Source organism: Rhinatrema bivittatum, chromosome 8 (assembly GCF_901001135.1).
Source record: "Rhinatrema bivittatum chromosome 8, aRhiBiv1.1, whole genome shotgun sequence".
In the NCBI taxonomy this organism is placed as follows: Eukaryota; Metazoa; Chordata; class Amphibia; order Gymnophiona; family Rhinatrematidae; genus Rhinatrema; species Rhinatrema bivittatum.
In genome coordinates this window covers 41,278,940-41,350,383 of record NC_042622.1, presented here as the reverse complement: position 1 = coordinate 41,350,383, position 71,444 = coordinate 41,278,940, and the positions used below count along the sequence as shown (strand labels likewise).

The window sequence follows — 71,444 nt, the reverse complement described above, 5'->3', positions numbered from 1 at the left end:
TGAAAGCACAATTTCCCATTGTCTGTGGGGTAGATCATTTTGTGAACTGGGTTCTAGCATCTCCTTACCATAACCCTAGAAGTGTTGGATATTTTTGGATGGATGTTGACTCTCTTCATTACAAGAGTCCCACAGTACACATTCATTCATTCTGTGGTTGTCACTATCACACTGCCCTGAGGCTTTAACTAATGTTATAAGCATGGAAGGAAACACATTGTTTTGTAAACCTCTAAAAATTAGGCAATGGACATTTAATGAAGACTTTTCTAATTTTAGGTAATCTGACTTGGGGCATTGTAGAAAAGTAGCTGCCACCCACTAAATTCAACAGAAGATATTTGTGATAGTGTACCTAGCACAAGTACCCCCCCCCTCCCCCCAATTCCAGCCTAACTCAAGCACTCTTCCCCCTTTCCTTCCCCTTTGTCAAGCTGTATGTGCTCTCTGCCTTCTGGTTCACCCATCCTGCTGTTTGCCAGTAGCCATGGGGCTGTGCTTTGCATAGCTGCACTTCCTTTCTTTTGGCCCACCCATCCCACTGCTTTGCCGGTGGCTGCATGGTTTTACAAAATAATGTGCATGATATTTAAACCACACAGAAGCCCCCTGGTGGCTACCAAGTGAAACAGTGCAGACAGACAGCTCCCATCCAATAAGCAGTTCCAAAAGCATTACCTGTAGCGATTGTATGAAAAGAGATTTCAAAATTGCTGCTCCAGCAGCAGGGTTTTACTTCAGGGAATAGACAGAGGAATCTGAGTGGTGGTCAGCAGAGGCCATTGGTCAGTGGGAGTAGTTATCCTGCTCCTTTCCAGCAGCAAGCACTGCTTTAAACTATCATTGCTCTTATCGGTGAGGGGAGAAGGCTTGAGGTAGTGAGGCAAATGGCAGATTACAGCACAAGTTCTACAACACACTGCATGAGCCACCAACGCTGTTTTCTAAAGATAGAATCTGGGCAAAGATAACTAAAACTACCAACCTATTTGCAAATGTTTATCAGGTGGGAGACTTATTTTAAAGAAAAAAAAATCTCCAAATCTATACAGTAAAACTAGATCTAAAATAAGTGAAAAGTATATTTAAAAAGGAATCTGTTTCTCTGAAGACTTGTAGATGATTTTTGTTTTATATTTAGCAGGAAAGGATGAGCTTTAATTGTTTTGAAATTTAAAATTCTGCTATACATTTCTTGGAAGAAGAGGTCTCCATGCATCTGGCCACCTTTTGTGTCTTTCTTTAGTGCTACCTTATGCAGAGGGCAGGTGCCCCTCTCGGAGAGAACTTTCTAATCTCCTCTTCTTATTGACTTCAGAACCTGTTGCTAGCTCTGGATTTTCCATCATGAACAGCTGGGCAGCCATGATCATGTCCTCCTCCTTCACTCCTGGCACTGGCACAGTCGGGATACCGGCAATCATCATGGCCAGAGCAAGAGTGCAGATAGTTGGGGCTGTGTGCCTGATGGGTGCTTCCAGTGTCCCCTTGCTAATCTCTGCTGGCAAAAGAAAACTGGCTGTTTGAGGTAGCCCCCAAACAAACACTGGAAAATCCCCCCCAGGGCTATCCAGATCTCCGGTATAGGGGCCGGTTATCTGGTGGGTAAGAACATTGTTTTTGGAAGAAGCGCTATGATAAAAGCCAGTGGACAGATTGCCTGCCTTGAAGTTGTGGTCTAGGTGGTGATCCCATACAGGGACCTCGCAGTGGTTACTGTGTTGGAACTCTTGGGAGTACCTGCCGCTATGATCCTCTCTCCTAGAGTCCCAGCTTGAACTGACACACCCCCAGCTCCTTGGAAAATGGTCACTGACTGGATGATCGTTGCCTCCTGCCAGTCTTGAGTTCTTTTCATATTGCAAGGCCAAAGTCCCCATTGGCAGTGGTGTCCCAGACAGTTGTGGTTTGTGGGGCCTGGTTAAGAAGCCCTGCAAGTAAACCCCAGGTGTGGCCATCTCCACAGGCTGGTAGCCACTCGCTGTTTTGTTTGTAGCATCCTTGGTTTGATTGTTTGGGATTCCTGGGGAAACAGAAAGTGAAATCCTAAACTGATACATAAACAATAGGCATGTTATTCTGATAGGTGGAAAACATTCTGCATATTAGTCTTATTGCCTCCGGTCCTAGAAGTCTAGAAACCGTACCAGTTAGGCTATCCACAGTGACTATTTGAGATATATTTGGTCTCATAAGCAAACTTAGTTTGCACACTTGCTTATTCAGAAAACAAGACTTTTGTGTTCCTCAAGGGACAAGCAAGATGTTATTTTTGGAAAATCCTGAAATGTAAGACTTATTTATTTAAAATACTGAGTGGTTTAGGTGAATTGTTTTGAGCATCTTTTGTGCCTGATGGTTTGACCTTTTTCATCAGCATATGCATCGGGGCACTTAAAGCTCCACAGTATGCAGAGCCCATTCCACTGGGCGATTTTCTTCTTACCCTGTTGGTAAAACCCTTCCTCCCCCATGCCCACTCACCACTGATTCAGGGCATCAGGGGGAGGAAATGTGCCTCGCTGTCACCTTCCGAGGCCTGATTGTCACTGAACCACATGGCAGTATAGTTAACCACATGGAGCCCACTTAGTGCTTTGAACTAAGTGGTGGAGGAGAACACAGCCCAAGGTAAACACCACTGTCTTCTAAAAGGAAAAGTAAAAAAAATTGCAGCAGCGACGAAAAAACGGCAGGGAGCCAGAGCAATGCGTGGTTAGTAAAACAAAATTACCCCGATTCGAATCACACTGCCAGCCTCGTGAAAAAACAGTGGCAGGCTGCTCCCTTTACTTAATTTTTTTTTAATTTTAATTTTTTCAAATTGGGTCGTGGCAGCGAGTAAGGAAGAGGGTCCGGACCACCGGTACCTTCACTTGAGCCTTACCTTGTGGAAGCACTGCGGGGCCACCAACCCCAGCTCCTTAGTCCTCAACTTGGGGGGGGGGGGGGGGGGGGGGAGGGAACGACATTCCACCAGGACTCCCAGGGAGGTTTTGTTTTTTTTTTTTTGTTTTGTTTTTCAGAAGTTCCACTTTTTTTTATTTTTTTTTAAAAAGGGAAAGTCAACCCTAAAATCTGGTCAAGACTGCAGGTTTTGCACCCCCTCCATCAGCTGGAGACAGAGAAATTCTGAAGGGATGCAGGTGGCACACCAGGTTAAGAGAGGGTGCCCTTCAAGTTTTTCTCTGACTCCATCTGCTGGAAGGAAGGCATAACCCACAGTCTGGTCTGATCCGTGGTACTACAGAAACGAAAATTAGCAGGAAAGAACCAATTTTTCTTGTCTCTCCTTTCCAATGATGACGTAAACAACTTGAAAACAGAAGTTCTCAATCTTTCAAGGTATTGAATTTAGTTGAGAGTAACTCTCCTCTTCCATGTCCCACTATGGAGTATTTGTAATTGCCTAAAGACTGTGTGGGTTGCCAAGCCGTGCATTGGGCTGCTTTCTGTCTCAAAAGGCTGCTGTGCTGCTTACCTTGGCTGGGATTCAGAAAACTTGAAGACTGTTCTTTAATGAGAGGATGAGACATTGCCCTTGTGATTACAAATCAGGAAGTAGCTGATGTGTTGCGTTGCCACAATGAAGAACCACGCTTAATAGCTGCTTCCTTCTAGAACCTGTATACATCGCTCTCTTTGTAATCCCCTCATTCCAGAAGCATCAGCACATTTTACCACCCGCAGCTACTGCCAATTTGTTCTAATACTGCTGTAACTTTTATTGTGATGCAAACAATGCAATTACCGTATATAGATTTCATTCTAGAACTGGCAATGCAGCAGAAACGTCCTACCATTTCCCCTTTCTAGTCACTTCGATACAGCATTCAGCCCTTTTCTAGCAGTTTAAATATTGCAACTCCTCATTTTAAAACCTGCAACAGTGCCAAATATTGCACTTGGGAAATTGCATTTATACTTCTATCACTAAAGGAAGTAAGGGATAAGGGCAGTGGTAGGCATCATCTCCTGTTCTTCCATAAACTTGGTTAGACAACTTTTGTTTCTCACTTCTGACCCTGCCAATGATAATAAATAGCATTCTAAAGAATTCGCCAATGCTTGACTCCATTTGAGAACATGGTCTAAGACTATGCTGTAGGATGGTGGTGGTGGTTGTGATTTTTGGTTTGCTAACGTGCGATGTCAAAACTATAGTAAAGGCTGCAGCAACAGCTAGGGAAGCTCAGACCAATCTTTTATGTATACTGCTCCTAAGATTTAAATATTATGCTCTATCTGCCTTGTACATACAAGGTGTTGGTAGATACTGAAATGTTACCCTTTTTGGACAAATATACTTTGTTTTTGTTGAATGACTCTGATTCATTCTGCTACTGCAACAGACACAAATCATTAAGCAAAGTTTCTGTGACACATATTTGTTTTAGTGCACTAATCTGTTGTTAAAACGGATTTCCAATGTGTGCTGATGCCGTGTACCAGAAGAAGATTATATTCCAGTGGGAACAGACAGGAGCATTGGTATATTCTGGATAGTTCTTACAGTGCAAGTATGTGGTAAAGGGGAAGGGAAAACCTTTATCTCAATTTTTAAAGCAACAGTCCTAGAAAAAAATATTTTAGATAATTCCTGGAAGCATTTTTCCTTGGGCATTTCTGTAACCATTGCATTATGGGCCTTTAATCATGGCTGCCCAGGGTTAATCCTGTCACCTAACGCAGCCATCACAGTGAGGGTACTCTGGCAGAAAGCAGTTCAGGCCGTACTTCTCTCTGGATACCAGCAAAGATTTCCTTTATTTTTATTCTATGGTGGGGGTGATATTTATTTTTATTTATTTATTTTAGTTTTTTTCTATACCGGCATTCGTGAGAGTGTCACATCATGCCGGTTTACAATAAACAGGGGAGTGATGAAAGGTATAGAGAACAAAGTAAATAACATGTGTTGAACCAAAAAAACAATTACAGTTACAATAAAACAGGGATAAGTACAACTTGGAGCAGAGAAGTGATATGAAAAAATTAACATAATATTAATCTAACTTTGACAAGGTACATTTACAAAGATTTGATGAGGTACATTAACAGGAGATTGTGGTAATTGCTAGGAATTGTCCATTTGAACTAATAGTAGGATTTATTATGTGAGGGTAGAGATAGGAAGTGTTGGTTTTCTGCATATGGGTAGTTATTGGAAGATGGTTGGAGGTGAGTTAAGGTTTAATCCGAGTCTGGGATATTAATGTTTAAAGGATTTGAAATCTTGGTGTAGCCACTCCTATCACTATGAATTTAAGTAAATTGGGAGTGCTGCTGTACTGATTCTTATCAAAACCCTATAAATGCATCCCACTGATTATTTGTAAACCATGACCATAGCGCACGGTTGAAGAGTGGATTCAGGAAAAGATTTTTGAAAACGGGTAAAGTTCAATAGATCTTTGGAGATGGGAGTTGTACTGCAAAATCAGAGAAGGGTGGTTATGGTACTGCTTCAGAAAAATGGTAGCAGAGAGGAGGCTAGAACTACAGCCTTATCTCTGGTGGTGAGAAAATTAATGGTAACTGTTGAAGGAAACAATAGTGAATGATGTACAATCTGGTGGATTGCAGAATTTGTAACAATATGGTTGTACTAGAGGAAGGTCATGTCAAATGAATCGTTGGGGTCACATGATGCCATGGTGATAAACAGGCGCAGCTGTCCTCTGCTCCCAGCCCAGCGACTCTTTAACGGCTCAAATCTCTGACAATTCACGACCTGCCCGGGTCAGACATGGCTGATAAAGTGGCTAAAAAGTCTCTGCCTAAGCTCTAGGGAGATCAAACCGTTCGCGCTAAGCAAATTTTCAGAAAAATGGCGACTGATCGCGTGGGATTTAATTTTTGGGGTACTTGCCAGGTTCTTATGGCCTGGATTGGCCACTGTTGGAAACAGGATGCTGGGCTTGATGGACCCTTGGTCTGACCCAGTATGGCATGTTCTTATGAGGAGCTGGCTTCCAGCGACAACAATATGGTGGATGGCCCTCATCCTGTTGAACCAACAGAGGCTGTTAAGGCTGCTATTAATCAGCTTGGTGACAAAATGCACTCCAGACTTGACACCAAGTTAGAATCGGTGGTAGATAAGGTCTCGCAAGTGGTTTCTACAGTCGGCGAGACTACCGCTTGGCTGGAAATCTTACTGAACTTGAAATGTCGCTCACCACCACGCGGCAACGGTTGGAGGTCCTGGAGCAGCAGGGGCATAAGTAAGTGGCCGAGAAGCAGGATGATTTAGAAAACTGTAGCAGGCAGAAGGCTTAGACCCAGTGGTGTTTTTCTCTACGTGGCTGCCTACCCTGCTTAATGTTCCATCAAAAGAGGCAAGGTGAAATTGGATTGCACCCATAAGGCCTTGGTGCCTACCCCCAAAGCGAATGAGCGACCGCATGCAGTGATTGTACGGGTACATAATTTCCAGGATAAAAGCAGACTTCTTGAAGCTAGCAGGAAACTAAAAACTCAAATTTCAGGGCCACCGTATTTTTCTTTTCAAGATTACTTTGCAGAGGTGCATCGTCACAGAGTGGTGTTTGCGGAGGATAAAAGGGAGCTGTGCAACCTGGGCTTGACCTATGCTATGTTATACCTTGCGCAGATGAGGGCAATCCATGCTGGCAAGTCAGAGATCTGCGATTCAGTCCAGGCTCTCCGCGCCTGGATCCAGAAATTCCAACCAGCTGCAGCAGCCGCAACGGATGGTGCCCCATGAAGCTTCTCACAGTCCTATATCCTTTTTCTCCTAAACTACTCTGCAGAGTTATTGAGGTTCTCTGTTTTAGTTTCCTTCCGGGCAGTCTTACCCGTCTTGTTCTGGTGGGAGTTAAGCCGTTTTGCTTTATAATGCTGTTTGCATTTTGCTGCTTTCTCTGTATGGGGCTGGGAGGGAGGAGGGTGAGGTTCATTGTGGGTAACATTAGGCAGGGGTCAGTGAGGGTTGCATGGGGATGGTTGTTGGTCTGAGGATTTCTTTTTTTCCTTACTTAGTTCCACCCAGATATATTGGTCACTTCAGAATTCTGCAAGCAATGCGTTGTTTGCACTTGATAGCTGGCCCCATGTCCACAGCATGTCACCTTTATGGACGTTCGTCGTCGGCACCCTGAGGAGGATCTCAGCACAGATGCCGTAATGCTCTGGCAGTGGCTACTCAACATTGGAAGTCCAGTTGTGGACTGGGACTAAAAATTTTGGCTCCTTTTATACAAGAGGCTCATTTGCTTTGGGTGGCTCGGGTTAATGTTGGGTTGCAGTTTAGAAAAGAGGGCAGGTCTCAGGAGGTTCTCTCACTTGTCCCGGTTTTTCCTGGTTGGGTTGGGGGGTGGGGTTTAGGGTTATGTGTGGGTCATTCGAAGGGCAACTTTGCTAGGGCTCTGGGATGGTAATGGTCGGGAGGAGGTTACAAGAGGGCTGGGTGGGGGGTGGCCAAATTGTTATGGTCCTTAGATTTGGTTTATCTACTAAAAGGTCAGTTCTACACAGTAGCCACTACTTTTTCTCTTTATGCAGAATTGTGCACAATTTGTTTATCTTGACCATGGCTAAAGTTTCTTTTCATCTCGTCTCTCTTAATGTGCAGGGTATTGTGTCCCCAATTAAGCGTCAGCGGATTTGGATTATTTTAAGAAAAAGGGGGCACAGGTGGTTTTTCTTCAAGAAACTCACCTGATTGATGCGGAACATGCTAAATTGGCTAGGGATTGAGTGGGGTCAGATCGAGTACGCCGCGTGTAATTCCAAGAGTTAGGGAGGTGTGTATCTTGATCCACACGTCGCTGCCTCTTATAGTGCATAGGGTGCAGAAGGACCCTGATGGGCATTTTGTCTTTTTGGATGTTCTTTAAAAGGGGTACCTTTTGTCTTAGCGAATGTTTTATGGCCTTAATGTGGGTCTCGATTCTATGGGTTGGAGTCTTTTTTCTTCTCCTCTTAACTTGGGGGGGAAGGGGGACGGGACACTGGAATCTTGGTTTGGATAGGTCCTCTGGCAATCAGACAGGGGGGCATGGCTGACACTCTGAAGGTCATGATGTCGTGCCTGGATTGGTGGACGTTTGGAGGGAGCAAAATCCATTGGGCAGGGATTATACATGGTTTTTCCTCTTCCTATCATTCTTATAGCCGGATTGATTTTTTTTTCTGTGCTCTCATATGTTATTATGCCCAGGGTGGGCTTGGCAGATATTTTACCGCTGTTATCTCTGATTATAATCCTATTTTTGTACTTTAGGTATTTCTTGCGATTCTGCCACAGGGAGATTGTGGTTCAGTGTTTCTCTACTGCGCCAGTCCTCCTTCTGCGATATGATTCGAGATGCACTTTTTTTGAGATTCATGACTCTGAGTATTCCTCAGGCTTCTTATGGGGAAAAGCTCAAATAGTATTGTGGGGGTGAATTATAAGCTTTGCTTCTCATCGAAAAAAGGAAAGGGTTCGTCATGAAAGTTCCTTAGAGGTCCAAATCGGACACTTAGAATGGGCACATAAGTGCACGGGGTCTTATCGTAACTATAGGACGTTGGAGAAATGCAGGGTAAGCCTCCATGAATTGCAGTTGGAGGATGTGGAAAGGGTATTTCGGTACTCTAGGCAGCGAGTGTATGAGTTTGAGAGGAAGGGCAGGGGCCAGACAGGAGATCGATATTTGATCTCACTTTATGCTGATGATGTCCTCTTATTTTTATCTAATCCTGGAAAGGAAGGTCCTGTTTTGTTGGCCGAATTGGAAGCCTTTGGAGCTGTGGCGGGCTATGAGGTTAACTACCATAAATCGGTGATTTTTTTTTTTTTCCCATTGGTAGGTGTGGGCCAGGGATATCCCAGGTTGCTTTTCTACCTCAAATAGGCGACAACTTCTCTCAGATATTTGGGCGTTGTTGTGCCTGGTAATTGTGGTGATTTTTTAGCGGTTTGAATTATGCCCCGTGGTTACTAAAATAAAGCAAGAGTTGAAAGTCTGGCTGGGAACAGTATCTTTCTTGGGGAGGAAGGATTATGCGATTAAAACATATTTTACCCTGTCTTACTCGTTTTAACACATTCCATACTTCTTCTGCAAGGCATTTTTACTTCTCTAAACAGCGCCCTAGTAGACTTTTTGTGGGAATGGAAAATTACAAGGGTCAGTTTTCTATACCTTGTATAGGCCTAAGGAACGGAGAGGGATGGCACTCCCTGTTCTGCAGGCATATTACTGGGTAGCGTGCCTCCCCATGTCTTGCTATCGAGAGACATTTGGCTGAGAGCACAGACCTTGTATCCCTGCTCTCTCAGGTTCCCGAGGGGGGGGGGGAATGACCGGAGAGGCTTGCCGTAACTGTCCCCTCATAGCTTGTACTGTCAAGACGTGGCAGGCAATGTGCAGGAGATTGGGCATCACTGGTGAAGGGTCCCTTTGCTTTTTCTCCTCTCTGGAAAAATCCTGCTTTAACAATTCAGTCCTTTAGCTTGGCAGTTGAACAATGGTGGGGAGGCTGACTTAGGTTGTTTGGGTAATCTTTATGAAGGGGACAAATTGCTATCTTTTTCTGACTTGCAAGACTAATTTGAAATTACTGATTCTACCCAGTCTTATTACAATAGCCTGAAGCGAGAGTTGACTAGGAGAGGGAGCATAGTGGTTGGAGATGATCTTCTTTGACACCTCTGGAACATGCCCTGGCCTTCAGGCTTTGCACAGAAAAAGGTTTGTTTGTTTGCTGAACCATGCGATCTGTCAAACGGGTCTAGATAAACAGCCAGTTTTGAAAGTAGAATGGCAGTGGGCAGCCGATTTAGGGATTTCATATAAGGCCCGAGGGAATGGAGAGGAATATGGCACAGAGCGCATAAATCCTCCCTCTGTGCTAAGAGGGCAGAGCTCATGGTCGCTTGATTGTGCGCACTTATCAATGCCCTAATTTTTCTCCAAGCTTTAGCCTCAACCTCCCCTTTGTGTTGGCGAGGCTGTGGTGAACGTGACTCTTTCTTCATCTATGGTGGGGTTGTCCTTTCATCTCCCCCTTTTGGCAGAGGGTGGGGCGTTTTATTGGGCAAACCATAGGCTGCTTTCTCTCCATAAACTTGGGGTTGTGGCGAGATCAACAGTTTGATAAATATCAACGATTGTTGATACAACTGTTACACGCTGCTTGTTTCACCATAGCCTGGAAATGGAAGTCTGTTCTGATTTTGGGGAGATTGGAAATCTCAGACTCACTCGGTGGCCTTGCTCGAGAAGTTGACTTATGTTACGTAATAATGTTAAGCTGTACGATAAGATTGGGATCCATACTGGAAATTTTATAATTCACAATGGCCAATAAGAATATTGATCACTGTATTTTACGTTGGTGTATACTTTGAACTGAGTGGTATATCTGTACTCTCTATGTTTTGGCGTATTTAAACATTAAAAAAAAAAAAAGAATCATGGTTTTGGTTGAGTGGACTAGAGAATTGGATCAAGAAAACCACAGGAAATGCTCTTTCTGGCATTTCAGCAAAGCTTTTGATAGGGTCCTGCGAGGGTGGCTCATGAATAAAATAAGCCTGGGAGTGGGTCCCAAACTGGCCGACCAACAGACAACAACATTTAATGGTAAATGGAATCTATGCTGGAGAGAGAACAAAGGTATGTGGAGTGCCTTAAGGATCAGTTCTGGGACCAGTCCTATTCAATGTCTTTGAACAATAAAGCAGTGGGGTTAGAAGGTAGTTTCTTTTTGCAGATGACACTAAGATCTGCAACTGTGTGGACTTGAAAGAGTAGAGAGAGAGAATATGAAGTGATCTAAAACAACTTGAGGAGTGGTGATGACCACTAGAATTCAATGCCAAGAAGTGCAGAGTCATGCATGTGGGATATAGGTTAAGGAGCTGTAAGTAAGCGGGGGTGAAAGACTGATGTGCATGGACCAGGAATGAGACTTTGGGTTGATAGTGTGTAACAATCTAAAGCAGGGGTGGGCAATTCCAGTCCTCGAGGGCCACAAACCTGTTGAGGTTTTAGGATATCCTAATGAATATGCATGACATAGATTTGCATACAACTGAGGCAGAGTGCATGCAAATCTCTCTCATGCATATTCATTAGGGATATCCTGAGGACCAGAACTGCCCACCCCTGATCTAAAGGCTGTAAAGCAATATGACAAGGCAGTGGCCAAGGCCAGAGGGATGCTAGGCTGCATAGAGAGAGGCATAACCAGCAGGAGAAAGGAGGTGATAATGCCCCTGTACAGGTCTTTGAGTTCTCACCTGGAATACGGTTCAGTGCTGGAAACCAAATTTCAAAAGGATAAAGACAGATTGGAAGTAGTCTAAGGAAAGGCAACCAAAATGATGTGGAGTCCATACCAAAAGACTTGTGCGATTAGAGGATCTAAATATATATACGCTGGAGGAGTGAAGAGACGGGGGAGATATAACAGACTTTAAATATCTGAAAGATACAAATGATGCACAAGAATCAAACCTTTTCCGATGGAAAGGAAGCTGTACACCTAGGCGTTATGATATGAAACTCCAAGGGAGTTATACTCGAGTGTTGTCAGGGAAATAATTCTTCACGGAAAGAGTGGTGGATGTATGGAATGCCCTCAAAAGAGGTGGTGAAGACTAGAATCATAATGGAATTCAAAAGAGCATGAGATAAACAGAGGTTTCCTAACTGCTAAAGAATAAAAATGAAGAAACCATGTAACCTGCATCGAGTGGACACTACTACCCTTAACAGAAAGCATGGGGAACCTACACAAAGTGGGTAGTTAGTACCTTAAGTTGCTGGGCAGACTGGATAGGGACCATTTGGGTCTTTATCTGCTGTCATTTAGCATGTAATATGGCTACAGTACAAGTTTCACACTTTTTAAAAACTTAAAACAGTTGAAAAAGTATGCTTTATGGTAGGGGTCAGGAACCTTTTTGGCTGAGAGAGCCATGAACGCCACATATTTTAAAATGTAATTCCATGAGAGCCATACAATATGTTTAAAACTAAATACAAGTAAATATGTGCATTTTATGTAAGACCAACACTTTTAAAGTACAATAAGTCTCTGAATTCTTTTTAATAACATTGTTATGCTGTTGCTAACCAATGATGAATAAAGTACTTCTTACCATTAATGTGACTTCTCAGTCATGTGACTTCTCAGTCACTCCCTGCTGCCGCTACTGCTCCTCGCCGCTGCCCTCGCCGCCACTGCTCCTCCCTCCCCCTCAGCCACTCTCTCCTCCTTCCCCCCCTCAGCCACTCTCTCCTCCTTCCCCCAGTCACTCTCTCCTCCCTTCCTCCCCTCAGTTACTCTCTCCTCCCTCCTCCGTCACTCTCCTCCTTCCCCCCAGTCACTCTCCTCACTCCCCCACCGCCGCTACTGCTCCTCCCAGCGCCATTTTTTTTTTGCAGGCACTCTCTGCTCTGACCAATGTGCTCGCCCACGCATGCGCCGTAGAGCTGCTCTCTACGGTGCATTTGCGGGCCGTCGGTCAGAGCCCAGATGGAGCAGATGGAAGATCTCGGGGGGGGTTTCCCTTCCCTCCCGCGCGCCACCGCCCACGCTTCTGCTCCTCGCCGCCATAAGCCCATAAGTTTGATTTGTCTGCGAGCCAGATGCAGCCATCGAAAGAGCCATATCTGACTCGCGAGCCATTGGTTCCCGACTCCTGCTTTATGGAGTACACACTTTCCAAAGGTGTTCTGTTTTTTTAAGGGGCTCTCAGCCCTTCCTTTTCACCTCAGCCCCGCCTTCATTTTGCCTGTTGATGACTTAAGACAGCTGGAGTGTGGTGGTGGTGGTGCATTAGGCCACATCCTCTGAAGCGTGAGCCTGCTTGTCCTTTGAACTCTGTGACAAGGATGTGTGTGTGCTGCAGCTGGAGGTGGGGTTGGGGAGGAACGGTTCTGCTATATTGTTTCTGAGATAGGGTACCAGCACTGCACACAAGACTCAGTGGGGTTGCACCAGAGATCTAGGGAGAAGCCTTAGGATATTCTCTAGTCCTTTCTGAATAATTCTTAACAGTTTGTTTTTGACAGCTGCTGCACGCTGAGCATTTCAGTGTATTGTCATGTCTACTGTGGTTCCAAGATCGCTTTGTTTTCCATGTAAATAAGATTATTTTTCTCCATGTACGTCACTTGGCACTTATCTACATTAACTTTTATCTGCCATTAGATACCTAATTCCCCACTCTCACAAGGTCATCCTGCAACTCCTCACAGTCTGCTGGTGTTTTGACCATTTAGAAAAATTTTCTGTCTGAAAATTTGATTGCCTTGCTTTTTGCTTCATTAATCTAAAAAAGGGATGTTAAACGTTGGTCCCAGTACTGATCCCTGGGGTACTCTATTTGCCTTGCTCCACCGGGAAAACTGTCTCCTATCTTTGAACCAGTCCCCGATCTACACTATGACACTGCCTCCTGTCTCATTACTTTTTAATTGCCCGAGGAGACGCTTATTTATTTATCAAGTTTTATATACTGTCGTTCGGTTTCGCCATCACAACGGTTTACAAAGTTCGCTGTTTAACAGAGTGTTCAAAGTACCTTCAAAGAATTCTAATACATTAAAAAGACATGACTTCCTTTGCCAAATTCAGACTTGTTCTTCTCCATTAAGCCAATTAAAAACGTTTTTTACACTGAGGGGAAAATAAGACCCAGTTATAAATGTTGTACACCTGTATATAATTAACCTTCTCTATCTCTCTCTATTTCTTACAATCCCAGTTCATTAGCCCTTGTTAATTGTAACTGCCTCTCTTCATCACGTTATTTTGTTTTTGGTTGTATTATTCGCACCCCTGTTTTCTGTAAACCGACATGATGTGAACAAGTTCATGAATGCCGGTATAAAAAAACCTTAAATAAATAAATAAATGATGCAAAAGATTCCATTTTTAAAATGCACAAAATTTAATATGCCCCAGGCAGTTTTAGCAAGCTGTGTCTGCTCAATGAGCATATATCAATTATAATCATTTCTTAATCTATGCTAAAATCCATTTATCTGCTAAGATATATTACAAATAAATAGCTGTGATAACATGTTTCAGTTTTATAATCTGTGAAATGAACATTTTTCTTTTCATATTCAAGGTTTCTTAGCTATCAGATGGAAACACAGGGATGTGTTTTTATACTGCAGAGCTAACATGCCATACTTTTAGTCACGGAAGATGCTCTTAGGCTGCCCCAGAGAACCTTTGCTTTTATGTTTAAGAAGCCAAGGTGCAACAGAGGGAGCTTCAGGGTCATTGCTTCTTCAGTTCCAGTGCAATCTAAGTGTGTGCCTGTGAGACACTGGGTCCCTATTTACTTTCATTCATATTTGCAGAAGGCTTTCAGCATCTGAGGCAAGTCCAGCCAGTCGATGGCCAGCCGATGGATAATGTGCTTTTGGATAACCATTCGACACAGAGTCTGTAAGGAAGAAACTGAAAAAGAGAGAGAGAGCGAGCGCTTAAGGGAGCTAAGCTGTAATCTGTAGATAAGTAATATCTAAATGAAATAACAAATGGACAACTTCTCTCACAAGCCAAAAAAAAATCAATAGTGCCTTAATGGAAGGTGATCCGAACCCACTCCATTAGCAACAGTAGAATTTGTGCACAGTGGTCTGGGCACGACATGGGTGGAGTTTAGGTGGTTTATTCTGTAAGCATAGCCATGTTTTGTGTACTTTCACCTGCTGCCATTCACAATAAAGGCTCAGATTTTCCAAACATGAAGATTAAATGCCCCTTTTACTCGGTGTGGAAAGTAAGAAGCCATCATATTCGTGCTTCAGGCAAGCATAACTGCCAGCTTCAGTGAAGAAGCGGTACTGCTCAAGCCAGGCAAGGGCTGGGATTTTTCATTTGCCAGCTTCAATAGGGAGTTAGTCTGCTGCAGAAGAAATGGAAGTCTGACAGCATTAGGAACCAGGCTAGAAACAGAATGCATTTTGATTTAGCTTAAGCATGCATGAAAGACATTTGCTTGTCAGCACAGAAGCAAAGAAATTTAGATGGAAACCACCAACTCTTAACATGAGAGAGGACTAAATTTGCACAGGCCCCTGGTGTCTTAGGGGATTCAACGTCCAACCTCTAGAAAAGGTCCTAGTTAAAAACTGTGTATCTTTGTTTTAAAATAAAGAAAAACAAACAAATGTTGCTTCTCTGTCATCGAGTGGTGTGAATATGCACATGCAGCAATCACCATTCATTCTTCTGAACTGCCAGAGTTATCAATTATATTAATGTTACTTCTATTTACAGATGACAGCGCAGGCTGCAGTAACCTAGGGGACTTCTAGAAACAACAGCAAAAAAGGACCAAATGGTCCGTCCAGTTTGCCCCGTAAGCTTATGGTGATATCGGCTGCACCGTATAGGTTACCCTATGGTTATCAGTTTCACACATCATAAAAGTCAGGGCCCTTGATTGCTGTTTCATGCCAAAGCAGTTGTGCCTGACTCTGCCTCGTAGTTGCCTTAGGTAGCACACAAGTAGGAGGCATCAGTTTACTATAAATCAGTGCATCACCACCCATCCATTTACTATGATTACTAGGACCTATAGAAATCTCTTTATTAACAATGAAGGAGTCACATGGGTGTGGTCCTTTCCTTTTTACTCTTTTCTCTGGGTCTCGTTTCTTCTTTCCATTCCCTTATGTATCTCTCCCTTCCCTGCTTGGGCATTGTTATCCCTTCTCCCTCCTTTCTGTTTCCCTTTATCCTAAAGGCTGTCTTCTTTCTTTCCCTATGCCCAGCTCCCTGCCTGCTGTCTCCATAGAACATCCTTGAGCCAAGAGTGGCATCTTGCTTCTATCAGAAGCGGCGGCAAGCTCGTTTCTACCTGCGCACCCCCTCCACAGGAACAGTACCCCCGTCTAAGGACAGCAGTATGCAAAACATAATACAAACACGGGTGAGTTATATAGGAAAATGCCCCAGCTCGTGTGCTAGGTAGAGAAGGGACTTTGCATGCATGAAACCAGGATACGTGAAAATAGAGGACACCGTGCATTAAGCCATCCCTGAACCAGGGCCCCTTTCTGAGGAAGACTATTTTATTTTGTGACTCACAGGTGAGTCCTTGCAATCCTCATTATTTATTTATATACCGTTTTACCAACAATAAATGCCGACCCAAAGCGGTTTACAATATTTCAAAGCAAAAATTAAAAAACCAGAAAATAAAACTTCAGTGAAAACACATAGAAATAAAATAAAGCGGGGAATAAAAATACAATAATAGTATTATCAATTACATAAAATAGGGTGAAATAGGATAAGGAGATTGGCTATTAATACTTTTAAAAAAGCTTAAAGAGTAGAAGAAATAAAACACTGGGCTGCAATTAAGAGTTAGTCTGTTGCAACACAAATTCAAATACTGGGTATAGATCAAGGTCTAAAAAAAAATTCTAAGATTTCTAAAAGGGGGGATACAACTAAAAAGCCTACATGCTATGGGGTATCCTCAATGTCCTTAAATGCTATTTGGAACAAGTGAGTTTTCAATGCTTTCTTAAACTCCTTCTGATTGAATATGTGCCTTAAAGAGTCAGGCAAACCGTTCCACAATATGGGACCTACGACTGAAAAAGCTCTATTTCTGGTCACATTTAGTGCCGCATTTTTTATAGAAGGGTCCTCTAATAGGTTTTTGCCTGCTGATCTGAGTTCTCTGTGAGGTTTGTAGATACGTAGCGTAGTGCATAACCAAGTGGAGTCAACGTTATTTAATAAGGAGTGAGTTAACATGATAATTTTATATTGAATACGGTATTTAACAGGTAACCAGTGCAGCTTATATAGAATTGGTGTAATATGCTGCTTAAAAGGTGTACCTGTAAGGAGTCTTGCAGCAGAATTCAAAACCAATTGCAAAGGTTTAATAGTGGATTCAGGAAGCCCTATATATAAACCGTTGCAGTAATCTAAGCCTGACAGAATCAGTGCTTGTAAGACTGATCGATAGTCTTGATAAAATAGTAAAGGGCCGTAAACGTTTTAAAACATGCAGTTTGAAAAAAGAGTTCTTGACAATTTTGGAGATATGTTGAGTTAAGATAGATTAGTGTCTATCCAAACTCCTAAATTCTGCGCTAATTTGGTAATCTGGATAACATCATTACCGAGATGTATGCTAGATGGAGGAGCATTGGACGAGTCGGATATAAAGCTGAGATACAGTACTTCAGTTTTCTTTTTGTTCAATTTCATAATTGTGCAACTACGGGCAAGCATAGCTTTGGGCTCTGTTGCTAGCATGAGATGTGCAGAAGGAAAAGGGGGAAAGTGAAAGGTAAAAACAAAAAGCATAAATACATACAGCCATACTCCACTTGGATAACACGAACACTCTTGGTCGAAGCAAAGACATCTACTACAGCATAGAGCGGCCTCTGGATAGGAATCCTCCTGGCACTTGGTCCCATGTCCTCTCCATTGATAATGATGTGCATGTCCCAGTCCCATCTGACTGTGGGGTGTACAGTACTTCCGATCCTGCTCCGACGAGCTGTTGGGGGCAGTATATTGGTCTTATATAGGTCATCAAGTATATGACTGTATCTCCCTGGTCTGCTGCGCCCCACTAGCTTGTCTCTGGGTATCCTGATCTGTTCGATCTGCAGATAAGGATCAGAAAGGAATCCTTGACCTTGAACTGAGCCATGTGGCTGGGGGCCTTCACCTTCTGGTATGACCCGGTTTGTGATTCCTGGTTATGGCAACACCCAGCTGTCCCCTGTATTAACCAGATCAGGGAGCGAGTATTCAGGCACTACATCAAAGCTGCTCGGGTTGTGAGCTGTCAGGCCAACCCTTAGATGGCCACACCAACCAAGCTCTTTTTCCTCAATTTCTACTAAAAAGATCTGTCCAGGCTGCAGTGGTTCATGGCTGAAACACAGGCCATTGGCAAAACTCTCTATTCGGGTGGCTTGTGTCCCAGAGGGGTCGATCCTGATATTGCTGCCATGGATTCCGATGGAATTGGTGTGTGTGGATGGCAAAGTGCAGACATCTTCAGGAAACGCAGCCCACCGTTGCTATATTTAAAAGGGCCTCAGTAACTGCACTTGAGCTTCGGACAGCTGGTGGGGTGAGGGTGATCCTGGTTGGGAACACCATTTAGGGAAAGCAAACTCCTATGAATGCTCCCCAGGGTCCTAGTGCCGGTTGTTCAGGGTGTCAGAGGGAACGTCATCTTCCCAAAATGAAGTAGGTCAGTCATTACATGAGTGGGTATGGCATGGCTGTATCCTTTTTCCAGCCTCGGAGGATAATTCAGAATATGCTGGGCTGTCTTGCTCTGAACTGTTTAAATCTGTACGTTGCAAAATCTTGCACTTGTAAAATGATTGTGTGAGAAGCATGGAGGCATTTTTCCCTCCATGAAAACGCTTAGCTGTTCCTTCTTATATTTTGAAATTCTAATTGTTCTACAACGTAATTATTTCACAGTAGGTATGGCAAATAACTGAAAAACATCATTGCCAGAAAATTGATTTGGTTCATTTTTACCCCCCAGGCTCTATTTACTAGCGCAGAGCCTTCCATCCATTCCCTTTTAGTCACCAGTGTGAGTTCGGTGCCTCTGAACTGGACACTGAAAGCCGCGCCGCCCTGCTGACAGCGGATGCAACTCTTAGCCTCATGGTAAACAGGGAAGGCAGGGATTGGGTGAAGGAGTTTCCTTAGCTGAGTACTTTACAATTAGTGCCTGACTAAGCTTTTTTTTTTTTCCCATTGACCCAGAACGGGAGAAAGGTCAGGCCCCCTCAGTAAGAAAGTGCAAGTTAGCTGAGGAGGAGAAGGCTGGGGCAGGCAGGGTACAAGGATGAACCATAAATGAATGTGGAACCCTTTTTTTCCCATGCACTCCCAAAAATGGCAAAGGGGCCACCCGCAGAGGCTGAAACCTGGATGCAACTCTGCTCCAGGAAGGGAGAGAGGGGCATTTGCCTTTCCTTTCGAGCCAAAGGAGAGCCACAGCTCTTGCTGCCTCCCTATTGCTCCCTTTTTATTTATTTAGATTATATTGCACTTTTTCAGCGCTTCAAAGCGGATTACAGTCAGGTACTGTAGATATTTCCCTATCCCCAGAAGGCTTACAATCTAACAGGCCGATTCAGTAAAGTCCGCGGGAGAGCGGACGAACGCGAATTCTCTATTTAAATGAGGCCCGGCGGTAGAAACGGATAAAAGGAGGTTCTAGGGACACTAGTGCGTCCCTAGCGCCTCCTTTTAGCCTGGAACGGCGGCTGTCAGTGGTTTGACAGCTGATGCTCAATTTTGCCGGCGTCGGTTCTCGAGCCCGCTGATAGCCATGGGCTTGGAAACCGGATGCCGGCAAAATTGATTGTCCGTTTTCGACCCAACAAGCCGCCGGCCCATTTAAATTTTTTTTTTTTTAACTTTTTTTTACCCTTTTACCCTTCATGGCGATATTAAGTCGGAGGGTGCACATTCCCAGTGCCCTGCAGAAACTAGCGCCTACCTTTTGGGTAGGCGCTAATTTTCTTAAAGTAAAATGTGCGGCTTGGCTGCACATTTTACTTTCTGTATCACGCGGGAATACCTAATAGGGCCATCAACAGTGGGACTCATACCCTGGTCTCCTGGTTCCTAGCCCACTGCTCTAACCACTAGGCTACTCCTCCATGCTATCCTCCATGGATGAATGCCACCCAGTGCCCTCATGGTGTCACATCTTAGATATGCACCACAGACTCACTCTGTAGGGATGGACTCTTCCTGTCACTCAAACCTTTGAGCTAACCCCTTAGAAGTCTGCATTGCTAGACTTTTATTCTTTAAAAGCATAGGAAGACCTAGTCAGCCTTCCGAACAGTCAGCCTTCTCGACGGCCTGCTTTCTTTAACAGCTTGGAAGTTTTCATTACAAATACATTTCAAACAGAAGCCTGGAACAAGAAATTCTGCAGAAAAACTAATGAAGCCTGCTTTCTGGAAGGGGTGGATCCAAATTTAAAAAAAAAATGGCTTCCTTGTCGTCCCTAAACCAGTCCAGACAAGAGGAGACAGAGAAGAAAAACATTCCTGTACTGTTCGTCCATAAGAGACTCTACCACCTGCACTCTCTCTGTATTCTTCAGCTCTAGCAGGTGGCTGAAGAGTCTCACCAGCAGTCAGACTTGGAGTGCACGCTGGATTGGGACCATCCCCCTGGTAGAGTAGGAATGAACAGGGGGATCAGTGGGCCCTTGTTCTAGCTGGTGCCCTAGTCTGGAGGGGGGGCTTTGATAGCCAGTGGTTCTGGTGCTTTCATTTCCTTCTCACGGGCTGGTCCCTCCTTCCCCTTCTAAGATGACTTCAAGCAGGAAAGTGTGATTTTTTTTTTTACATTTCTAGAGGCTTCGTTTGGTGGAGTGGCGTCATCTCTAAGTTTGGGGGGGGGGGGGGGGGGGAAGGAAGGAAGCAGAGCGACCTACTCAGATAGATGGTATAGAAATTTGGTAATAAAGAAAAGGAAACGAGCTGATGCACAACAACAGGCCTCTCCCTCCGAGCAACAGGAGAGATTCGTAAGGATCCTATCTCCAGTGTGGGCTGTTTGAGGACTGTTTCTTCGTCTGTGATGAGGGAGGAAGACCTGCAGAGGTTTGCTCACTTTGAGGGTCATTTATCAAATTGTGTTAAGGCCTAACGCCCGCTATAATGCCATAACGCATGTGTTATTTTTCGCATCGCAAGCTGCGTATGCAAATTTTAAAATATTTCAGACAGGGAGGAATGAGGGTAGAGTAAATGAAAATGAGGGGCACTTAACGTCGCACGCTGTCGTGGGTTTTAACGCCACTTGTTGTGCCTGTGCTAGCAATGCGTTAGTGCTGAACGGGATGTTTCGGGGGGGGAGAGAGCACACCTCGAGGGAGGCACTCACATTAGTCAACTTGTTATACCCACTATAAGAGGGGCCTTTCTGAACTTGGGATAGGTCGTGGTGGTGGGCTAGGTTTTTGGGGGCAGTTTTGCATGCACAGTCAGAGGTACGAACAGCACAGTAGACCTCACCCCGAGTTACTAGTTGCCCTTCTTACAGTGGTATAAATAGTTTTCTTATATGAGCGCCTTATAAAAAGTGTCTCTCTCTCAGCCCAAAATGCACCTAACCACGCCCTTAGCAAAATGATGAATCTAGGCCTCTTTTTTTATTTCGGCACCCTGCTGAATGGGGGGAAAGTGGTATCTAGGCTGCAGGGACCATGGGGCTAAGGCCTTAGCATTGTGTGTGAGCAGCGGGGAGCTCTGAGACCCCTTGTTTCTGCTGTGGAGGTGAAAGAGTTAACTGGGTAAAAGCAAACCAGAGGTGTCAAGGCTGCTAGTGCTGGAGATCCTGGCACCGTGGGAATCGTGGCCATTTTAGCCTCCTCTCCCACGGTACATGGGATCTCAGGGGAGGGGGTTCTGCTGATTCTCCTTACTTGTTCCCTGTGGCCAAGGGTTCAAGTCTCTCAGGGCAATTCAGGGGCAGCTCCCAAGTTGCAGTAGTCTGAAAAGTCTTTTTCACTGGCGATTGTATTACATATGCATAAAGTTTCTGAAGAAGGGCCTCTGCGATCCCGTTCCAGCCAAAAAGAGGAAGCTGTAGCCCGAGCTGGATTTGGGAGCTTCAGAAGGGAACATGGAGGGCTCCAGTGGGACTGCTCAGGTGCCGAGGAGGGGGAAAATCCCAGTGGCAGAGGGGGATGACCCTTAGATAGTACATCTGTTTAGGAGAGAAGTTACCTCTATGATTTCACAGGAACCAGTGGAGCTCAGGCCAGGGTCGAGAACGTGCAAGCGGATTTTTCTGAGCAGACTCACGCTGCAGCCTGAGAGTGGGAGTTGGCGCAGGAAGTGGGGTTGCTCATCAGAGCACTTTGGGGGAGGGGGGTGTCTCCAGCTGAATTCAATGGCGATGAAATGGAATACCAAGGCTCCATGGTTTTTCGTTCAAAGACAGAATCCAGTCAGAAGGTCTCTGCTCTTTCCTAGCTTTGGCCTCAAGGAACCCTGCTTACTTTACTAAGAATAATTTTAGTTCTACAAGTCTTACAAGTCCTTTGACTGTATGCAAAGAAACAATGGTGCAGTTTGGTAACAGCAAAAGCAGTCAGATTCTGATAACTTTAGTGGCATGACAATTTTACATGTTGCCAAAGTAACACATAAGTAATACATAAAATGAGGAAATAAAAAAAGGGGAAATGTTTACAAAACAGTACTAACAGATACAATTCTAGAGGGATAGCCCTGGTAGGCTGGTGAGGCAAAAATGACAGGCGTCGAGTGGCACTTTATAGTCTGATTTATTAAAGCATGAGCTTTTGAGGACAGATGAAGTGGACTCTGTTCTTGCAAGCTCATGCTTTAATAAATTAGTTAAGTCTATAAGGAGTCACGCCACTCCTCATTTTTAGATAAAATTACAGTGTACTAAAAAGGATAAAAATCAAAGATACAATAAAATAAAAAAACTTGAGTAAGGTGAAACTGGGAATGGTTATTTTCCCTTTCAAAAAGTACTAGAATTAGCCGTCACTTCAAGTAGCACATTTAAAACAAATACAAGAATTTTTTTTCTTCACTCAGTGAACAAATCGTGGAGTTTGCCAGGGGCTCTGGAGAAAGCAATTAGCATTGCTGGGTTCAAAAAAGGATTTGGACACATTCCTGGTGGAAAACTCCATAAAGCATTATTAGCCATATTGACTTGGGACAGCCATTGCTTATGAGCAAAAAGGATTGGATCTATTCTTGGGATCCTGCTGGCTTCTTACTATTACTACTACTTGTTTTCTTTGTGACCTGGATTAGCCACAGATGGAGACAGGATCCTGAGCTTGTTTATTTAAATTCTTATATTCTGCAACTTCCAGGCTAAATAATCCTAAAATTGCAATGCACACAACGTAAAATCAAACAAGATACTAATACAAATCATAAACAACATACAATTTAAACAGCACGTAAGATGTCAAACGATGATAAAAAAAAAGGATAAGAACTCCACATCATGCATATGCCTCTTTACAAAAACAGCTTTGATCTGGAACTTATCCAAACCTTTTTTAAATCCAGTTCCATACCTGCTGTAAGCATATCCTCTGGCAATGAATTCTAGCGCTTTAACTAAGCCCTCAGTGAAAAATAATTTGTTTTTGTTTGTTTTAAATGGGCTGCTTGCTAACTTCATGGAGTGCCCCCTGGTCCTTCTATTATCTGCGAGAGTAAATAACAGATTTACATTAACTTGTTCAAGTCATTTCATGATTTTGTAGACCTCTATCATATCCCACCTCAGTCGTCTCTTCTCCAAACTGAACAACCCTAACTTCCTTAGCCTTAGGGCAGCTGTTCCATGCCCCTTATCATTTGGTTGCCCTTCTCTGCACTTTCTCCAGCTATATTCTTTTTGAGATGTGGTGAACAGAATTGTATTTGCCATTCCCTTCTTAATAATTCCTAACATTCTGTTTGCTTTTTTGATCACCACAACACACTGAGCCGACGATTTCAATGTATTATCCACTATAATGCCCAGATCTCTTCCTGGGTGGTAACTCCTAAGAACATAAGAAATTGCCATGCTGGGTCAGACCAAGGGTCAATCAAGGCCTAGCATCCGTTTCCAACAGAGGCCAAACCAGGCCACAAGAACCTGGCAATTATCCAAACACTAGGAAGATCCCATGCTACTGATGCAATTAATAGCAGTGGCTATTCCCTAAGTAAACTTGATTAATAGCCATTAATGGACTTCTCCTCCAAGAACTTATCCAAACCTTTTTGAACCCAGCTACACTAACTGCACTAACCACAATCCTCTGGCAACAAATTCCAGAGCATTATTGTGCGTTGAGTGACAAAGAATTTCCTCCGATTATTCTTAAATGTGTTTACTTGCTAACTACATGGAATGCCCCCTAGTCCCTTCTATTATTCTAAAGTGTAAATAACTGAGTCACATCTACTCGTTCAAGACCTCTCATGATCTAAAGACCTCTATCATATCCCCCCTTAGCCGTCTCTTCTCCAAGCTGAACAAGCCCTAACCTCTTCAAGCCTAAGATAAACCTAACATTGTGTAACTACAGCAAAGGTTATTTTTCCCTATAGCTTATGGTAGTAACTGCTGTATGTGCAGGTTACCCCATGCCATTATATTAAAAGTAATAATTGCTATGCCGTACAGGTGACTCCATGCGTTCTATTAATGGTAGTAACTAGGAGTGGGCATTCATTTGCAACAAAATAGGAAATATCAATGATAATTTGTATTTCGTTCCATTTCTGGAATAAAAAAAACCAATAGGAAAAAGCTCGAAATTTTGTGTTGTTTTTCCTATCATTTTTTGGGGGGAGCCAATAAAGCAAGTTAAAAAAAAAAAAAAAATAGAAGCCACCTCAACCCTTCCCATTTTTTACAATATTAAGCCCTCCTAACCAAAATGCCTGGTGGTCTACTGGGGCTCTAGAGGTTGTTACTGCCTGCGCCCAGGCCAGTAACTGCCATTATTCAAAATGGCAATGGCTGCCCTTGCTCCTATCTTATGACGGAGGCTGCCAGTGCTATTGGGCAGCCACTGTCACATGGAAGAGGCAAAGGGTGGCCAGCACCATTTTGAATGGTAGCTGCTGGCCTGGGAACAAGAGGCTGCTCCTGGGTCCCCCGCTAAACCACCAGGTGTTTTTGGTGAATCCTGGGGGGCGCTAAATATTGTAATAAATGGAAAGGGTTAGAGCAGCTTCTGGGTTTTTTCTTTTTTAAACAAAATGAGGAAAAAAAAACAACAATCCAGGGATGGACTGAAAATGGCCCACCCTTGGAACAAAAACAAAAATGGCAGGACATTTTTTTAGCCTACCGCCCTAGTAGTAACTGCCACACCATGCAGGTTACCCCATGGGTTTTCTTAAGGGTAGTAACTGTGTGCTCTGCGTGTTACCCCCATATGGTCTGTTAAGGGTAGTAGCTGTTGATCTGTGCAGCTTACTCCCCTGCAGAAATGTTACACCTAAACTTAACATAGGTTACCCCTTTTCTTCATTACCAACCTCAAGCCTTTATGGATCCGCAATGTTTAACCCATGCCTTTTTAAATTAATTTACTGTTCCTATCTTCGCCACTTCTTTTAGGAGGGTATTTCAGGCATCGGTCACCGTCTCCGTGAAGAAATATTGCCTGATATTGGTTCTGAACCTTCCCTTTTGGAGATTCATGTCCTGCCTGCTAGTTGTAAAGTTTCTCTCTGCTACACTTCCTCTACTCTAGGATATGCATATTTAGATCCTTCAGCCTCTCAAGGGTCTTCCAAAAACCATCTTGGTCGTCCGTCTCTATCTCCATCTCCTTTGAGATACGGTCCCCGGACCTGAACTCAGTACTCCGGGTGAGGCGTCACCTGGAACTTGAGGAAAGCCACCGCTTCTGCTAAGAGTTAGCACCACAGGACGTATCTACTATGTGGGATCATGGCAGCTACTTGCGATCTCCTTTGGCCACTACTGGAAACCTGATGGGACCCTCGCTCTGACCCAGTACGGCAGCTGGCAGAGCCTGTCTTTCCAATTCTATAGAAACATAGAAATGACCGCAGAAGAAGACCAAACGGCCCATCCAGTCTGCCCAGCAAGCTTCACATTTTTTTCTCATACTTATCTGTTTCTCTTAGCTCTTTGGTTCTATTTCCCTTCCACCCCCACCATTAATGTAGAGAGCAGTGATGGAGCTGCAACCAAGTGAAATATCTAGCTTGATTAGTTATGGGTAGTAGGGGAAGTAACCGCAGCAATAAGCAAGCTACACCCATGCTTATTTGTTTTACCCAGACTGTGTTATTCAGCCCTTATTGGTTGTTTTTCTTCTCCCCTGCCGTTGAAGCAGGGAGCTATGCTGGATATGCTTGCAGTATCAGTTTTTCATCTCCCCTGCCGTTGAAGCAGAGAGCCATGCTGGATATGCAGTGAAGTATCAGTTTTTCTTCTCCCCTGCCGTTGAAGCAGGATATGCATTGAAAGTGAAGTATCAGGCTTATTTGGTTTGGGGTAGTAACCGCCGTAACAAGCCAGCTACTCCCCGCTTTGTGAGTGCGAATCCTTTTTTCTTCTCCCCTGCCAGTTGAAGCAGAGAGCTATGCTGGATATGCGTGAAGTATCAGTTTTCTTCTCCCCTGCCGTTGAAGCAGAGAGCTATGCTGGATATGCGTGAAGTATCAGTTTTTCTTCTCCCCTGCCGTTGAAGCAGAGAGCTATGCTGGATATGATTTAATTCTAAATCATAAGTTGTCTTTTACTTTCCAACGTGTGCGGTAATGCGTCTCAAACCATAACAACAAAATAACGCTCCCGTTTCTTTCTAGATCGCATGCGGGAATGTCTTCGCCGGCATCATTTAACGCTGCTGCGGCCCTTTACTTTAATTAAGAGCTTCGCTGGCGCTGATTCGCCTGCGAGATTGAACCACCTCCTCCCTAGCCCGCCTTCCCGTGGCCTCCTGTGATGTTATTGGCGCGTTCCGCCTAGGTTCCGCCCTTTCCCCGTCCAGCCACTTCGCGTTCGGCGCCGAGCTCGTGGTTTCGGTGGCGCGTGACTTTGCGGAGTCACGTGATAAATTCGCCTCGCCTGGTGTGGGTCACATGAGTCTGCTGTTTCTTGCGGAGCCCGGAAGAAGAGAAAGATCCCAGAGCTGATAACGTAAGGTTGGTAAAACGGGGCGAGGTGAGAGCGTGGCGTGGGTTTACATCGTGGGGATGAGGCGGGAGGCTATGGGTTGTGTCTGGAGTGGGATGGGGAGCGTTGCTGACGCTGGGGACGGGGAGAGGGGTCTCTATCCTGAGTATGAGTGGCGAAGTTCTAGAGTGGGGTCCTAGTATCCTCCCATCCTTTCCCTCAGATTTGGGAGATATTTGTGTAAGAACAGTCTGCGAAGGAAGCTTCTGGCGTTAGGCTGCGATAAACAAAACGGATGTGCGCCAAGGCTGATCTGTTTCCTTTCTTTCATACTAAGTGGTCCCTCAATAGACAAGCGAAGCGATGACCTAGTAGAGACTTAAAAAAACTATTTTAGCCTGTCTTTTTCCCTGGCCAGCAGCTTAGGTAGGAAAAATGCTGTATAGCTCACAAAATGTGTAAAATGCACTTGTCATTTTTTTCTTATACTGTACCGTTTCTTACTGTCCCTTTGAGTTTATAGCTCAGTAGGAACCAGAGCTGGGATCTGGCAATGGGCACCAGGGGCCTTTGTTTTCAGTTCCCTTGGGTTTTTCTTTATTTTATCACTCCTCACTCGCTTAATCTAGATACTGCAAAAAGATGCCAAGGCCTGACATGCTGCACGGCACCTTCCAGAATCTTGCAATCATGGGCCTTAAATCTAGCCAATAGGTGTTGCTGTTGTATGATTGAGGCTGCACAGCAGGGAGTTGGTCCGTCCTTCTGGCTGGCTCTTATCATATGGAGATAAGGGAGGGAACGCTTTGACTTTTCCAGTGGGCTTAGATTCTCTGGTTAATGAGTCAGATTAAAACGTTTAAATTAATTCCTGTTGTATAGTCTTCTGTTAGAACAATTTGCTTTTTGGTTTCTTTATCTTTGGTTTATGGCTGCTTCTAGATCTACGCCTTCTAGATTAGTTTCTTGCAGGCTTAATTTCTGTCTGCATACTATAGACTGAAGTATTGTTCTGAAAACTAAAACTGGTTTAGCCTGAATTTTCCAAGCCACGTTACTGCCTCCCTTTAAAAAAAAAAAAAAATCAGGATCCATGCACTTAAAAAAATTCTGAGGGATATGTTGTTACTGTCGGGCCGCCGGAGAGCAGGTGATTTAGTATCTGCTCGCAGTAAAAAGAGGCACTAGGCACACTAGTGGGTCCCTAGTGCCTCTTTTTTGACAGGAGTGGCAGCTGTCAGTGAGTTTGACAGCTGATGCTCAATTTTGCCGGCGCCTGTTCTCAAACCTGCTGACAGCCACGGGTTCAGAAACTGGACGCCGGCAAAATTGAGCAGGCTGACTTTAATTTTTTTTTTTTTAATCTTTAATTATTTTTAACTTTTGGGACCTCTGACTTAATATCACCATGATATTAAGTCGGAAGGTGTACAGAAAAGCAGTTTTTTACTGCTTTTCTGTGCGTTTTCCCGGTGCTGGCAGAAATTAACGCCTACCTTTGGGTAGGTGCTAATTTCTGAAAGTAAAATGTGCGGCTTGGCTGCACATTTTACTAACTGAATCGTGCGGGAATAACTAATAGGGCCATCAACATGCATTTGCATGTTGTGGGCGCTATTAGTTTCCGGGGGGAGGGTTGGACGTGCGGTTTTGACGCGCTATTACCCCTTACTGAATAAGGGGTGTGTCCAAATGCGTGTTAACAGTGCACTCCGGAGTGCATTATACTGTATTGGTCTGTGTGAGTGCCAGTGCCATATTTATTTATTTATTTATTTTTCTATACCGATGTTCCCGTAAGAATACAAATCACACCGGTTTACAATGTAACTACAAAACTTCGCTTAGGAGTGTTACATAGAACAGTGAGGCAATGGATTTCCCCTTGTGGCTTTGCTCCTTTACCAATAATGAAACTGATTTTGTGACTTAATCACACTTTCCCTTACAGATGGTCTCCTTTCTGCTTTGTGCTCTTCTCTTGGGGGGATTCCAAGTGGAGTCTGCACCTAGTGCTGATGAGATTGTTTACCTCCCAGGACTGGCCAAGCAGCCCACTTTCCATCAGTACTCAGGGTATTTGAACGTGCTGACAAAAACTCACTTGCACTACTGGTAAGTTATTGTTTCTTTGTTTCCTGAATGTGCTTTATCATATTCTGGCATCTGTTATACCTGTTTGGCATGACTTCACACGCTGTATGCTAAATGTTGCATTTATAGCAAGATAGAATTACTCTTGAGCAGAACTGATTTGTTTTCAGTGTTGGGAATCTGCAGCCTCTTATTTTGTTTGTAGATACTTTGTACTTGTCCCTCATCTAGGATGCTATCTGTTATTAAATTAACAAACGGAAATATATAAAAAGCTACCCCCTAACTTTGTAGAATTGAACTTTTGACTGGTAACTCTTGAAACACTAGCAGTTACCAGTTAATATTCACTGGAGAGTATTTCTGCCCTGGCCCACTCCACCCCAATTCTTTTTCCCCTCCTACCTAGTGTGGGTGCTCTCGTGCGCTCTCTAATGGCTTTGCAAAGAATATGCTCTCTGCAAGTACATGTGTTGTGGTTACAACCGGTCCCCAGTAGATAACCACAGAAAGCTATGTATATTTGAAGCATAAAGGGACAACACTCCAGTCTGCCCTGGGATTCATGTAGTAAGATGCAGGGCCAGCTTGGTCATGGTTTTCAGCTGATGGCTGCTTCTCAAGTACTGTAACAGGCCCATCTGCTTTTGAATAGTAACATTAAAACTGGCCCAATGCCAAATGAGTGCTTCATTATTTTCAGTGTGAATTTTCTTTCCAGTAGCTTACTGATCCCATTTCGAGGCATGGGGTAACTTTGCAGTGACAGTATGCAATTAAGACTGAGTTCAGATAACATAAGTTTCATTGCATATGGCTGGTACAGTGACTCTCTCCTCTAGCTTACAGTAATTAACTAGATCCTGATAATATCCTGCACATTAACGCATACATAGTGTTTTGACTTGTATGTTAATATTACAATTATAGATAGCCTTCAACAGCAACCCAAAGTAACTTACAGCACACATTAAATAATAGTAATTATCAAACCTTAATGTAAAGCTCAGCCAAAGACCCACTGAGGGAAAGGACAAGGCTAAGTCTATATGGATCCTAGAAGTGAGTTGGGAGGGGGCTGGAATGCTGTAGAACAGTTTCGTGTGCAAGACCCAGGATGTGACCCTTAGCTACTCTTTATTGGGTAGTGGAGTATAGACTGTATTATTGATCCAGCATATAAATATCAGAACCTGCATAATCTTTTACTTAATGACTGCTTGTTAACTTCTATAGGAAAGAGTCTCTGTAAGCATCATAAAGCAGTCTGGTTAAGACCCAGATAAAGGACAGAAGAGGTTACAGAAATACCAGGATGGGCTTTCTCTTTGACTGGGAGAGGAGACCCAAAAGGCAAAGGAGTTGTTTGGGGGGTTGCCTTAATAAATAGTGAACATAATCACTTGGTTAGCTCATGTGATTGGTAAACTAGAACATGCTTTGGTTTGTAGTAGAATGACAATAGGTTTTCACTTATGAAAGGGAAGGAATAAAATTGGAAGCTTATTTTTCCATCTCAAATTTCATAAGAACACAAGACATGCCATACTGGGTCACACCAAGGGTCCATCAAGCCCAGTGGCCAAATCAGATTACAAGTACCTGGCAGGATTCCAAGGTGGTAGATTCCAAGCTGCTTATCCCAAGAATAAGCAGTGGATTTCTGTAACTCTCCTCCAGGAACTTGCCAAACTTTTAAGTGCAGTTATACTAATGGCTTTCATTATGTCCCCTGGTCTTTGTATTTTTTGAAAGAGTAAACTAATGTTCTATTCCATTGATTATTTTATAGACCTCTCTGCTGTCTCCTCTTCAAGCTGTAGAGTCCTGACCTATTTTCCCTTTATAGGGGACTTGTTCTATTCCCTTTATGATCTTGGTTGCCCTTCTCTGTACCTTTTTCTGATTTCTGCTGTATCTTCAGATGTGGTGACCAGAATTGATCACAATACTCAAGATGAGGTCACCCCATATAGCAATACAGAGGGGTTATGATTCTTTTATTCTCCATTCCTTTCCTAATAACCCCTAGTATTCTATTTGCTTTCTTGGCTGCTGCCACACTAAGCAGAAGACTTCAATATATTTTCAACAATGACACCTAGAACCTTTTCCTGAGTAGAACTTTGCATTATGTAGCTATAATTTGGGTTACTCTTCCCCAAATGCATTATTTTGCACTTGTCCACATTGGGCATGCAAATAGCAAATATAATCTCCCAGTTTTGCAATGTCCTCTTGCAATTTCTCACAATCTTGTCATCAGCAAATTTGATCACATCACTTAAGCATAGTTTAATGGAACAAAGCCAACATGGATTTAGCAATGGGAAACCTTGCCTCACAAAATTTGCTACTTTTTTTGTAGGCATAAACAAACATGTGGATAAAGGTGAGCCAGTTGATACACTGTATCTGGATTTCCAGAAAGCATTTGACAAAATCCCTCATGAGACTTCTTAGGAAATTACTCATGGGATATATGGCAGTGTCCTATCCTGGACTGCCAGCTAGGAAAAAGATAGAAAATAGAGAAGGGCCAAGTGGTAAATTTTCCCAATGGAAAAAGGTGAATAGTAGAGTGCCCCAGGGATCTGTTCTGGCACCAATGCTTTTTAATTATATTTATAAATGATCTGGAAATGGGAATTATCTATATGTTCAGCAATTTTGTTCTTTGGTGTCTATCATTTTGCCTGACATAGACATCAGTTTGTTTTTTGCTTCCATGGCAAGCTTCTTTTCAAATTCCCATTTACTTCCTTATCAGTGCTTTGCATCTGATCTGCCAGTGTTTGTCGGATCCCCTTTCCCTTTCTTGAAAGATGTTCTTTTAGCTATTATAGCCTCTTACCTCACCTTCTAACCATTCCAGTATTCATTTAGACTTCCACCTCTTTCTAATGCATGGAATGCATCTGTTCTAGGCTTCATTATCTATTTCTGTAGCTTTGCATGGTGTCTTTTTATAGCAAGCCAGATCAATAACTGTTCATACACGGTATGGAAAGATCACGCAAACACTTCATAACGCAGAAAGATGAGTCATGAAGGCCCTAGAGTATTCCTAGTAGATAAAAGCTTTTAAGTTAATTGCTGGCAAGCCTTAGTGCCTGAAATGAGGACTTTGCCAGCCAGAACACACTTCATTGGGTTTAAGATTCATAACATGGACTCTGCAAAAGTACTGGAAGTCCTGGATCATGGTACCACTCAAGAACACTAGACTCAGAGTTCTGTGGCTGTGCAAGAATGGTGAAGCAACACTGGCTCTGGTGGTTTGGGAATAATATAGCCTCTCTGGAAGGGGGAGATGTGTGAACAGTGCCGAATGCCTTATTTCTATATTTCTTTAGGTTTGTGGAATCCCAGAAAGATCCTAGCACAAGCCCTGTGGTTCTGTGGCTGAACGGAGGACCTGGCTGCAGCTCCTTGGATGGCCTCCTGACAGAGCATGGCCCTTTCCTGGTCAGTAGTTTCTCATGGCTTGGATAGTGCCAGTCTAGGCTGCTCGAATGCTCTGAAAAGCTTGCTGTAGTACTGCAAGGAAGACTGACCACTCTCTTCCTCGAGGAGGAGGCAGCCTTTCCTGAAAAGGGGAGGAAACTTCTCTCCCACAAATCCTGGGATCAACACTTGCTCAGACTTCCAACCTTTTAGGCTGAAGAGATTTTGAAGACCTCCTATAGAATGTGCTGTGTAACTTTCCTATGCTGCATGAGGATTGCTTTTTGAAAGGGCAATAACATTTTAATTTGGAGGGGGGGGGGGGGGGACACCTGCAGTACGTGTTTGACTCTTGTAACTTTTTTTTTGCTTGTGTGGATTTTTTTCCTAGCATAACTGTCCTGAATCTCATCCTTTTCAGATTCAGCCAGATGGCAGCACTCTAGAGTACAACCCCTATTCATGGAACATGGTATGTGACTCGCTGCTCTCCCTCCTCCAACATGTCTGACTTTAGTATGTGGTTGGGAGTGTGCTATCTGCTCTGCTGCAGGCTGACTGTTGCTTGCTTTTGATGTGAATGTCATGTGGGATCTGGAAAGCTTGAAATTTACTTTACTCTCTCTGTAGAATGCCAATGTGCTGTACCTGGAATCTCCTGCAGGGGTTGGGTTTTCCTACTCAGATGACAAGAAGTATGCAACGAATGACACAGAGGTAAGAGATGACCTAGCTGTTTCCTGCTATGGAGTGGGTCTGCCATGAGGAAAGATGATTAGGTCTTCAGGTGATACTTTACAGCACACAGAGATTCTACTCTGATTTAGGAGTCTTTCTTTCATTGGAACCATATTCCTGGCATCTTTGGGCCTCTGGAGATGCTGCTGGCTATTTTTGTCTTGTAGCATAGTAAATGGCAGAGTCTGGTTTGCTGCCACTTTGGGTATGAGTGCATATAATCCCATGGTTAACCACTGTTGGGACCCTTCCTGTCAGGTTTTATTTATTTTTAACTTTACTACTCAACCCTAGTCTACCACTGTCCTTATCTTAGTGCTGACCACCACCACCCCTGCTGGTGAGCTCTCTGATTCTTACAACACTGTACTTAATCCAACATCCAGGTCCTCTTGCAGGCCTGGTCATGCATTTTTTTTTTTTTTAAACCGTGGTCATTCCATGCAGGTTCTCAGCCTCCTCAGAAGCCTGATACAACAGTTAGCCCTGGGGAGTTCTGTGCTAGTGCAGAATTTGTGCAGCGTTCCCCATTTCTGGTATGGGGCATACTCTGCTCGCGATAAAGGTGAATGGGTGGGGGGGGGGGACCAAGTAGGGGGATGGGAGCCTATATGAGGAGAGTGTGTGGGTGTGTACTAAAGGAGCCTGTAAGGGGCAGTACTGAGAACGGGGTCAAACTCTGGGACTGGCAATAGAGTGGAAGGGGTTGAGCTTAGAGGTGGGGGTGCTGGGCCTGAGAGGTTAAAGTGGCCAGGGGAGTAGGGAGAGCAAGTGGAAGGGACACACAGTGAATTTCTAGGTAAAGTCTGCTCAAAATATTTAAAATTCTGTATCTAAGCAACTTTTTTTTTCTGTATTTAAAGTATAACTATTTAACACAATTTACATGACAGTCTTTATTTTGACCAATATAAAGTTTGCAGAATTTTAAGTTTGTGTGCAGAATTCCCCCAGGAGTAAACTGTACTACAATTAGACCTGTAAATACCACTCTGATACCCTCTGGGGGGGCGGGGGGGGGGGCGGTTGTAGCTGTAACCTAGCTGTTGTAGTTCTGCCTCCCATTGACTTGTGGCTTCCTCTTTGCTTTATTAAGGTTACACTCCTGCCTTCCCTCCGCCAACTTCTGTATTGCCTGTCCCAAGTTCTCCTGGTTCTGGTTGTCCATTATAGGCACCCACCACTCAAAAGCGTCCTCTAAACTTGCCTCCTGAGCTATGTATTATGATCCACATTCCCTGTATGTACCTGGATCTGTCCAGACCCTGTGTTATGTCACCAATTCAGCAGAGGGAGACAGAGCTTCTACGGACTCTGACGTATACCCTGGGGTGCCACCTGCAGTCTGTCAGTATTTCTCGGTCTCCAGCAGAGGTGGATGTGCCTAACCCTGCAGTCTGTGGTAGTTTTTTTTTTTTTTCTTTTCTTTTTTAGTAAGGTTGGTAGGTTTTTTTGTCTTTTTTTTTTTTTTTTGACTGTTACTTCCTTTAAGGTTAAAAAAAAAAAAAAAAAAGTTCGGTCTAGCTTTCATTGGCAGCCGCTTCACTGCCTGTCAGGAGGTCCTGAAGGGACTATCCCGCCTGGTTCTGAGGTCGCTGGAGTTGGGGAGGTTATTTACCCAGCAACCACTCCTGGTCAGGGTGATACCAGGGGGGGGGGCCCGGCTCACTCACCCTATTTGGAGTAGCTCCCAGGGTCCAGCATTTTGTCAGGTAAAAATATAAATTTTCTTTCTGCCAGCAGCTTTTTTTGTGGTTTGTTTCGCTCATTCAATGCTTGGCAGTGCTGTAGGTTATCCTTTTCGCATCGGGGTGTATTTTATTCTTTTTTTATTCTTTGCCGTTTTTCAATTTTTCTCTCTATGCCATGCATCTGGAAACGCACTCAGCTCTCAAGGGAGAGGCTCTGCTTGCCTCCCCAGTGGGGAAGGCCAGTCTATTTCGGCCACAAAGGATGCTAGTTGACCGGCTCGCATGACCCCAAAGCCTCTGCGCGGCTGCTCCCCTACTCCAGACCCGTTTTGCTGCAGTGCAGGTACAGAAGCTTTGAGTACCATGCGAGCAGCGATACAGCAGACCATGCAGGGAGTATCGGATCTGCCTCCCTTGTCACCACAGCTGGCAGTTACTGGTGGGGACAAGCTGCACAAAGATGCAGCAGGCTTAGATGAGGAGAGCCTCGAGGAGATCTGATTCCTCTTCCTCCTTTTCAGGGGATTTTATCAGGTTTCTCCATAAGGCCTACAAGTCCAAGAAGGAGCAAAGGAAGGGCAGAGAACTCCTCTGGGCAGGGTCCGAAGGTCTGCTCCTCCAAACATTCAAGATCAAGTGGTTTTTGCTCTGATACAGCTCCAAAGTGTCCTCTTCACTCGGGGCAGGTTCATGCCACGATTTCTACTTCAGATGACTCCGAACAGGACCCATTCGATATCCCTGATAAGTCCCTGCCAGATGTGGATCTCTGAGGGGATCCTGGTCAGGGCAATAGTTCCGCCCCTCACATAGCAGGCAGGGATGATCCCAAAGTAGTCCGCCTTTAGGAGGGAGGAACTTAATCCTTTGATTCCGTCAATTTTACTGGACTTGAGGCTCTGAAGGACTCTCATGGGTGATATCAGTCTAGTGTTGCTGCGACTTAAGGGTCCAACAATGTCTTTTCCATCTTTCTCTCACTGACCTCTTGTATCAGGAGTGGGACACTCCTGAACTAAGTCTTTAAGGTAGGACGGGCCATGGACAAGCTATATCCATTAACTGAGGTTTTGAAGCTTCCCAAGATAGATGACGCAGTGCCAGCAGTCACTAAAAGGACAGCTATCCCAGTGACGGGAGCTACAGCCCTTAAAGATCTACAGCAGGGGTCCCCAAACCTGTCCTGGAGGGCCACCAGCCAGTTGGGTTTTTGGGATATCCTCAATGAATATGCATGAGAGAGAACTTGCATGCACTGCCTCCATAATATGTAAATTTTCTCTCATGCATATTCATTGAGGATATCCCAAAAACCCGACTGGCTGGTGGCCCTCCAGGACAGGTTTGGGGACCACTGATCTACAGGATCGTAAACTTGGAGGTACAGCTCAAGCAAATTTTTGAGGTTTCTGCACTAGGTTTGCAGGCAGCTATGTGTAGCAGCTTGGCCTTGCAAGCAGGGCTGTGTTGGGTGCAGTCGTTGCAAAACAATTCTTCCCTCTCTGACAAGGAGGTAGCACAAGCGGCCGATTGGAGGCTACTGTTGCTTACAGTGCAGATGCGTTATATGATCTTCTCAGGACTTCGGCTTGCTCCATGGTGTCATCAGTGTCAGTTCGCAGGCTCATCTGCTTGAGGAATTGGTTGGCTGACACATCCTCAAAGGCTCAGTTGGGAGCTTTGCCCTTTAAGGGAAAATTACTCTTTGGAAAGGACTTGGAAGATATGATACTGTCCTTAGGAGAGAATAAGATTCACAAATTACCAGAGGATCGTCCTAGAGCTTGAAGTTCCTTCTTATCCCGCGCTCGTTTTTGGTCTGGTCGAAGATTCCGTTCTTCTCGTTCATCGGCTCCACCTGCAAAGCAACCTTCAGGCAGACAGCAGAATTGGCCACCGATTCGGAAGACCAGGAAATTCCCAAGCTGCAGGTGGAGCAAAGTCTGCCCAATGAGAGGGCTGGTCCGTTCTGGTTATAGGAGGCAGGCTGTCTCTGTTTTAAGGAGATTGGACCAGATGGACATCAGATCAGTGGATTCTCATAGTGATAAATCCAGGTTACGCTTTAGATTTTGTTTGGCGGCTTCGCAGCCAGTTCTGGTTTCACCATGTTCTTACCTGGAAAAACGTCGGGCAGTAAAGGACACTCTGCAGCGTCTGAGTGATCTCGGAGCTATCATTCCAGATCCTCCTCCAGAACAATGGAGAGGTCGTTACTCAATTTACTTTGGGACGAAAAGCTCCCTCTTTTTGGAATGACATTCTCAACCTAGAGTCAACCGTTGCCTACAGATTCCCAAGTTTCAAATGGAAACGCTCAGGTCAGTCATAGCCTCGGTACACAAGGGAGAATTTCTAGCATCTCTGGACCTCAGAGGCTTTTATCTTCACATCGGCATTCGCTCCGTTCAAGAGTTTCTCAAATTTTGCATTCTCAGACAGCATTATCAATTCAGGGCTCTCCCGTTGGGGTTAGCCACAGCTCCCAGAACATTTACCAAGGTAATGGTTGTGGTGGCAGCGCAACTCAGAAAGGAAGGTCTTTTGGTCCATCCATACCTGGACGACTGGCTAATTTGGGCAAAAATCTATCAGCAGTCATCAACATCTTGCAATCCCTAGGTTGGGTGATCGAGTACAAGAGCCACCTAGTTCCTTTGCAGTCGCTAGAATTTCTGGGCGCACTGTTAAATACTCTTCGGGAGAGTGTTCCTACCAGAACATCGCCTTCTCAAGCTGCAGGTGCAAATCCGAGACTTATTGTCCATTCCTATACCATGTGTATGGGATTATTTGAGTCCTCGACTCAATGACATCCACTCGGAAGTTGGTTCCCTGGGCCTTTGCGCATATGAGACCACTATAGTCCGCATTGCTTTCCCGCTGGAATCCAGCTTCAGAACAATACTGCCTTCCCCTTATAGAGAAGGCTCGATCCAGTCTGGATTGGTAGTTACAGGTGGACAATCTACAGTGGTGAGTTTCTCTAGAGATTCCTGAGTGGACTGTAGTCGCCACAGATGCCAGTCTTTCAGGCTGGGGAGCAGTATGTCAGTGAGTTGTAAACTGAATGGGGTTTTATTTGTAATGGCAAAAAGCCTGTAGTCATTGTATACCTTACTTTTGCTATGTATGACAGTGGTCCAGTGAAGAAGCGCAGTGATCGATCAATCGGTTAGAGACCAGAGCAGTACGATTGGCATTGCAGGCTTTTCAACCTCTTCTTTGTGGGAAGTCTGCAGGTTCTCTCCCAACAATGCAACCACGGTAGCGTACATCAATCGTCAGGGAGGAACTTGAAGCCATCTGGTTGCGCAGGAAGCACGTCAGCTGATCACCTGGGCTGAACATCTGCTCAGCATCACAGCTTCTCACATCGCCAAAGTGGACAATAGTCAAGTAGGCTTCCTCAGTTGTCATCTCGACTCCAGAGAGTGGGAACTGTGCAAAGAAGCCTTTCAGATGATATGCAACAGGTGGTCCAGACGACCATGTATCTCATGGCAACATTCCAGAATTCCAAAGCCACTCTGTTCTTCAGCTGCAGGAGGGAACGAGGAGCGGAAGGAGTAGACTCTCTAGTCGTTCCTTGGCCGCAGGACGTTCTTCTGTTTCCACCCTGGCCTCTGATTGGCAAGGTCCTATGTCTGTTAGAGGTATGAGTCGACGTTTTAGTGGCACTGGAGTGGCCATGCCGTCCATGGTTCTCTGATTTGATCAATCTGGCGCTGGACAGTCCTCTACGATTTGGGATCTATCGTGCCTCTTGTCTCAGGGTCCCGTTTATTTGGAAGAGGTTGAACGCTTCTGTCTAGTGGCATGGCTTTTGAGAGGCGCTGGTTAAAGAACAGTTATTCCGATGCTGTGGTGGCTACTTTATTGCGTTCTTGTAAGCTTTCCAAATTGTCATATGAGTGTGGAGTCTTTGAAACTTGGTGTGTGGCTCACCAATTGGATCTGGCGCAGGCTTCCATATCTGATATTTTCTTTTTTACAGGCTGGCTTAGCAAAAAGGTTTGTCCTGCAGTTCCTTACGAGTCCAAGTTGCAGCCCTTGGATGCTTTTGGGGTAAGACTTGGAGTATCTTTGGCAGCGCATCTGGATGTGGCGCATTTTCTCAGAGGTGCTAAGCACTTACGTCCTCTGTTAAGGAACCCTTGTCCTGCATGGAGTTTGAATTTGGTTCTCAGGGCTCCATGTACGGCACCTTTTGAACCCCTCAAACATATGACTTTGAAAGATCTTATGTTGAAGGTGGTTTTTCTTGTGGCCATTTCCTCAGCTTGCAGAATTTCGGAGTTGTAGGCTTTGACCTGCAGAGAGCCTTTTCTTAGGATTTCCAATGCAGGAGTTTACTTGCGAACTGTACCTTCTTTTTTACCCAAAGTTGTTTCTTTTTTTCATCTAAATCAGTCTGTAGAGCTTCCAGCTTTTCCGTGTTTAGATTGTGCGTATTCTTCCTCTAAGGATCTCAAACTGGATGTCCAGCGTGTACTGTTATCTTGAAGTTACCAACAGTTTTCGAATGTCAGATCGTTTGTTTGTTTGTTCTGTGGAGTGGTCCTCGTAAGGGTCAAAGTTTCCAGTGCTACAATTGCTCATTGGTTAAAGGAGACCATACAGTCGGCTTATCTTCTGGCTTGTCAGGGTCTTCCAGAAGGTTTGCGGGCTCATTCCACTCTATCACAAGCTACGTCATGGGCGGAGTGTCAACAGGTTTCTTCGTGATTTTGTAAGGCAGTGTCTTGGAAGTCGCTGCACACTTTTGCTCGTCATTACCGTTAAGATGTCCAGGCTCAGTTCAGCAGCCTTCGGAGAGAGTGTTCTCAGAGTGGGACTGTCTGGGTCCCACCCCAAGTAAAACAGCTCTGGTACATTCCAGGCTCTGGACTGATCCAGGTGCTTACAGGGAAAGGAAAATTGGTTCTTACCTACTAATTTTCGTTCCTGTAGTACCATGGATTAGTCCAGAGGCCCACCCTTTGTCTGTCTGTGTATAGCAATTCTTTTTGGAGAGTCCACTCTTTCACTGTCTTGGTGTTTAAACAGCATTTCATGCTTTTTGCTTGTTTGTTGTGACTGTTCCTCAGGATTTTGCTTCCACTTAGGATTTGTGGGTAGGAAGTATGTTTAATTAGCCAGTTTCATTGGTTAGATTTCTGCTTTGATATTCAATACTGACGGACTGCAGGTGGTACCCCAGGGTATAGGGCAGTCAGAATCTTTGTCTCCATCTGCTGGATTGGTGACATAACCCCAGGGTCTGGACTGATCCATGGTACTGCAGGTAAGAATCAATTTTACTTTTGTTGAACCCTGTGATCTCCTCCCTATCCTTTCTTTTCTCCAGCAAGTAACTCTGGAATGTTTTGAGTCTTTTTGTAGGCTTGTGGTGCAGGTCTTGTAATATTGTTCATACTCCAGGGTGGGGGCTCAAGTGGTGACAAATAATGCGCAGCATGGTTGTCAGGTCCCTTGCTTTTCTTCCCAGGTTGCACAGAATAATTACTTGGCCTTGAAGGAGTTCTTTCGCCTCTTCCCAGAGTACAGCAAGAACGAGTTTTTCATAACTGGCGAGAGCTATGGAGGCGTTTATGTCCCAACCCTCGCTGAAGTAGTGATGCAGGACTCCAGCATCAACCTGAAGGTAGGGAGTCTGTGCTGTCAGAGCCCAGGATGTGTCCCAATATTTTCAGTGTGCTCTTAAACACGGTCGTCAAACTGCAAATTTCTTAGTGTGTAGCTAGATGGACTCAGGACCAGTGGGTTATGCTCCCCTGCCAGCAGATAGACTGAGTCAGGTTTCAAAGGTGACATCACCCTAGATAACACCCCTGCAGTGACTTCAGCCCTTCAGTATATCTGTCTCCAGCAGATAGAGGCTGTGCTTTCCCTAAGGGGATAGCTGTACTTTTTTGGAAGAAAATTCTACTTTTTTTAAATTGGAGAAAAGATTGAGCCCCACTCATGCAGTGATGCCTAAAAGGTCCCTCCCTCAGCTGAGAATTTCTGAGGTGATTTCAGAGATCCCTCAGATGTGCCTTGGTCCAGTAGCCAGTTCCTGGTGTAGATTTTGCTGCTGAAGCAGCTGAAAGGCAGTGGGTGCAGGAAGCTCAGCATGGTGGTGACAGCTAAAGCACTCTCCACCACCCGCCACAGCTGGAGACAGTCCCTGTACTCAGCTGGTAAGCACTGAGCCCAGGTAAGGTTTTTTGGATTTTTTTTTTTAAACTTACCTTTATTCAGGGACATTTGGAAGAGTTTCAGGAAGACTTCCTCTGGTCTCTTTGCTTGGCACACCGTACAGACTATGTTCCTGCTCCCATTGGGGTAAGGGGAAGTGCTCTTCTGAGCAGGTTGAGCAGCCCCATGGTGGGCTAGTCGTGTGTGTCATCCCACTCCGCTTTAGGTGTGGTAGGCTGCTGCAGCCTATCTTGCACACATCTTTGTGCTCTCCATAGAACATCGGTACACGCAATGCGTGTCTACTCTGCGCACGAGCCATGCGCATCACACGTGTACATAATGCGCTCAATTCAACTAAAGTCGGGTGCAGGGCTGTGTATGCATCTTGCCGCAGCCCGCTTAGGTGCCCAAAATCCATGCAAGCTGCTCCAGCAGCAAAGAAACAAACAAACATAAGCGCCTTTGTCTCTGCACTGCTGGTCATTTTAGGGTTGCACAGTCTGATCTGGATTCTTGTGTCAGCACTTTGAGGAAGCAAAGGGAGAGTTGGCCTCCATGGACTTTGCTAAGGCCAGATCCTTCCATTCAGAGGATGGGTCAGCCACAGCCTTGGACAGAAGTGCCGTGGATTTGAGTAATCCTGAGACTGGGTCATCTATGGATAGAGAAATTCAGTGGTACCTAACCCAGTGCCTCCTGGGGTAGGTATGACCTGGCTGCCTTCTCTTGGGTGTAACTTTTTCAAGGCCTTCAAGCCTTCGTACAGGTGGAGTCTGCTACCTCACCTGCCCCTGTCTAGACAGAACCTCAGCTGGTAAACCCTCCCTCTCCCAGTCCTATCGGCAGATCTTAAAGCATGCCTCCCTTCACCAAGGATATCCCTGGCAGGGACCCAGATGGCACAGATGAAGAGGATCCAGATACCTTGGAAGATGGGGAATTCCCCCTAGCCTAGAACCATATTGGACCATGTTATGGCTTTTTCCATAGATTTATTTGAGTTTTATATACCATCATTCGGAAAAGCCATGACAACAGTTTACAAAAGCTCAAAATGCAAGATTTTTAACAATTGAGCAAAAAGGGATAACAGGAAGTATATTAAACAAAGGAGAGATTCAATTGCAAAGATTTTAACTGGCATTTGCACAAAGGGGAGAGCCCCTTTGTCGTGACCCTTCGGCGCCTGGTGGGGGGTGGGGCTTCCGATCGGGTCTCTCCCTCACATTGCAGTTCTGTTTTTTCCTATTCCAGTTTCAGGTGATATGTGATGAGGGCTACAGGGTGCCCAAACGCCTAGTGATCTTAAGTATATTAGTATAGCATGCTTGTATTAAAAAAAAAAAAAAATGGTATTTTACACAATTCATTTGCGAGTAAGTAATTGCTAGCGATAAATACAGTTTTAGTTTGTAAAAAGTTTTTTGTTTTTTTTTTTTTTGTACATACATTTACACCAAAATACAACAGTCATTGAGTGTTGCATTAGCTAAATTACACTCTCTACCTGTTAAGGCTCCTCAGGATGAGGGCTATAATCACAGTACCTGTGCCCCAGGAACAGGGCATTATCCCATTTATTTCATCGTACCCAAGAAGGAAGGTTCCTCTCGCCCCCTATCCTGGACCTCAGGAGCATCAAATGACATCTGCAAGTGATTCATTTCTGCATGGAAACCCTACGCTCCGTGATAATAGCCGTTCGATTAAGTGCTTAACCTCCCTGGATCTCTGAGGCCTACCTACATATTCCAGTCCAAGAACATTGTTCTCTATGATTTACAGGACTGGGTCGCCATTATCAGTTTTGGTCACTGCCCTTTGGCTTGGCCACAGCCCCCAGAACACTTTCAAAGATTATGGTGGTCGTAGCAGCAGCATCAAGAAAAGAGGGAATCTTGGTGCACCCATACTTGAACGACTGGCTGACCCAAACCAAGTCAGTGGAAGAGTCTCTGGGTGACCTCCTTTCTTCAGGAATTTGGGTTGTAAACCTGGACAAGTGTCTCAAATCCTCCCAGTCCTTGGAATATCAGTCTGACTCAAGACCAAGCAGGGCAAGGTCTTCCTTCTGACTACCAGATGTGCTCATCTGATGCACTTGGGACATCAGCTTGATATGCCCAACAGTGTGGAGCTGTCTTCAAGTTCTTGGTTTGGCAACATCCCTGGAAATAGTGCTATGGGTGAGGGCACACATGTGACTTCTTCAATGCTCCCTGCTGTCACAAGACTATTCAATTTGCCTCCACTTTCTGATGGAAATATGCTCTCAGCTCCAGTGGTGGCTGCAAGAAGCTCATCTTGGCATGGGTGTACCCCTGTCCTCTCCAAACTGGCTGGTCCTCACAACAGATAAGCCTCCAGGCCTGGGGAGATCATTGGCAAGAACTGACAGCCCAGGGACATTGGACCAAGGAAGAGGCTCTCTGGAACACAAACTGGAAGCCCAGGCAGTCAGATTGGTGTTTCTACAATTCAGCCACATACTCCAGGGTCAAGCAGTCTATGTAATGTCAGAAAAAGCAGCAGTGGTAGCCTACATCAACTGCCAGGGAGGAACAAAGAGTCAGCAGGTGTCACAGGACATATTCCTCCTTATGGAATGGGCAGAAATACACCTACATATCTCAGCCTCCCACATTGCAGGAATAGTCTGCAGGAGAGCCTGGATCCAGGAGAGTTGATGTCAACCAAAGCCTTTTGGTTGATAGTAGATTGCTGGGGGTCTCCCTTCCATTCACTTGCGGGCCGCATCTCACAATGCGAAGGTTCCCCAATTCTTCAGTCACAGATCAGTGGTCCCTGGGGACTGATGCTCTCATTCAGACCTAGCCAGAAGAGGAGTTGCTATATGCCTTTCCTTCATGGCCCATGCTAGGCAATCATTTGCAGAATCAAGTACCATAGGGGATTAGTCCAACTAGTAGTTCCAAATTAGCCCAGGCATTTGTGGTATGCAGACATGCAAATTCTCCTGGTGGAGAACCCCCATGCCTCCCACCACGCAGGGACCAGTCCTTCATAAGGATCTGACTCAATTCTCTTGCAGTCTGGCCCTTGAGGGCTCACCTGATGAAGCCAAGGATATTTGGCAGAAATAGCCACCTTACTTCATTCGCAGTTCTCTACATCCCTAACATACTTGTGGGTCTGTAGAGTATTTGAAGTCTAGTGTGAGGAACACTGTTTCCTCTCAGATGGTCAAAATCCCATTAATTCTGGAATTTTTGCAGTTTGACTCTTAAATCCTTGAAGGTCCAGGTAGCAGCACTTTTTCTGTTTCGGGGCAAGGTATGCGGGACCTGCCTGTCAGCTCACCCAGACATGGCCAGTTTTCTGAAAGGAGTGAAGCATCTCCAGCTACCACCATGGTGGCTTGTTCCCTTGTGGAATCTTAATCTAGTATTGGAGTTTTTGGTGGGGGCCCTCCTTTCGGCTGCTACGTAGTCTTTCCTTGTGTGTGTTAACCTTAAAAGGTTTTCCTGGTGGCTATATGCTCAACATGTCACATCTGAGCTATAGGCCTGGTCAGGAACTGTTCCTGCAGATGACTCCAGGAGTGTTAGCGTCATACCGTTCCATCCTTCTTGCCCAAAGTAGTATTGGGCTTCCATTTGAATCAGTCCATTTTGTTACCATCCCTAGATAAAAGCAAAGATGTAGAAGAGTACCACCACCACCTGTCATTTGAATGTCCATATGTTTTTGGTGTAGTGTTTGGAAGTTTCAGAACCTGTCCTGAGGAGTGTGCCTGAACAGAAAACAAACATGGAGAAAGGCGTTTGTCAGAGCGGTATGTGACCGGGTGCTAGTTCAACAAAGAATCGCATCAATACTGCTCACACAAGTGACTTATGAATCACAAGTGACAAGTCGGGATTCGGTGTGTTTACTCATGTTCCTTCATCCTTGAAAATCAGCAAAAGTATATAGAGCCAATTTTCTGGTTCAACAAGCCCCTGAGGCAGCTCGGCAGAGCGAAACTCGGCCAGAGTCGGGCAAGTTTCAATAAAGTCCATTTTAACCGATCCATCCTTTCATTCTTCTGCTATACTGTTACAATAACAGGCACTATTCTCAGGAGTATCTGTAAACAACTTCAGATGTTAGTTGCCCCAACAGCAAGATTCTAAGAACAAAGGACTATCTAAAGAGTGATGGTAAATGGGCCCCACCTAGGAGAAGTAATCAGGACAGTTTAGGGATGATCTTATCATGCTGTTGACATGACAACCAATCTGAATTATTCTCTAGGCAGTCATGCAACTCTAGAATCTTCTAACCAGTACAATATTTTATCTAAACGAAAAGAAGGATCACTTCCTGTATACAATGAGATGCTTGTAGTCCATTTCAGAGAAATGGCATCAGCATCTCCAAGAATTCTTATATTGATCGATTAAATATTTTCTACAAAATCTAAGTGTTCTTGTATCCCTGGATATAAGCATCATAAAAAAATGGTGTGGTGCTTAACAGGCTGAAAGATGGACCACCTGTTTGTCCTTCAAAGGTGAAGGGAATCGGGGTGAACCAGCTTTGTGGGCTACCATAGCTCACTGGATTAAGGAGGTGATCATGGGAGTCTGTGGCGGCAGGAAAGCCATTACCTTTTCTGGTTAAAGCCCATTTCTCTAGGGCTCGGGCAGTTTCATGGACAGAAGCTAGACTGCTGCTCGGCAGATGTTGACAGGAGACAGCAATGTGGTCGTCCTTGCACACCTTCTCCAGGTTCTATCGCCTGGATGTTCAGGCCCGAGAGGGCACAGCCTTTGCAAGGGTGGTGTTAACCAGTCTGCGGGCAGCCTCACTCTCCAATCAGGAGTAGCTTTTGTACATTCTATTGGTCCAGAGTCCATCTGGCTACATGCTAGGAAATGGAGAAATTACTTACCTGATAACTTTGTTTTCCTTAGTGTAGACAGGCAGCTGTGGGCAGGATGCTAAGGCCAAGGATTTGCCCACAGTGAATGTAGATTCTGAGAGATGGGTAAGCAGTTATCCTGTCCCTAGATCAGGGCATCTATAATCTTACTGGTGTTCAGTGTTTTGAGTAAAATTATGGTTATCTGTTTAATCACTTTTTCAATAGCATATCCACATTGGCTATTGAAGGGCTGAGGTCACTGCAGGGGTGTATCTAGGGTGACATCAGCTTTGAAACCTGACTCCATCTGCTTTCCTGCCTCCTGAGTCCATTTGTCTACACTAAGGAAAACGAAATTACCAGGTAAATAGTTTCTCCAATCCATTCACTCTGGGTAAGTCTATCATGTTATATTGTATTGACTCTTGGCATTATCTTTCTGGAAGGAGTGTGCAATCCCTGTTCTGATGAGTGATAAATATCCTGCAAGGATTGGTACTTCGCTGTTTAAATTGAGGGGGAAAGTAGAATTTTACCCTTACCTTCTGTGGTATTGGCATTGTTGAATGCAGATGTCTGTCTGCAGTGTGGATGCTAACTGAAGTGTATTGCAGGGAATTGCTGTTGGAAATGGCTTGGCCAGCTATGAAGACAATCAGAATTCCTTAATATACTTTGCTTACTACCATGGACTCCTGGGGGCCAGGTAAGAGTACAGTAATTCAGGAGCTATTGAAAAAAAGTCTAAAGTGGAGAGAGCATTTCCTTTAGCGAGGAAAGGAAATGCACTTTTTTCCCTGAGCAGTTAAGTTAGCTCTGAACAGTGTATAAAGTACAAAAAACCAGGGGATGCACAATGAAGTTACTAGGTAAATCATTTAAAACTAAAGAGGAAATATATATATATATATATATATATATATATATATATATATATATATATATATACATATATATATATATATATATACATTTTTTTGCATAATTAAGCATTATATATAATTTTTTTTTTTTTTACCTAATGCATAATTAAGCTCTGGAATTCATTGCCAGAGGATATTGTAAAAGCTATTAGTGTAGCTGTATCTAAAAAAAAAAAAAAAGTTTAGACAAGTTCCTGAAGGAAAAGTCCATAAACTACTAAGGTGGAGTTGCAGATATCCACTGCTTATTCTTGAGGTAAGCAGCTTTGTTCTATCTGCCCCTTGGTATCCTGCCAGGTACTTGTGACCTGGATTGGCCACTGTTGGAAACAAGACACTGGGCTTGGACATGTTCTGATGCATACAGTAAGGATTTAACAGTAGTAAACTCCCCTTTTCATGAAAGATCCCTATGCCCAATTACTTTTCAGAAGTAGTTCACTATCTGCTCTTTGGCTTGCTATGCTTGTACCTGAGAAGCGATACTGAGACCCTTAATAGAATGATGTGGAAATTAGGGATGTGAATCGTGTGCCAGATCGTCTTAACGATCGAAATCGTGTTTGGCACGATTTTTTATTTAAAAAATCCGGTTTTTCTGGTTGGTGCGCGCGCTAACAGAAAATGATACAATTTGACACTTTTCAGGTCAGTTTAGGAATGAATATGTATTCCTATTGGCTGCCCTCTTATTTATTCATGTTACCAAGGTTCCCACTGACAGTATATGGGGGATGGGGAAATGGAAACGGTTGGTAGCTTGACAAAAAAAGTAATGTGATCAGTCAATGTGACTAGCACTTGTGCCCTATCCCTGATACCTGGGGTGTTGTGATCTTCCTGCACGCAGTGCCCTATCCCTGATACCGGGGGTGTTGTGATCTTCCTGCACACATCCCGGTATCAGGGATGGGGCACTGTGTGCCCCATCCCTGATACCAACACTAACCAAAAAAACTGATTTTTCACAATAAATCGGGGGAATTTCTATTGTATCGCACGCTACCGATTTATGACTATTTTAAAATTATCGGATGATGATTTTAATCGTTGAAAAACGATTCACATCCCTAGTGGAAATCCATATTGCACAATTGTGTGGAAGTGCCCAGAAGCTGCTTCCCTCCAAAAGCATAGACTGAATTTGGGTAGTTGGTCAGGTGTAGATATGAGGGCCCACACTATGCCACTGGTGTCTATACCTGGTTCGAGGAGCATGATTTCTTTAGCTCTGTGTGTTTAACCATTAATTTTAGCACTTTGTGTTTTTATTCTTTCAGGCTCTGGGCAAACTTACAGACTTTCTGTTGCCCTAAAGGACAATGTAGCTTCTACAACAATCCTGATGTGAACTGCTCAGAAAGCGTAAGTTTGACCTATAGGCCAGGGAGTGTCTAGTTGGTGCATTCTGTAATGCCTAAACTGGCTTACAATGTTGCTTTCCTGACATTGCCAGCCGATCTGATCACTTAGTTCACAAGCTGTATGGGATGCTTGAGGGCACCCTAGCTGAGCAGAAAGCTGTGCACTCTACCTTTAAGCAAGGCAGAGACTTGCAGGTTCTGTTCAGCTCATGACGGTGGTCCATAGAACCTGAGGATAAAGTCGATTAAATCAGTCACAAAGATCTGCTTGATATTTCCTCACGGCAAACTTTGAACTGGCTGTCTGTGTCTAGAAGTGGGCACTAGAAACCAGGGCCAAGGGCTGGCTCTGTAGCAGAATTGTGCGCTGCCATGTGGAGGAACCTGTTCTTGATTCAGGATTCAGAGCTCCTGCTTCAGTAGGCAAACCAGGACTGAATGCTACAGAATTATTCACTGTGCCTGGGAAGGGGGGTGGGAGTGAGCCATTGTGCAATGGTGACACCTAGTGGCTGTTTTAGGACCTGAAACTCCCAACATGTCTGAGCTCTCTGGTATTCGTGTATGGCCCCTGGCAGAGGAGTACTGCAATGAATGGACTAAAATGAGCTGCTGGAGTGGGGGGATTCCTGGGCCTTTCAGATAAAGGCTTATGGTGCCAGACCCCAGTCCTGTTCCTTATTTCAGTTGAAAAGAAAATGCTCCTGTTACACCCCTGCCCACCCCCCCTCCCAAAAACAAAAAAACCCAGGACTTGGCTTCCTGTGTTCAGTGTTGCTGATAGGTAGTTGCAGTACCTGCAGGCTGATGAAACCTCTGTCTATGGCATTCAGGAACAGGCAGGGATGTCGACCCCAATAAGGATGGCACTGCAAGCTGCACACTAACATGTCTGCATCCCATTACCTTTTTCCATTAAATTCTTTTTTTTTTTTTGTTTTAAGAAGGGTACTCTTTGGTTCTGATTTAGAGATGCAGAAATTTGCCTGGGAGTCAGTAGGGAAACATCACACTTCCTTACGTTTCCCATCTCACTAGCCTGTTACGAATGTGTTGCGTGCTCTGACCCAGTGATGGTGCTACCATGCAGGAGGCCAGTGTGTGATTCCTAGCTTCTGCTCTTGGCTCCTTTAAGCTGGGGAGATTGCAGCAGCCATATTTCCAGGAGGGAGTCTGTCATTGGGCAAGAAACATGTACTAGTTTTTTCTGAAGGGAGTGTATTCAGACTGCTAGCCAAGGGCCCTTTAAGCCCATAAAGGGAGGGGAACCCTGGAATAAAGTTGTCTAGCCTAGTTGCTACTTCCTCTATTTCCATAGAATCGTTTGCAATGTCTGCATCTTATATTATGAGCTGCTGATAGACTACATAGGGCAGGACAAGTTGGCACGTGCAGAAAGTAAGGAACTTTCCCTGCTTATTTTTCTAATGTTTTTTTTTTTGGTCCTCCCTGTAATTCTGCTAGGTCACCGAAGCGATGAATATTGTGTATAACTTGGGATTAAATATCTACAATCTGTACGCCCCATGTGCAGGAGGAGCACCTGGAGAGATCAGGTGAGGAGCAGGGTCTGTACTATCACTGAGATGGGAGGATGGATGCCAGCTCGGTCACAACCTCATGTTTAACTCGTGCATGCAGCTGAGCCTCAGAGCAAATGGAAGGCCTTTAACACATGTGACTGCTTGTCACTTTAGTTCCTTGAATCAGTCCATAGGTTTTGGTTTTTTTTTTGCTATCTTCTGCCCCCATGAGTTTCCTAATAGGATCTGTGACAATTACACTGCATTGCCCCTCCTTCCTATTTCCTGAAGGCTGTAATTCACATACACACTCAAGTTGAAGGATTGATCTCCTAGCAGTAGGTTAACAGAATTTGCACTCCTAGGGTCTGTAGTGTGTGGGAAGCATAGGACGCTCTACAGCACACTCCCAGGCTGGGAGTCAGGATTTGTATGTTGCCTATTCTAGAGTGGTTTTAAAAAGATCAAAGGACATAAATAGAAGTAATACTTTACAAGAAATAAAAATCAGACTGGAAGCGAAGTACAGATCTTAAACTCATATGGGAAATGGGGTGCAAACAGAGGGGTTGAGGCAGATGAGGAGATGGCATTTTCAGCTTAGTTGGTTGCTGCATCCTTTTTCTAACCAATCTTTTTTTTGCATGTTTAGGTATGAGGAAGACCAGATTGTCGTCCATCATTTTGGAATCCCTTTTCCCAGGCTCCCTGCCCATACCCAGTGGGGGAAGGTAGGCACCAGAGGCTCTTACTCTGATTTACAGGGGATCGAACATGGCAGTTAAACAGCACTGAATGTCTGCCTTGTAACTGTATACTTAGTGTTAGCTTGCTAAATATCTGGTCCTATTCAGCTGCTGATATTTAGCCAGACAAGCCTTATCCTATCCACTACTTATCTGGATATGTGCATTCTGGGGAGTTGGTAGTTACCAAGATAAGTAGCTATAGTCCAACTTATCTGGTTAAGTTAACCAGATAAGCTAGATCCTACTCAATAGCAGGTCTAAAGTTAGCCAGATAAAACTCCATCCAGCTGGTTAATGATGCTTATTCAGAGATATTCAGCAGCATAGCTGTGCTGCTGAATATCCCTCTTATCCAGCTAACTTAAAATTCATCTTTGAATATCTACTGTACAGTTTGGTTTTTTTTGCTTTTTGTTCTCTGATAAATTTAAGAACTTCATTTTGCAATGGTCCTGATCTTAAAGCAATCAATATAACCTCCATGTACTCCCCTGTAATGGTGGTGCTTGGAACATCCTGTGTATAATGGTTGGCATGTCCATTGACTCTGTAAAATGGGGGGGCATCCTCACCATGCTAGGCCCTCATGTGATGAGCGTGTGACCCTGCATGTTTCACAGGGAGCTTATTTCTGCTCATCCACAGAAGCTGCTGCACTTGGCAAAGTCCTGGAAACGGGTACGGTTGGAACCACCTTGCGTTAATAGTACAGCCTCGAGTACCTTCTTGAATAATGCTTACGTGAGGAAGGCCTTGAATATCCCTCCAGAGGTTCCACAGTGGGAGATCTGCAGGTAAGGTGCCAGCAGCAAGCAAGAGCATGCCGCACAGCTCCCCCAGGTACAGGCTGTGAACTGCATGTATGGGATGGAACAGGCATGGTTTTGTCAGATTTCAGAACAGGAATATGCTATATACCAAAAGAAAATTGATTCTTACCTGCTAACCCTCTTTTTTTTTTTTTTTTTTTTTTTTTTTTGTTCCTGTAGTACTACAGATCAGTCTAGACTCGTGGGTTTTGCTTCCCTGCCAGCAGATGGAGTTAAAGCTTCACTGTATTACAGTGAAGACAATGAGAATCGGACGATCAAAAGAAGCCCTTTATTACAATGCCCGACTCTGGCCACGTTTTGCACATAGAGCTGCCTCAAGGGCAATTCAATTAGCAGGACTTAAAATATGCCTGCAGGGCTGCTGTCACAGTATCATGCAAGGACATAAATTTGTTCAGAGATTGGTATTGTCCTGTTCTGTCAGGAGATATTAGTGATGAGAACTCCAAACAGTCTATTTCATCAGCTTGATTGACACTATATCGCTGCGGAATGCATCGACGGTCATTCTGCTACTTTGATCGTCCGATTCTCATTGTCTTCACTGTAATACAGCCAACTGGATCGGCTTCACTGACACTGTACATAACCCAGTGTGCCCCCTGCAGTCCCTCAATACTGACCTGTACCCAAGCCCAGATGACAGCAACAACTACAAACGTCTAAGCAAACCCCCCTCATCCCTCCAGCGAACCAGAAGGTGAAGTTGCTCAAAAAGAAAACCTCCAACTCTGCACTAAATACAAAGCAACAGGTTGGTGGAGAGGCCCTCCACTCATAGTAAATATTCTCTGGACTGATCTCTGGTGATACAGGAAGGAAAACTGGTTCTTATCTGCTAATTTTGCTTTCTCTGTACAAACCCAGATCAGTCCAGACTCTGGTATGTACGTAAACAACCTTTAACTCGGATGGGACCTGGCATGTTCCACTTATAGAACACTTTCCAGCTTCCACGTGCTTTGGAGCCCTGCCATTCAAGCAATAATACCTAACAAGTGTGCCATGACTTCCCAGCAAACTTCATGCAGTCACCTGCAGGGTCCTGAAAGCCACCCAGCTCTGTGTCAGTGGCCAGCTTAGCTAGGTGCCTTTCTGGGCACCCAATCGTATATATTCATGACCAGCTAAGTGCCTGAGCGGCAACGTTTGCTAGGTGCCTTTCTGGGTGCCAGAGCATCCATGTTCACACCCAGCTGAGTGCCTATGTCGGCACCTGAGCATACAGATTGGGGCTCAGTTGGGCACCAGTCTCACTGCTATGCCAGTGTGAATTAGTATCCATGAAAATACTTGCCACATTTTTCTGCAGCAGTTATTTTAAGTTAAATACTTTCAAGGGTCATACTCTCACTTAATAGGGAGACCCGCTTGCTTGCTTTCAATTGTGGGTTTTGAGCATGGATGCGGCCACTTGTTACATAGGACCTTACCCTGCTTAGGTACACACTTCTCCATGTGCAGATTTCTGCTGCACAAATCACTGGCATAGGTTTTGTGTTTTTGTGTTTTTTTTGTGTTTTTTTTTTGGGTGGGGGGACCAGTGGGAGCTTCAGCCATGTGTGGTGATCAAAACCCATGCTCATAACTAGCACCTGTTTTTTGTCACAGGTCTTATTACATCAGCCCCCAGGAGCACAGGCTGCATGGCAGATCAGAAAAGAGCCAGACCAGTAGCATCTTTCTCCTTTCACCAAACTTCAGTGACCCAGCCCAGAACCCTATAAAAGGGATACTTCCCTGCTCCACTGGGCTTGTAGTGCAGAAGTACCAGCAGCAGGTTCCACTACTGTCTCCTGAGGGATCTGGACCACCCCACTGACTTCTGGACAGAGCTATCAGAAGGGTCACCAACCCCCCTCCTTGTCCCCTTCAAACTAAAGGGGATGGCCCCACCAGGACCTCACAAACCCCTAGGAGGATCCAGAAACTTAGCTTTTTTTTTTTTTTTTCTCCTTTATCTCCAGACTGCAAGTTTTACACCATCCCCCATCTGCTGGAGACAAATACTGAAGACACTGGGTTATGTACAATGTTAGTGAAACGTTGTCTCCATCTGCTTGCAGGGAGGCAAAACCCAGGCATCTGGACTGATCTGGGTACAAACAAGGAACAGATCTCCTTCAGTTAAACCTACTAGCAGCATGTGCAGTCCGATTTAAACTAGATTTTTTTTTTAAATTGCTTTACAGTTCTTATGTGTACCAACATTATGGACGCGTGGTGACAGATGTGGGAAAACAGTACCTGAAGTTGCTGAGTGCCTTGGTAAGTGCCCAGTGGGATTGCAACTGGTTCTTTCCAGGGGGAAGCTACCAGCTGGTCTCTCGTGCTGGCTTGAAGTAAGAAGAGAATTTTTTTTTTTCTGAGAGCCAATCCCAACTTCTGAATAAATTGTGGGGTTTAAAACTAATACTTTAGAGTAAATTTAAAAAAATGTATTGGTAATCATTGTAGTACTATCTGGAAAAAGCCAGGCACTGGCAGAGCATGCCATGGGAGTGGGGTGTTGCACAGACTGTCTTACTTACCTTAACACCAGCCCCCCCTCCCCCAACTTGTTTTATTGAAGTTAACAAGAAGTGTAAAACATGATTTACAAAAACAAGCAAAATAAGATGCCCAGGGCCACAAATAAAATTTCCAGGTGAACCGCTTAAGACAATCCTATATGGAACAGGTTGTGCAATTGAACAGAACTTATAGAGTAGAATCACAAGTCATCAAGGGACTTCCACCTCTGTGCCCAGTGTGCTGACCGCTGGTATTCAACAGCCATTGCTTTTTCATATTTACAATATAAACAGCTACCCAAAGTGTGTGTTTGGTAAGTAAATCACTGTGCTTCCAGTTAGACATGACTAAGTGCATTGTAACAGCCAGGAAAAATCCAACAATTCGGTAGGTGAGATATGATCAAGTGCAGAATCCAAGAGATAATGCCCCACACTCTTTACCAAAATGAGGACAGTATGAAAAAAATAGCATGTGAGACAATGTGGCGTTAACAGAGGAGCAGGACCAACAATTATGTGAAGGTAAAAGGCCAGCTTGAAAAAGCTTCCAGGGAGTCCATGCTGCCCAGTGAGAAAAAAAAGCATCAGTCTGGAAGACAGTAAAACACAAATTAGAGCTCCAAAAGGAGTCCAGTATACATCAGCAAAAGAACAATTGACTTCTGAGACCCATACATTTTGTAAACCAATTTGGGGAAAAAGCAAATCTTAAAACTTTTTTTTTATATATTGTAGAAGCTAGGTGACCCAGAGGACTGAAATACCAATACAGTACATACAAGGAAGGATAGTCGGAAAAACAAAATAGACAGCAAGGAAGATGGTAAACAGGCATAAAACTGAGAATGTAAAGAAAAATCCACCTGTAATTCAGATTAAGGCAAAAAGCCATCTTGATAGGGAAGAAAAACCAAATTACGTGATGCCACCCTGCAGTGACCTCAGCCCTTCAGTATTTGTCTCCAGCAGACGTGGATATGCTTTCCCTATGGGGATCACTGTATTTTCTGGAAGAAGAAATTCTACTTTTAAATTGGAGAAAAGATTGAGCCCTGCTCTCCTCCAGTTGAGAATGTGAGGTGATTTCAGAGATCCCTCAGAAGTGCCTTGGTCCAGTGGCCAGTTCCTGGCATGGATTTTGCTGCTGAAAGGCAGCAGGTGCAGGAAGCAGTGTGGTGGTGACAGCCAGTAAGTGCTGAGCCCAGGAAAGTTTGAAAGGATTTCCTACGATTCAAACACTGGAGGGGGTTTCAGAGACTTCTCCAGTCTCCTTGCTCGTGGTCTACTGACATCATTCCCGATCCCATTGGGGTAAGCGGAAGTGGACTTCAAATCGGCCACATGGAGAACACAATTCAACTGCAGTGCTAATACCATCTTATTAGTATCCAAGTTAAATGGAGAGAAGGCCACTGCAAAACAGAATCACATATTTGCAATAGAGATGTAACTATCTCAAACTGTCATTGTGAATGATAAACAAATACCCAAGTACTTAAGACCTTGAGTGGATTTGTGAATCAAATTTGTCAGATCCACCAAAGACCCAAGAATTTAAAGCAAGCGACTCAGTTTTATGCCAGTTACTCTTCTTTTTCTGGTTATAGAGCTAAGTTGAAATAGAACAGATAAGGAAGAGACAGATTAGGAAGAAACAGCATGACATCTGCATATGCTGACAGCTTTTTTTTGTAAGCTTCCTTTTCGATTTGAACACCTTCAATATTAGTTGTCTGGTAGCCAACAAAAAGGTTCCAAGGCCAGATTGTAAAGGAAGGGAGAGGTTACAACCCTGTCTTTTACCCTTATGTAAAACAAATCAGTTATCTTACTAAGAAAAAGAGGCAGACGGATGATACAGCAACTGTGTCCAGGATAAAAGGTTGAGCCAAAGCCAAACCACTGCAGAGTGATAAAGGTATCTCCATTCAACATGGTCAAACACTTTCAGCATCAAGAGCCAAAACTGGAGATGTAAAGAATGCAGCCTTCTCTTGCATATGAAGAGAGGGAAGCATTATTAGAAATTAAACTATTCTTAATAAACCCAGATTGGGCAGGGTGTATAAGGATGCACCTGACATCTGTCAATCTGGTAGCCAAGATTTTGGCAAATTTATAGTCTGTATATTGGACACTAACTAGGAGTCCTTTGCTGACTTTGGAAGTACCACAATAACAAGCCTCAGTAAATAAAAGTATAGGTGATTTGAGAACACCAAATCGGAGTAAATGAGGAAAAGTGGTTTTTGAAAATCTCCTGGTAGAAATACATAGTGAAGCCATCAGGTCCTGGAGCCTTTCCAATGAGCAGGTGAGACAAAACAGGACTATTTCTGTAATAGTGCTAGGAGTATCCGCTGATCTTTGCAGAGGATGAGAAAGCTATGAAAAACAGATATCCAAAACAGAAGTAGGCCGGCTTATATAAGTCGGCATAAAAAGCACATAAGATATTATCAGAATAGAACATCACCGAAAGGATTTAATCACTTGACTATGCTTCTTATGCTTTCTTTTTGATATAAGTGGCTAACAGGTGACCAAACTTGTGTTTTTGCATAATGGGCATGCCGGGCAAAAAGGGCTTTACAAACATGGGAACTTTTAAAAATGTTCATAATGTGCTTTGTGCAGAATCAGTAAAGTTGCAGGAGTGGGAAAGGAAATATGATTCTTCTCTAAACTAGCCACCTCAGCCGCAAGGAGAAGAGAACTGCTTGCTGCTCCCTCTGGGAACAGATACTTTAACTTATAATCTCGCCTCTGCTAGCCTTAAAGGCCACCCAGACTGTCGTGAAAGAAACATCAGGGGTAATGTTATGCAAAAAAATTAACAATCTTTCTGTGAAAGAAAGTAGAAAGGGTCTGCTAGCAAAACCAGATTAAATCTTCATAGGTGATCCTCTACAGAGGGGGAAGACAGTGTGCATTGAAGGGAGATGGCAGCATCAGAAACCAGAATAGGATGAGTGGTGGAATGAAGGCTAGGAATCGGGGATCCAGAAACCAAAAAAATCTATGAGAATAGGTGGCGTGGGGAGAGGAAGATGTAGTCCGTGTCAGGGTGCAATTGCCATGGATCAGCCAGACCAGAAGAGTCAAAATTATGCAAAGCCTTGTCTTTTTGTATAAGAAATAGATAGTCTTCTGCTTTAACAGGAGATCTAGGGGTTGATTTAAAATCACGACCTAATATAAAATTTCCTAGCGTGTAGCCAGATGGACTAAGGACCAATGAGTATTGTGCTCTTCTGCTAGCAGATGGGAGACTGAGTCAGATTTCAAAGCTGACATCACTCTAGATATATCCCTGCAGTAACCTCAGCTCTTCAGTATCTGTCTCCTAGCAGATGCAGACACTATCCCACACACTAGAATAGTGTTAACAAATACAGCAAAGAGAAAAATTACATTAAAGAATGAGCCCTGCTCTCTTGCAGTGAAACCTAAGGGTCCCTCCCCCAGTTGAGAATTCCTGAGGTGATCTCGGATATCCCTCAGATGTGCCTTGGTCCAGTAGCTGGTTCCTGGCATGGACTTAGCCCCCAGAGTGGCTGAAAGGCAGCAAGTGCAGAACAGAGCATGGCGGTGAAGGTAAAGCCCTCTTCCCCCCCCCCCCCCCCCCCCCCCCCACAGCTGGAGACCGTCCCGGCACTCGATCGGTAAGCACAGTGACCAGGTAAGCAGAAAACTTTAAATCGGGTCTCCGAGGCTTGGCTTGGATTGCCGTACTGTTTTGACTGACTTCCCGGCGAGGTAAAAGGGAGCACCGATCTGGTTGAGTAGTCCTGGTTGGGCTAGGTCCCGATCCAGGGCAGGGGTCCACATGGAGACCCTCGGGGGCATCGGCGCCATCTTCCCTTCTCGACTGGCAGCTGATGCGCCTAACTTGGGCACGTCCAATACAGACGCGCACACAACTGGGTTGAGCGCACACTGTGTGCGTAACTTGTGTAGTGAGCACACCCCGTGTGCACACACAGCCGCGTTCACAGCTACATGTGCACATTGAAACTAGAGGCAATGGCACCAGCACCCAAGAAGGTCAGAAGTCACTCTTTGCACAACTTGCCACATAAGAGCTGCACAGTCTGAACTGGAGTCCTGCCTGTGCCAATATTGCAAGGAAGCCCAGGGGGAACCAAAGCCTGGTCCCTCACTGTCGGGGGGGGGGGGGGGGGGCCAGAACTACTACAGACAATAGTTCCCCGGATCTATGCATCTCTGAGATGGCCTCGCCACAAGAGGGCACATCAGGGGCTCCTATGCAAATTTTTCCAAGGGCTGCAAGCCTTCACTCAGGCACAATCAGCCCAGGCTCAAGGCATGCCTTGCCTAACCAAGAATTTCCCTGACATGGACCCAGACATCTCAGATGATGAGGGCGACTCACTGTAAGGAGAAATTCCTCTAGGCCTGGAACCATACCAAACCATGCTTTGCTTCTTCCACAAGGATGGAGCTACCAGCCCTTGTTTCCCAGACTCTGGATATTCCAGGCATGGACCCAATGTGGAACCAAAGAACCCCATCCTGGTGTCCCTTCATAAAGCCTCAAGCTACTTCCCAATGATGAAAGCCATCCAGGAACTGATTGACCTGGAGCAGGATGCTGCAGAGGCCAGCTTCAAAGGGGGTTGGGCCTTGGAAGCCCTATACCCCCTAGAACCAGCAACCAAGGAGTGCCTGTGTTTCCTGAAAGTGGACGCCATGGTCTGTGCCGTCTAAAAGTGAACGATTCCCATTGAGGGAGGGGCTGCATTGAAGGATACTCGGGATAGACAATTGGAATCCATCCTTAAACAGGCCTTTGACGCAACAGCAATGACACTGCAGATTGCTTCCTGCTGCACGCTGGTGGCACGTTCCTGCTTGCTTCTCTTGAGGCAAATAACTCCGGAATGTATACCGGTGAGACGATGGAACCTGCAGCAGCCTTCCTGACGGATGCAAGCTCAGACCTGCTGCGTAACTCAGCCCAAGGCATAGCCTCTATAGTGTCAGCCAGAAGACAACTATGGCTACGGAATAGGTCTGCTGATGTGACATCTAAAGCAAATCTCACAAGAATGCCCTTTAAAGGATCTCTTGCTCAGAAGCAAATTGGAGAAGTTAGCCAGCAAATGGGGCAAATCCCCAGTGCCTTGGCTACCGGAAAATAGGAATAAAATCTCAGCGTCCCTCACCCAGAAGAACCAAAGGCAGAGGCCTGCAATGCTTTAGACCCTATAGGAACTTGCAGTTCCAGGCACCTCATCCCTCCAGAAGGTCCCAGCCCTTTTAGAACCGGAGGAGCAGGCCCGGGGGCAAGATCCAGCTGTGCTCCACAATGAGAATGGGCCGACCCACAGGAAGAGGAAATAGGGGGTCTACTTGCCCTCTTCTACCAAAGATGAGTCAAGATAAAGTCTGACAAATGGGTACTAAACATCATTCGAGAAGGTTACTCTTTGGAGTTCCACAGCATCCCTTGAGACAAATTTATGATGTCACCCTGCCACTCCAAGAGACTGGCAGTAGAAATCACTCTAACAAGGCTACTCGGTCTGAAGGGAATAACTCCAGTCCCCACGCCCCAACAAAATACAGGGTGCCTATCTATCTTATCCTTCCCAAGAAGGAAGGATCATTCCAGCCCATCTTGGATCTCAAGAACATCAGCCGTCATCTGCAAGTACTACACTTCCACATGGATACTCTTCACTCCATAATAATGGCAGTACAACCAGGAGAGTTCCTAACCTCCCTGGACCTTTCCGACGCCTACCTTCGCATCCCAGTCCATCAGGATTACCAGCGTTTACTGTGCTTTGCAATACTGGGTCACCATTACCAGTTCAGAGCGCTATCCTTCAGCCTAGCAACCGCCCCCAGAACTTTCACCAAAATCATGGTGGTCGTGGCGGCAATACTGAAGAAGGAAGGGATCTTGGTACACCCTTACCTGGACGACTGGCTGATCAGGGCAAAGTCTTAAGAGAACCGGCAGGAGACCAGCAGAGTCAAGAGCCTACTGCAGGAACTCAGTTGCGTCGTTAACACGGGCAAGAGCAGTCTGCAGCCCTCTCAATCTCTCCCTGGGGGCCCATTTTGACACCAAACAGAACAGTCTTCCTCCCTCCTCCGAGGAGAAAAACTAATGGAACAATTACAACTATTGATAACCAATGCATGCCCCAAGGTATGGGACTAACTTCAAGTCCCCTCTGCCTCATGGCATCAACTCTGGAGGTCATCCCATGGACAAGAGCCCATATGTGACCGCTCCAGCACTCTTTATTGTCACAATGGAACCCACTGTCCCAGGACTACTCGATTCGCCTCAAACTACTAGCAGAGGTATGTTCTCAGCTACAGGAAGACCACCTAAGTAGAGGAGTAAGCCTATCCCCACCGAACTGGACCTTGCTCACCACTGATGCAAGTCTGCAAGGGTGGTGAGCCCACTGTCAGGAACTGACAGCCCAGGGACAATGGAACAAGGAAGAGGCAGAATAGAACAAACTGCCTGGAAGCTTGAGCAGTCAGACTAGCGTGCCTGGGATTCAGCCAGACTCAGAGGCAAAGTGATTCGACTAATGTTGGACAACACAACATCGGTGGCTTACATCAACTGCCAGGGAGGAACCAGGAGCCAGCAGGTCTATCTGAAGATAGATCCTCTCATGGCATGGGTGGAGATAATCCTACAAGGGATCTCTGCCTCCTATATCGCAGGAAAAGACAGTCTCAGCAGAGAAAGCCTGGACCCGGGAGAATGGACGCTGTCGACCACAGCCTTCCAACTGATAGTAAATCGCTGGGGCCTCCCAGCCATGGAGCTACTGGCCACACATCTCAGTGCCCAAGTCCCCAGGTTCTTGAGCCACACTCCCAAGGAAATGGATTCTCTCGTCCAGACTTGGCCAGAGAAAGACTTGCTGTACATCTTCTCTTCTCACCCCCCCCCCCCCCCCCCCCCCAATTGTTGCAACTGGGCAAGGTCATCCACAAGAGAGAACTAATCCCCTGTGATGTACTACTAGTGGCCCTGGATTGGCCAAGACTACCATGGTACACAGATGCCGACTCCTTGTGGGGAACCCTCTGTGCCTACCTCCACACAGGGACCTTCTCCAGCTGGGCCCGATTCTCCACGAAGATCAGTCTCAATTCTCTTACGGTCTGGCCCTTGAGAGGACTTGCCTGAAGAAGCGCAGTTTCTCGAAGGCAGTGATTGACACCCTGCTCTGAGTGCGCATGTTCTCCACATCCCTGTCATACATACAGATCTGGAGAGTATTCGAAGCCTGGTGCAAGGACCGCAGGATACTCCTGCAGACAGCCAAGATTCCCATGATTCTGGAGTTCCTACAGGACTGTATGAAGAAGGGTTTGTTGCTGAATTCCCTCAAGGTCCAAGTAGCCACACTGTCCTGCTTCCGAGCCGAGATGGACTGTATCAGCTATCAACCCATCCGGATTTGTCCCGCTTCCTGAAAGGGGTTAAAACAACTCCAACCACCCTTAAAGTGGCTGGTGCCTCTATGGAATCTTAATCTAGTATTAGACTTCCTAGCTATGGCTTCCTTCAGACCAACATGCAGTCTGTCACTACGCCTCTTAACATTGAAGACTGTATTCCTGGTGGCAATATGTTCAGCTCATCTCTGAACTACAGGCACTATCCTGTCGGGAACTGTTCCTTAGGTTTACGCCTGGAACCATACAGCTGCGCACGTCCCCTCCTTCCTTTTGAAAGTGGTTTTTGAGTTTCACTTGAACCAAACAATCTCACTACCATCTCCAGATGAACATAAGGACTCTAAGACTCGCGCCTTCTTCGCCATCTAAATGTCTGCAGACTTCTAGTGCGGTACCTGGAAAATCGGAACTGGTGTGCAAAACAGATTGCTCCTTCGTCCTTCACAGCAGGAAGAAACAAGGAGAAGTGGCCTCGTGGGCAACCATAGCCTGCTGGATCAAGGCAGCCTACATAGAGGCAGGGAAGCCCTTACCACTACAGGTTAAGGCTTTCTACAAGGGCCCAGTCAGTCTCTTGGGCAGAAACCAAGCTAATGTTGGGTGGCAGCGTGGTCCTCCACACACACCTCCAGGTTTTACCGCCTGGATGTTCAAGCCTGAGAAGTCTCAGCTTTCACAAGAGCTTTACTAAGTGGGCCATGGGCAGCCTCCCACCCTGTCCGGGAGTAGCTTTTGTACATCCCATTGGTCCTGAGTCCATCTGTCTACACTAAGGAAAACAAAATTATCAGGTAAGTAATTTCTCCATTAGAAGTACCTATCTCCAAAATCTGAGCAGATAGTCTGGAAAAAGATTCATTCCGGATAGTTGCCCGTCCAGATACCTAACAACCCTAAAGATATCTCGTATGATGAGAAACCTGAGCACCCAACTTTTATGAAATAGCCATTCCCTTTTTCTTATGGTGTGCAGAGCTTAAAACACCTCACCCACCCAAACTTGTTTCAACTTAGATTCAGCAGCAGAAATGAGTCTCCTGAAGCATAGCCACATTGGCATGCAGACACTGTAAATGTTTGGTTTTCCGTTTAATAGGGTGTGAAAGACCATTAAAATTGAGAGATTGTGTATTGCAGCAGTAGTAGCCATAGTAATAGTGAACCAAAAATAAAGCACAACCTGCATAAAAATGGCAATGAAAGAAAAACCAAAACAATTCAGCGGGTGTAAAACAACCCTGACATAATACAGAGAAGCCATAGCCATACAAACGGCAACATGTATAAAAACGAGCCTTGGGGCAGGGCCATTAGTGAAGCAAGATACAGCTGAACACAAGTTTTGAGGCATTTGCCCAAAATAAGCAAAAAAAAAAGTAAAAGTATCTATATCAGCCCAGCAAATCCAGAAAGTCCATCGTTAGCAAAACAATCACAGAACTTCCACCCAGAAAGATACTTCAAAGACCTCAGGCCAAGTCCAGGAACAAATCGTGTCCTGCTCTTCTCAAAGGAGGTAAGGAACGAAGCAAGATCTTCCAGCAGGTCAAAGAACTTGGTCTGGTTAGGACACGTTACCTTCATTCTTCCTGGTAGAAGAGGCCATACCAAGTACCCAAGGGTGCAGAGCCAAAAGGGCCTTACGTTTCACCACAGTGGATTTTGTCAAATCAGGTACAAAAAAAGTCCCCTGGTAAGTGATTGGAGAACAGGAATGTGCCGTGGAGAGCATCTCCAAAGCTTGTGGATACCTGAGCACTTTAAAACTGATAGGCCTGGGAAATCTTGAACATTTTTAGCTATTTGGATGGTATCCTGTGAGCCCACTATTTCAAAGGGCAGATCAAGAGCTTGAAGGCAAGCAGGAAGCCCACCATGTTGGACACTGAGGATCTTAATGTTTTTTGGTGATTCCGATTAGCAAGATCTTCTTCTATTTCCTGTTGTAAACACTCTACCTTTTGATTAAGCTGAGGGAGCAGTCTGGTTGCAAGCAACAATGATGCAATTTGGGACTCCACATCTTCGAGCCGCATTTGAAAGGCTGACATTTGCTAGGTCACTGATGCGACATCGGTGATCCGGATGGATCTGTGTTGACCTGGAGCATGTCTTTAAGCTGTTTGAGCTCCGTATGCACAAGTTCAGTCAACGCCATTGATTTAGCAGGCATTGTCTTCTCTGGTATCTGAGGATCTTGCTTCACATGTTTTGTGCCAGTAGCTGCTGTGAATGCAGCTTTGCTCGATTTAGTTCCCAACATGACCAGTTTTGAGCATCTTCATTTTTTGCCTGGTAAACAAATTTTAGAGCAGCTAAATCAAGCAGCCATCTTGGTTGCTGCTCAAGATCACAGGCCCCCCCCCCCCCCCCCCCCGACGTGCATTTTGGATGTACATCCATAACCCCTGATGCAATAAGGGAGTCAGCACATCCAAAAAATGCATGTATAGCTAATAACTCATCACGTCTAAATTCCATGTAGATGAGGCTATTAACCCTGTAATGCAAAAAATCCCCATGTGCCCAAGGTACACTTCTTAACCTGTCAAAATTTACCCCTGCCCAAAGCAGGCAGTCTGTCTTTCTGTACATCAAGGGCTCAACCTAAAAATAAACTGCTTTTCTGAAGATTCCTCCTCATGATACTATGGAAGAACCACAAAGCAGCACCATGCAAAAGTCTTTACATGTAAAAATTTCAGGGTGCACAATATACACTCAGGGCCGTGCATATTGTGCCAGTAAACTAGCTCCTGCAGGATAAAATGGACACTCATAAATTGAGTGTCCGTTTTTGGAACCTGCAAACACAAGATCCTTGTTTACTGCTTCACTTACTACAGACTGGTCATCTTATTCTCTGTCAGTGAGAACCAATCCCCTTTCAGAAGGCTCTCCTGACAGGATTGGTCCTTTCACTGACAAATGTCAGGGGAAAGGACCAATGAGGAACAGCTTTGCTGGGGGGGAGGAGCTCTAGCCAGGCTGTTGCGTGCACACACAACTTCTCCTGGGGGCCTGATGCAAGGGACACACAGATGATCTATTGTGTGTCCCTTTTAGCACAGCAGCTTATTTGCTTAAAGCAATACACACTCAGGAAAGGTGGATGTGTTCATGTTCAAAAAGTGTCCTTTTTTTATGCACATAATATTGCATTGGCCTGAAAGTGAGGGTTGAGGGAAGAAATGCAGCAGAGGGCACCACAGCATGATTTAGGTCCTTCATTGTCAATCATACTTTACGAAGAGGGGAAAGGTAAAAATTAAAAGCAAAGGTGAGAAGATTGGAGTGGGACAGAGGTGTAAGCTTGATAAGCCTCAAGTCCTGTCAGACTTCTGGGGTATTTCCCAGATTGTGGATGGCTTGGATAGGTGGTGGATTTTTAATGTACTTTAATCTGACCAGTTATGCCTGGCTGCTCTTTCTAAGAGGGATGTGTTTTGTTTTCTCCTTAGACATACCGGATCCTGGTGTACAATGGAGATGTAGACATGGCCTGTAACTTCCTTGGCGATCAATGGTTTGTGGATTCTCTGCAGCAAAAGGTAGATCTCCAGAAAATAAGTGTTTTGTACGTGGGTTCAAAGATCCCTCACATTTTGCCCAATCTTGTATACCTATGCGGGGGGGGGGTTCCTGTGTATGCCCTTGAAACCCCTAATCAGCTTAGAACTGATCAGGCATTCGTTTACTCTCCCCTTTTCCTGTGTTCCTATTTATATAGGAATTTAATAATCAGATATGATCATAGGTAAAAAGTGGTTATTTTCACTTAGCTATAACATATTCTAGCAATGATAAAATAGATTGCAATAGAGCATAACACACAATAAATGGTGGTAAAGAGATATTGAATAGAGCTAAGCTATGTACAAATCAGTAGCAGATTACTTCCCTGAGAAAATCAGCTATAGGAGGCTATCACTGCAGACTGGATCTGTAGGCAAGTGAAGTAACTGCACAGGAGCGGGAATCGGGGAAACCAGCTGGGAAGTGCTTCATGTGATCAGCAATGTCTTCAGTTTTGATGCCAGTCTGCACTTAATTTCCTGTCCTTTTGTCTCCAACCTTTATACAGGCTGGGCCTGTCACTCTGGTCTTTGCATTCTGTTCTTCTCACATTACAATTCCTTAGTGCTACTGTCCCTTGTCTTCCCCTCTTATTGGTTGACATGAAAGGACGTCTCCTTTTTCCAGTCTGGCATTTGCTCCCCATCACCATGTTTAACCCCTCCAGTACAATTATTCAGTTTACTTTTTTTTCCCCAACTATGTATATGGTCAGGAGTATGAAAATGTTTTCCCTCTTGCCCCCTTTTGTTTACACACACATTTTAGTGCTGTAATCTTAAAAGCAACACTCAAAATTACACAATGTGTATTCTAGTAAACCTCTATTTGTAATACAAAAAAATATATAGATGGTTAAACTGGTTTATTTTTTAAGCCATATCATATAGCCATCAAATTTTGTAGGACCCTTACTCGCAGAGTTAGTATTGCAATCAAATTCTTGTTTGGTATAGGGTCACTTTACTTTATTTCAATTTTGTCATTTTTTTGTAATTTTTTTTTTGTGTGTGTAAATAAAACAAGTCTCTCAAGCATGCCTACGAACTGCAAATGGTATGAATCATAGGAACAAAACTTCGTTATGAAGCAAAAATGCAAATAAAGTCCCAATCCAATATATTTCAAAGAATACTCATCTCGAGAATAGATAGGAGTCCCGAATTCCGACACAATCGTGTTTCTAATAGCAAGGTCCTGCTTCAGGGGAAATGACTACTTCCAAACTTCATATCTTCAACATCCACAAAAAAACTTTGTCCATTCCAACTGGCTATTTCTTCATATACTTCTTCTTACGCGGTCTACATTGAGACTCGCACGTTTAAAACATGGCGGCAAACCGGAACCTTTTATGCTACTCACCGGAAGATACAGAAACACCCACAGTCCTCAACCAGGTCGTATTTGAGCAGACAACATACCTAGCTATTAAGGCCCAGCTTCTCCTTAGGACATTTTTAAGTTAAAAGCACCAATTAAATCAAAATAACAAATCTTAAACTGCAAACAGCAATGCCCCTATCACAACAGAGAAAATTGCAGTCGTAGACAAAGTGTCGTATTCTCCCACATCTGTTCTACATCTTCTTCAAAAATAAGGAAGTCTTCTAATACGTCCAGCATGTTGATAAAACTCAGCCCTCTATTAGATATTGATCACATGTAGAGTCCTCTTTCATGTCCGATTTTTCTGTACAAACCGCAGAACACATTTAAATCTAGACATCTCACTTGTTTCATCCACAGGATGGAAATGTTGACCCCAAATATTCTAATAAAGATTCCTTCTGAAAAAATATATATCCCACAGGGGATACAGAAGTCCCACTTGCATCGTGATCAATGTGATGGATGTAATAACACCAAAAGCCCGTTTACATATCAAAAATACCTCTACATAACGATGGAAAATGCTGCCGCACAACCAACCTTCTGTCCCAGCACTCTCCTTTTTGTTGGTTAGACCTGATGTTAAAGAATTCTTTAGAACAGCAGACCCTGGATTCTTTACAGAGATTAAATCAATGTGTACAAATTGATTTTTCTTATTTAAACCTTGAGGGTGTACTGAATTCAAGGTGAAAATCCAGTAGTGTTCGCATTTATTCAACTGAGATTGTATATCACCACCTCTGGTTCCTTTTTGTACTTGTTCAAGAACTGACCAACATAAATCTGAGCATATGATTCGCCTGTGTACAATGCTATACCAGTGGGGCTGTTAATTTCAAAATCTTAATGCAACTTCTGTGCTCAGTCTTATATGGATTTTTCTCTTAGTGTGCCCAACATGCACCAAATTGCATGGACATTGTATAACATAAATGACACATTCCAAATCACATGTGGTAAATGTCCCCAAATTTATAAGATCTGAATGTGGAGACATCCATTGATTCCCCCGTTAGGGATTGAGCACACATCACAATTGCCGCAAGTATGATGTCCACCAGATTTTATTCCTTTACGTGTGGAGCCAAATGGAGATTTGACAGCAAGATCCCGAATGTTTTGTCCTCGTGAAAATACAAATCTGGGACCCGACAAAAACATGAAGTGCCAATGTGAACGTACAAGGTTAAGTACGTCATTAATGTGTGCTGAATGTTTCATTACACATGTCAAATTTTGGATATAAGGTCACTATTGGTATTGAAGCAACAAGTCTCTGTTGGCAAACAATGCCCTTTTGAAGGCTTTCTTTATTACAGATTTAGGGTACCCCTTTTGAGCAAATATTGTCTGCTCAAACAAATACGACCTGGTTGAGGACTGTGGGTGTTTCCGTATCTTCCGGTGAGTAGTATAAAAGGTTCTGGTTTGCCGCCATGTTTTAAACGTGCGAGTCTCAATGTAGACCGCGTATGAAGAAATAGCCAGTTGGAATTTTTTGCACTGATGGAACGGACAACGTTTTTTTTTTTTTTGTGGACGTTGAAGATATGAAGTTTGGAAGTAGTCATTTTCCCCTGAAGCAAGACCTTGCGGTTAGAAACACTATTGTGTCGGGATTCAGGACTTCTATCTATTTATTCTCAAGATGAGTATGCTCTTTGAAATTGGGACTTGATATTTGCATTTTTGCTTCATAATGAAATTTTGTTCCTATGATTCATACCACTTGCAGTTCGTCAGCACGCTTGACACATCTTTTTTTGTGTAAATAAAAAAAAAAAATTACAAAAAATGACAAAATTGAAAAAGTGACCTTATACCAAACGAGAGTTTGATTGCAATACTAACTCTGTGAGTAAGGGTCCTACAAAATTTGATGCCTTAAACAAGCCAGTTTAACCATTTATATTTTTTTGTATCTTAAAAGCAATGCCTGTATTGCATAGCATGCCATTCCCTGTTTCAAAGCAGCAGAGTATTGGCTGTAATTACTGTAAACAAACTCAAAGCAGCTTAAGACACATTGCTTAAATTAAGCATTTTAAAGGCAACCCTGTGATCTTGAGAGGCTCTGCTGACCTCATGGCTTTGTAAACACTTTTCCAGACTTTGCATTAACCCTTTTTTCTGTCTGTGATCAAGCATTTTTTAAACACAGCTGTCCCTGTATCTAGCATTAAAATTTCCAGTGTATTTTATTTCTGTATGAACAGTGTACTACACAATGGGGGGGAGGGGGGCAGTAAATGGCCAGCAGGTCTCAAAACATTGGAAATGTACTAATTTTGGTCTTCTCCCCCTTATCTTCATATTTTTGTGGAAAGACTTGAAGGTACTATCCATAAGTGGTGGTGAGCTGCAGTGAAATACTTGTGGGCTTGGCTTTGTTAATCCACTCTTTTTTTTTTTTTGACTGCTGAAGAAATGCATGTTAATGGAGGCTTGTGTTATCGTTTTTAGTTGCAGGTTAACCGCAGAGCCTGGCTCTACAATGATGGAAACAGTGAACAGGTTGGAGGCTTTGTGAAGGAATTCTCCAACATTGCTTTCCTGACTGTCAAGGTAAGCTTTGGGAAGAGAAACAAATATAGACAGGAAGTGCTCCTCTGTCCATCAGGAGACATTAGAAGAAGGCAGATTTGGGTTTTTACAGAGGCAGGAGGATTAAAAACCTGGAAAAGTTGCTACTAACACAATCTTAACTACTAAGAATTAATTGAGGAGGATCTATCAAGGGACTTGGTTGCTTTCCTCTTTGTACCCCAGCGTACAGCCTGCAGTGCCATGAGTACTTTTCACCCAGTAGCATCACTCCCTGCTCATTAGGATGGCATTTTTCTCTTAATTGCTCTGAATAGATGGCTGTCTAAACCTGTGCTAATTCTTCTTTCACAGGGAGCTGGCCACATGGTACCATCTGACAATCCCAGAGCTGCCTTGACCATGTTCAGCCGTTTCCTCAAGAAGCAGCCATTCTAGGGGGTGCTGGAGCCGAGGCGTGCTCTGGAGACAGCATGCCAGCCCTACTTACAGGTCCACCTCCTAGATGCTCGAGATTCACTACTGATTGACTTCATTACCCCTTCAGCCTGTTAGATCTTAATACTCCCACCACTTGAACGGACAAGAATACCTCATGTCAGAAGTGGGTAGAACAAAACCATGCTTCACGACACTTTGTAAAGCAAAACAATATATGGGAACTTTTTTTAACCTTGTGTAGAGCTTTTGGTTTTCGATCTGACCTGGTACTTCCCAGTGAACTTTTTTTTTTTTTTTTTTTTTAATCCTCCAACCCCAGTGTGGATTGGTTCCAGTTTCTATACCACTCTAATTCTGCAGGGCCCATAGTGATGTGCCTGTTGCCCAACTGGAATTCAATACCAGTTTTGAAACTGGGGCAGCGATGGTGGGGGGCAATGGCACGGAGTCTGAAGGCTGGGAACCTTTTTGCCTATTGTCAGACCTGCTACATGGTGAAGGTAATCTTAGTTCAGGGCAGCAACTAAATAGGACAAGTGGGAGCCTGACTGGAAGTCAGAAGCAGACACTTTATGAAATGGATTGAGTTAATGTGGGGGACAGGAGTCCTGGTTGCTGGGTAGAATCTTCCATAACTCTGCAGTCGGCCCTTGTTTAAGATGTCTGAAGAGAACTGCATTTTTTTGCCTTGTATAGCTAAATCCTTTGGAGTTTCAAGCTTGTAAGGGATTTTCATAAGGGCTGTGCTGCATGCTGGCTTGTAGGTGCAGCTGCTTTGGGGGGGCTCCTTGCTCCATATTAATGGGAGGTGACCTCCATGATCTTACATGGCTTCAGAGCCTGCATGTTCAGAGAGATCACACAGTGCTTTCCCCCATAAATCAAGTTCAAGAAATGAGTGCTTGCTGCCATTCTCAAGTTCATGAAGGAAAAGCTGATAAATGCAGGCTAGAGATATGAAGCAGGCTTCAGCTTCTGTTTTTTATTCTTTTGAGCAGGGACAAATTTAACTTTTGCCTTGAATTGTAAATTTTTTTATTTTAAATTGATATCTATTAAATTGAGGTGAAAAATTAGTTTGGCGTTTTTTTATGTTGTGGTGGTATTTCTGATTTGTTCTGGCTCAGTTACTGATGCTCCTAGGCCTTAACACTAAAGTGGCTACAAGCCAGCTACCAAGCTGAATGCAGGAGTCTAACCTAGCTCTTAACATTGTAATCAAGAATTGTTTGGGGCAGTAGAAGTAGCCAGGAGACTCAGGCCCACTGCAGCTAGTTCATCATACTGACCACTTTTTTTTTGTTTAAAATTTTTTTTTTTTAATGAGGATCTTAGTATGAGTGGCTCACAAACTATTCAAGCTTTTCTAATCTCCCCCTCCCATGATGCTGCTGGCAGCAGAAGTGTGAGCTGTAAGGGTATTTGTCATCTCAAGATTGGCTGGCAGTGTCCATCCTTTTCAACCAAAGGAAGAGAAGTGATGCTTTTGGGGGTTGGGAGGGTCAGAACAGGACAGAGCAGCTTTTAAAAATGGATTCCCATTATATGCTGAAGTACCAACTTCTCTTTTGGAAGGGGAGAAGGATACCAAATAACCACTTCTAATTTCACACATCCCATGCAGAGCCACCTTGGAGATTAAACCACACTGTTCTGGAAGATTTCTCAAAAAATTAAAAATATAGAAACAGCTGCTAGAGCCATCCACTCCTTCCAAATTCATATGAGTGTACATTTCATCCCACCCCATGTCATAAATGTATCATTATTGAGGCTAGTTGGATAGTACTGGCAATGTTGCAGCCACATGTGCTTGTAACCACTTCCCTTGTTAAGCAGATTCTAATTCTTTAAGTGGATAAAGGTTCTACTAGTGTCTGCTCTAGGGGCCAGACTGGATAAGTGAGCATCTTAAAGCAAGAGTCTGGTTTTTCTCATGGTAATTCCTGCTGTAGAATAGACTCTTGCAGTATATCCATTTTTGTAAAGGGGCTTTGGGTAAGTGCTGTAGTCCAATGAAAAGATTTTAAACCAAAATAAATTGAACATTGACTCCCTGTATGTACCAGGATTAGTCCAGACTGCTGGGTTATGCCTCCCTTCCAGCAGATGGAGTCAGAGAAACTGAAAAGGCACCTCCCATATACCCTGGTGTGCCACCTGCGATCTCTCAGTATTTCTCTGACTCCAGCAGATTGAGGGAGCATAACCTGTGGTCCTGATCATCTCCAAATTGGGAAGGGTTCCTCTGTCCTTTTTTTTTTGTCAGGTTTGATTTATTTATGGGGAATCCTCTGACTAGATCAATTCTTTAAAAAAAAAAAAAAAAAAAAAGCCTTGGCAGGGCATTGCCCTATAGCCTATTCCCGGAAGACTCTTGGTCCACTGCCCAGTGAGTAGAAGGGGGA

At 44.4% G+C, this 71,444-nt stretch overlaps 2 protein-coding genes across 3 annotated transcripts; one reads left to right on the top strand and one right to left on the bottom strand.

Annotated features, from left to right (window-relative positions):
• Nucleotides 1-13,900: 13,900 nt before the first annotated feature.
• Nucleotides 13,901-20,646, bottom strand: NEURL2 (neuralized E3 ubiquitin protein ligase 2). Its single transcript, XM_029613487.1, is given in 3 exon segments — nt 13,901-14,439; nt 17,330-18,050; nt 20,635-20,646. Coding segments are annotated over 3 exon segments (849 nt in total). The 3' UTR covers nt 13,901-14,323.
• Nucleotides 20,647-26,551: 5,905 nt separating this feature from the next.
• On the top strand, nt 26,552-70,112 carry LOC115097024 (lysosomal protective protein-like). 2 transcript variants are annotated; one of them, XM_029612431.1, is made up of 15 exons: nt 26,552-26,708; nt 28,631-28,794; nt 32,130-32,241; nt 32,642-32,692; nt 32,851-32,937; nt 40,141-40,296; nt 46,320-46,411; nt 47,909-47,993; nt 49,457-49,548; nt 50,168-50,246; nt 50,910-51,058; nt 53,290-53,365; nt 64,542-64,631; nt 68,515-68,616; nt 68,950-70,112. In XM_029612431.1, exons 2-15 carry the CDS (start codon nt 28,631-28,633, stop codon nt 69,031-69,033), a joined length of 1,419 nt encoding a protein of 472 aa, XP_029468291.1. In that variant the 5' UTR covers nt 26,552-26,708; the 3' UTR covers nt 69,034-70,112. The 2 variants fall into 2 exon arrangements, with proteins under 2 accessions (XP_029468291.1, XP_029468292.1); XM_029612432.1 differs by having other exon boundaries at nt 26,558-26,703.
• The last annotated feature ends 1,332 nt before the right edge of the window (nt 70,113-71,444 follow it).

Coding starts and splice junctions, on each gene's coding strand:
- LOC115097024 (XM_029612431.1), top strand. CDS start 28,631: ATGGTCTCCTTTCTGCTTTGTGCTCTTCTCTTGGGGGGATTCCAAGTG. Junction 32,693..32,850: donor ACCCCTATTCATGGAACATG/GTATGTGACTCG, acceptor CTCTCTCTGTAG/AATGCCAATGTGCTGTACCT. Junction 40,297..46,319: donor ACTCCAGCATCAACCTGAAG/GTAGGGAGTCTG, acceptor AGTGTATTGCAG/GGAATTGCTGTTGGAAATGG.